This window comes from Hibiscus syriacus, unplaced genomic scaffold, assembly GCF_006381635.1.
Source record: "Hibiscus syriacus cultivar Baekdansim isolate YM2019G1 unplaced genomic scaffold, ASM638163v2 tig00110372_pilon, whole genome shotgun sequence".
NCBI lineage: Eukaryota > Viridiplantae > Streptophyta > Magnoliopsida > Malvales > Malvaceae > Hibiscus > Hibiscus syriacus.
In genome coordinates this window covers 870199-942287 of record NW_024062709.1, presented here as the reverse complement: position 1 = coordinate 942287, position 72089 = coordinate 870199, and the positions used below count along the sequence as shown (strand labels likewise).

General features: G+C 36.2%; 2 protein-coding genes, 1 long non-coding RNA gene and 2 pseudogenes across 3 annotated transcripts; 3 read left to right on the top strand and 2 right to left on the bottom strand.

Moving 5' to 3' along the window:
- The first annotated feature begins 19233 nt into the window (after window positions 1–19233).
- On the top strand, window positions 19234–21142 carry LOC120121376 (zinc finger BED domain-containing protein RICESLEEPER 2-like). The gene is made up of 4 exons (XM_039140742.1): window positions 19234–19576; window positions 19775–20106; window positions 20760–21029; window positions 21107–21142. Exons 1-4 carry the CDS (start codon window positions 19234–19236, stop codon window positions 21140–21142), a joined length of 981 nt encoding a protein of 326 aa, XP_038996673.1.
- A 16541-nt stretch (window positions 21143–37683) lies between these two features.
- Window positions 37684–38185, bottom strand: LOC120121429. Its single transcript, XM_039140781.1, has 3 exons — window positions 38104–38185; window positions 38002–38022; window positions 37684–37875 (listed from the first exon to the last, which is right to left on the bottom strand). The coding sequence occupies exons 1-3, from the start codon at window positions 38179–38181 to the stop codon at window positions 37708–37710; spliced, it is 267 nt and encodes an 88-aa protein (XP_038996712.1). The 5' UTR covers window positions 38182–38185; the 3' UTR covers window positions 37684–37707.
- A 538-nt stretch (window positions 38186–38723) lies between these two features.
- Window positions 38724–39028, top strand: LOC120121430. Its single transcript, XR_005515985.1, has 2 exons — window positions 38724–38763; window positions 38865–39028. It is a non-coding gene; the product is annotated as an uncharacterized LOC120121430 (long non-coding RNA).
- Window positions 39029–39763: 735 nt separating this feature from the next.
- LOC120121375 lies at window positions 39764–46875 on the top strand (annotated as a pseudogene).
- A 3641-nt stretch (window positions 46876–50516) lies between these two features.
- LOC120121427 lies at window positions 50517–52692 on the bottom strand (annotated as a pseudogene).
- Window positions 52693–72089: the final 19397 nt, after the last annotated feature.

The following is a 72089-nucleotide window of genomic DNA, read 5'->3' as shown; positions in this document are numbered from 1 at the left end:
GAGTATAGCGCTAAAGGGTCTCTAACCCTAATGTCTATAACTAATGGGCACTATCTAAATGCGATAATAATGCTCATGTACATTATCTGAATGTAATACTAACTTTGTGGTGCATTATTTGAATGTCATGCTAACTCTACTGTGCATTATTTGAATACAATATTGGCTCTACTGTGTATTATATTGCGTGATTTAAGTGCTTCAAAAATAGTGCAACTGTACACGCCGTAAGTTATAGTATAGAAAAGATATTGTCTCACAGGGATTGATGTAACTCTGTATTCTAACTTCTTTCACTATAAAAAGAAATAAATTGGTAATAGTAGGAATGTGCCAACTATCTGGAAAGTCTAAATAGTTGATGTTAGGCAACTAGATTGACTTGGCAACTGAAAATAATTCAATTGCCTTAGCAACTGGGTTCCTCCCTTTAAAGTTCAGTATAGCGTTCTTCAATGTCTTCTTGTTATCCCTAACTCAAAGAACTAGTTAATTGTGCATGCCTTGGTGATACATCCATGTATTAACCATGGGTGAACAATAACCGATCTTGCGCTCCTTTTAGCCATTGAAATCTAGATCTTATTCCTAAGATGAATTAACCTTTACCAATGTTCGTTCAAATAAAGATCATGCTCATTCATTTCTTGAATCTAAATCTCCCGATATTAGATAAATGGATAAACTCTCGAGATCCTATCCCAATTTACTCAAAATCAATTAAAGAACCAAGAATGAACAAACTTTGAATTTAAAACACAATCAAGAACTTAAACAAATCCAAAAGTTTTCACAACCACAAAAACCCAATAACCAAGTCAATTAAATTTAGTTCATGGCTGGGTGCAAAAAAGAAAACAAGATAAAGATATCCCAACAACATGAATCACGAAGAAATCAAGAAGAAATCAAAAGATGTGTGCCCAACTTTTCTCTCTCTCCTCCGCCCCTTTTCTTGTGATTTTGGTTATTGATTTATAGGAGATGATTAGGTCAAATTGGTTGTTGATGAGGATAAGTTTTAGTTGGAATAAAAGAGAGTAAATATTTTTTATCTTTATCGTAAAGCTCCTGCAAACTTGACTTCATTATCTCCTTAAAAGTCTGCGTGGAATTTTAACTTTTTAGGGCTCTCATTTTATTTGACATGATTATCTTGATAAGGTGAATTTATCCAGTCAGCATTATCCCACACACATTAACACACACCAGTAGTGTCTTTTTCACAAAAACCAACCAAAATGTAATATCAAACTTAATGGTGAAGGAAAATATGAAATCATGCATGAAAGACTAATAATGCAACTAAAATGGGCTCGAGTATAATAATAATTATGAGTAAAATGGTAGAAAATATAGTACTTTTATACACTTAACACACCCCTAAACTCAAACTATTACTTTCCCTCAAGCAATGCATGACATCCACTATTTCATAGCAATTAGATAACATCACTCTTACCCTTTCTTTGCACCTGTTACCTTAAAACCTTAGCAATTTTCTGCCAATCACCTTTAGATTTCAAGAAAATAGGAAATAAACTCAATTCAACATATCATGCTCGTGTAAGTGTGTGCTCTTAGTCGAAAAAGTTAACCACTGTGGGTATTTATAGAGAATATCAGAATTATCAAACTAATCAATAAGGAAAAAGATATCACATCAATTAATTATCTTAACTAGAGCTTCAGCTTATCACAACTACCTACAAGTACTTGAGTAGTAAGATGTTGTCAACAATGAACCCCCTATCCTTTTAGATAAAGTCATCCCATGAAGACTTTCATTCACTCATGCTATTCACGACTATCTTTCCTACTTAGTATTCACTATGCATATTGAATTTGCTTTAGCACTGGAGTCTTATAGAGCTAAAAAGTTATTGTGGCAATTTATTCGACCAGAGCCAGTTGGGTACCTCTTGCAATTAACTTAAACAAAAACATGCAAGATAAATAAGTATTCACGAAAATACCCATAAATCAACCAAACACGAAATTTAGTAAAACGTTATAGCATCACAAGAATCATTAAGGTAATATCAAATGATCTCTAAGTCCTAAGATTCTTGACTTTAAAAAGCTATCGTCAATTATCTCATCTTAAGTAAATACAAAGGCTCAATAATTGTTCATCTATCTAAATGCCGTGAAAAGTAAATATCATGGAAAGCTTGACTAAAAAGTTCAAACAATGCAAAACGAAAAAACATGATACGAGTCTGAGGTGCCACATTGACTTTTTTAAACTTTGACTCTTAAAGAAAACCAAAGAATTTTTTGAACTTTCATTACAATAAAAGTTGTTGACTTACAAAAAGTTGACCAAATCCATACAAAACCGATCAGAGCATTCGTAGTTAACAACTATTTACATGCCAACACACTAAATACAACAAAACACATACTTTGGTAATTACTTCTGATATGATCTTCTAGTAGTGATGCTATCCTTGCTACTCCTAATTCTGACCTTTTGCTTCATTAGTACCTACGTGTAAATCACTTACACGCTAAGTCACAGACTCAGTGAGGTATAATATAAATATATAGATATAACAATGCATTCATGAACATGCATTCTTACCATCTGATCATGACATTTTAATTTGCATACATCTATTACACTATAACATATATGATGGTGACATGCACATATAAAACATATATTCTTATGCTAATTTCACTTTAATTTTTCTTTGGATTTCCCATGTACATTATTGAGAACAGAAGGTACACGAGTACACTAAGGTTGTGCACAATGCTGTCACCACAGCTCGAATAAAATCCCACTAGGGGCACTGAATATTTATCCCGAAGGACCACTATGTGCTGAAGGACCACTATGTCCCGAAGGACCACTGATAATCCCTCGACTCTTGGCATTCCAATTATACCTATAGCTCTCATATTAAATAACATGGGCTTAATTATAAATAAAATTCTCATTTTCATATATCTTCTATCACTTTTCACATAAACACGTAATTCACTTCATATGAGTACACATGATCATTTCCATTATTTCCCCTACCTGAATGGATTCTCATATAATTGCATTCATTCATATAAGTTCATATTTAAAGCCTAAATGAATCATTTATGAAATTACCATAACATAAACACATATATAATATGCATGTGCATGAAAATGAAATTATAAGTTCAACTATATGAGATAGACTCATCGCAAGTCTTATCTCAATACAATTCCATTTAGGATATGCACTCACCTTAACCTTGCTTGCTTGACTCGAACCTAATCTTTCGATTATTCCGGAACAAGATTACGTTCTGTACCTACATAGTAATACATTGATACATATCAGTATACTAATTAATATATTCTAAACTATCATTTCTTAGGCTAAAAGAAAGGTTATTTTCATCTCTTAATGAAGGTATGTATCGATGCACTCTATAGTGTATCGATACATTCCTTAAGGTGTGCATCGATGCACTGCCTGTGCATCGGTACACAAATTACATTCGATGTTTTCTTCTTAAGGGGGTGCATCGATGCACTCCTTATGCATCTATGTACTAATTGCATTCGATGTTTATTTATTTGAGAGTGCATCGATACACATTGAATGTGTATCGATGCACACAACCCATAAATGTTATTTTGAGCATGAAAATCCCTTATTAATCCTCTCAACACTTCATAATTCACCTCCTTTTATATCCCTAATTTGCATACACTTACTTAAACTAATTATTATCCATTTAATACCTCTAAAACTTAAAAATCCAATCATCTATATAGAATTTAAGAATCTTACTCAAATTCCAACATCTTCTAAATCTAATTCTAACATTTCATATCCCTTAATCAAGTTGGTGACAAGTCAAATTCAACTTTCAATTCTTATTATGAACTTTATTTCAAAATTTCATTCAGGAACTCCTAATCTTTAATTCTTCCTACACCCTTCATTTTGTTGGTTTAAAGCAAATTAAGCTTTCCTTAGGCTTAGTTAGCATCTAAGGATCAAAACCAAACTTAAATCTCAGCTAATAAACAACTAATAAGAATTCTTACCTTTACCTTGGCTCACACGCACAGAGAAGAAATTAGGAGAAGAGAAGTGTGGAACCATTGTGTTTTGCTTCTTTCTCTTCCACGTGTAGCTGATATAAATATAAGCAATCTTAATTATTTTTCCTTACAAATGACTATTTTGTCCTTTAATTCCATTTTCCTTGCGATTTAATCCTATACGAAATTATAATACTATTCAATCATTCTACTTTAATCACCAAATTCTGTAACTTTAAAATTTAATCATTAACCTGATATTGAGGATGTTACAAATCTCCCCTTTTAAGAAAATTCGGTCTCTAATTTTCATTGCCTGAAGAGATGGGGGTATTGATTCCTCATATACTCTTCACGCTCCCATATTGCTTCCTCTACCTTGTGATTCATCCATAATACTTTGACTAATGGAATAGTCTTGTTCCTTAGTTTCTTAACTTCATGAGTTAAGATTTGATCCAGTTCTTCCTCATACGTTAAATCCGATTGAATCTCGACCTCTTCTGGAGATACAATATGGGAGGGATCAGATCGATATTTCTGAAACATTGAGACATGAAAGACATTATGGATTTTCTCCATTTCAGGTGGCAGGGCTAGTTGATATGCTACTGGTCTAACTCTCTTTACAATCTCGTAAGGTCCAATGAACCAAGGACTCAACTTTCCTCTTCGGCCAAACCTCAAAACTTTCTTCTATGGAGACACTTTTAAAAACACTTTATCTCCGACTTGAAATTCAATTCCTTTTCTTTTTAGGTCTGCATACGATTTCTGTCTATCAGATGCTACTTTGAGATTACTTTGAATTATTTGGACCTCTTCTTTAACTTCTTATATCAATTCAGGACCAAGAACTTCTTTATCTTTAAGCTCGAACCAATTTAGGGGTGTACGACATCTTATTCCATAAAGAGCTTCATAGGGTGCCATTTTGATGCTTGATTGATAACTATTTTTGTAAGCGAACTCAGTAAGTGGCAAGTATCTTTCCCACGATCCTTTAAATTCTATAATACATGCTCTTAGAATATCCTCCAGAATCTGGATAGTTAACTCAGATTGTCCATATGTTTGAGGATGAAACGCTGTACTGAAGTTCAACCGAGTTCCCAACGCTCTATGTAATGACTTCCAAAATCGTGAAGTGAATCTAGAATCTCGATCTGAAATAATGGAAACATGTACACCATGTAGACGTATAATCTCTCTGATATACAACTCGACATACTTATCCATGAAAAAGTAAACTCGTACAGGAATAAAATGAGCTGATTTAGTCAATTTGTCTACAATCACCCAAAATGAATCTCTTTTATTCAGAGTTAAAGGTAACCCCGTTACAAAATCCATTATTACATTCTCCTATTTCCACTGAGGAATAGACATAGGTTGCAATAGTCCTGATGGAACCTGATGCTCAGCTTTGACTTGCTGACACGTCAAACATTTGGATACAAATTCTGTAATGTCCCTCTTTATTCTAGGCCACCAATATCGACTCTTGATATCCATATACATTTTATTTCCTCCCGGATGCATAGTCAATGGACTACAATGAGTTTCCGTTAACAAGTGTTTCTTCAACTCATCATCATCTGGAATCACTAGCCTCCCTTGATAATATAAGTTCCAATCAACCTTCATTTTATAATCCATAACTTCTCCATTCTTTATTTGTGTTAGCTTCTTTGAACACTTTTCATCTCTAGCTTGCAATTCTTTAATTCGATCTAGTCATGATGGCTTGAGAGTCAATTCTGCACATATGGCACCATCTCCTCTTAACGATAGTCTGGTATCTAAACCTCGTAAGGCTACAAATGTCTTTTGACTTAAGGCATCCGCTACCACATTCGCTTTCCCTGGATGAAAATTGATCACTACATCGTAATTCTTTAAGAATTCCACCCATCTTCCCTGTCTTAAATTTAACTCATTCCGAGTCATCAAATATTTCAAACTCTTATGATATGTATACAAGTAGCATCGTTCACCATACAAGTAGTGATGCTAGATCTTAAGAGCGAACACTACCGCAACCATCTTCAAACCATGTGTTGGATAATTCTTTTCGTGCAATTTTAATTACCTCGATGCATACGCTACCACTTTTCCTTATTGCATTAACATGCATCCCAGACCATTACGAGACGCATCACTATACACTACAAAGTTCTTGCCAGACTCAGTTGTAACTAGAACTGGAGCTTCTGTCAAAATCTTCTTTAACTTTTCAAAACTCTCTTGGCATTCCGGAGTCCAAACAAATATTACCTTTTTCCTCAATAACTTGGTTAGGGGAAATGCTATTATCGATTTTTTTTAACAAACCTTCCGTAATAGCCAGCTAACCCCAGAAAATTCTGGACTTCTGACACATTCTTTAAAACTTCTCATTCTAAAATAGCTTTAATCTTTTGAGGATCCACTCGAATTCCTTCTGTAGAAATCACATGTCCAAGGAACGCCACTTCTTTCAACCAGAATTCATATTTAGAGAGTTTAGCATAAAACTTCTTTTCTCTTAAAATCTGTAAAACAATCTTCAAATGAAAACTATGCTCTTCTTCGGACTTTGAATACACTAAAATATCATAGATGAACAACACTATGAATTGATCCAAGTAGGGTTGAAATATTCTGTTCATGAGATCCATAAAAGCAGCATATGCATTCGTAACTCCAAACGGCATCACGATAAATTCATAGTGACTGTATCTCGTTCTGATTGTCGTCTTTGGAATATTTTTATCTTGAATCTTCAATTGATGGTAACCAGAACGTAAATCAATCTTTGAAAACACTGAAGCTCCCTTTAACTGGTCAAATAAATCGTCAATCCGTGGGAGGGGATACTTGTTCTTGATGGTTACTTTATTGAGTTGCCTATAATCAATGCAAAGACGCATTGATCTATTTTTCTTCTTAACAAACAAAACTGGAGCTCCCCACTGTGAGACACTTGGTCTGATAAACCCTTTGTCCAGTTATTCTTGTAATTGGATATTTAATTCTTGTAATTCTTTTGGGGTCATTCTATATGGTGCCATGACGATAGCTGCAGTTCCCAGTATTACCTCAATCTGAAATTCTACCTCTCTGTCTGGAGGTAAACTCGATAAATCTACATGAAATATGTCAGGAAACTCTCTGACTATAGGAATTTTTTCAATCCCCCTCTCTATAGCTTTAACATCCAGTACATTAGCAATGAACCCTTGACATCCCTGTAGCAGTAACTTCTTTGTCAATATCACTGAAATTACGTTTTCCAATGGATTTCATCCTTCACTAAATACCACGACTTCTATCCCTTCTGTACTTCTCAACATTACTCTTTTCAATCTACAGTCAATATTAGCATAGTAACGATATAACCAGTCCATCTCGAATTTGTGAAAAGGTAATTCCATCATATTAGCAGGGAATTCAATTCTCTGAATCCGTATGGGACACCCTCGATACATCATATTGACCCGACCCGAGCACTGTGCCCTAACGGATTAGTCACTATCACTTCACTGCTAGTAGATTATAACGGAATATTTAATTCTTTCATTGACTTACTGCAAATATAAGAATACATAGACCCCGAATCAATCAATACAAACACATTCTTGTCATACAACTGAAAAATACTTGTTATTATCTCTGGGTCATCTCGATCTTCGCTAGTCTTGAGATTATACACATGAGCTGTAGAACGTATCTCTTATGAAGCTGATGACTCTGATTGACTTCTTCATCTGCCTCTACCTCTTCTTCTCTGGGTAGCCGAGGTAGACCTCTCTGGTTGAGCAGATTCACCAGCTAACATGGGACAATCCCGAACAAAATACCCGGTGTCCCCACATTTGAAGAAGGCTCCAGAAATCATCCTACAAATCCCCGAGTGATTCTTTCCACAATGTGGACATGGTTTAACTTGACTCGAATTAGATCTTTCATCTCCAGATCTTACTGATCGTGTTTATCGTTCCCTCATTGTATTTGATCCCCTCGCGGAGGATGCCACAGACTCTGATCTCAGTTGGGGTCGAGAACCCACATCTCTACCCTTTTTTTATGGTGCATCACTCGATGATGCACCCGATCTTTTCGATGTCTGAGCTCGAGAATCTCCAAACCTCTCATTCTGAGCTCTTTCCAGAGCTTTAGCACGATTCACGACTTCTTGAAACGAGGATAGATTTAACACAATTAACATTTCCTTCAATCTTGGACGTAAACCTTCCACGAACCAATCACAAACATCATTCTCTGTAGGAATAAGCTCGGTAGCAAAGCGACTTAGCTTGTTGAATTCACACTAGTATTAATAAACTGTACTGTTCCATTGCTTCAGATTCATGAAATCTTGTTTCATTTGTCGGATGAACTGATCTCCAATGTATTTATGTTTGAATTCCTCTAGGAACAAGCACCAAGTTACTTGATCACCAGACATTCTTAATGTAACGTTGGTCTACCAAATCCTGACTTTCCCTCGGAGAAAAGATACTACTCCATTCAACTTGTCAACATCAGAACAATGAAGTCACTCAAGCATAATTTTCACATCATTAAGCCAAAGGTCTGCAGTAACAAAACCTTCTTCGGCTTCACCTCTAAACTCTGGAGCTCCTAAGCTCTTCAACTCCTTTGCAACATTCATTCTCGGAGTTGAAGTAACAGAAGGTTGGAAATGTTCCAAGACACCGTCCAATGTTCTGAAGAACGTATCTTGATCACTCATAGACATTCCAGAAGGTGCATTCTCTTCACCTTGCCTGGCCAAGGTAGATGGATTGCTACTTTCAACGAGCCTGTCATCTCCTACTTCACTTGTAGAACTACCGTGTCCAGACATCTATAAAACATAACCATATCGTTCTATTAGCAAAACAACATACTTACTACTATATAAGATCAGAAGTTTTCATTATTTTGTTGGCATGTATACATTATAAGACACTCTAGACTCTGGTTTATGCTGAGAATCGACTAAACCGTAGCTCTAATACCATTAAATATAACACCCCAACTCGTACCCGGCCCATATACGAGTATGATGTGTCACATTAACTTTTTAAACTTTGACTCTTAAAGAAAACCAAAGAAATTTTTGAACTTTCATTACAATAAAAGTTGTTGAATTACAAAAAGTTGACCAAATCCATACAAAATCGATCAGAGCATTCGTAGTTAACAACTATTTACATGCCAACACACTAAATACAACAAAACACATACTTTGCAAATTACTTCTGATCTGATCTTCTAGTAGTGATGCTATCATTGCCACTCCTAATTCTAACCTTTTGCTTCATTGGTATTGTCCGCTCTTGTGGGTACTATAAAATGAGTGCGGATATATGTGCAAGTATATACAATCGAATAAGTAATACAGTGATAAGTTGAGTATCGTCTCCACAGGGAATTGGGGAAATCAAATAGGTTTGTCAAGGCACTTTACTTTGTCACCTAAGTAAAGTTAGTGATGGTATATACAAATGAGAATGTTGTGAAAAGATGGAATGACTGATGTGGAAATGGATGATGGCAGTGAGGTAGATATTGATTATGTTATGGCAAATTAAATTGTGATGCGTGCAAACAAATTGAAATGTCAAGGCAAAATAAAATGCAATTACTAGATTTAATATATATAGGACTTTAGCTTTCTCACACGACAAGCTGCTATGGGAATGAGAGGTAGGAGTCACTAGGAAAATCTAAGTCTATTTCTCTGAATGGTATTTTCTCTATGCTTAACCTGTCTGACAGAGTCTACAGAGGTGCCCTGTGCTATCTCTAGTAAGGGACATGACATATTAAAGATGCCCTGGTAAATCCGATTGGCGTAAACCCCTGCAGTAATCCTATTGGTTCAAATAACAGGATATGTCTCTGCAATACCTTTTTGCGGTAGCATTAACATCTAACCTATCATTTTTGTACAACTACTTTTAGTCGAATGAAATTCTAGCCTTATCTCTAAGGTGGATTAGGCCTATTTACTAACTAGAACCCCTTGTTTATGTAGTTCCTCCCTAGCTTCTCTCGAAGACTAAAGATATTTTGCCAAGGCATTCTCTCGAACCCTAAGAACCTTCTAAGGAAAGACTATTCTCATAGCTCTTACAACCTTAAGGCATTAAGTTTCATAAATAAAACAGATTAAAGCATATAAAAACAACCATTCATTGAAATAAAACTTAAATATCCAAGTGAACTCCCACCAAATAGGATTAGTTCATGGTGGGGTTCGAAATAAACCCAATAACAAAATATGAAAGCAAAGAACTAAGGGGAGGAGAGAAAGCCTTCGACGTGCACTGCCCAATGCTTCCCTCGGCCACCAAGAAATGCTCCCAGTAGATTGGCTCCTCTCAGACGCTCAGAACGCCACTCCCTCAGGCTTGTCAAGGAGAAATGCCACTGTAAGTAGGATTGACAGAGAAAGAAGAGACCTTCTCTCTCTAACCTTTTAAGCTCAAATCTGGGTGGAACCAAAGTCTCTAACATTATGGCTTCATCATCTATTTATAGGGGGAAACTAATCCTAGGACTTGGTGTTGACTTTTCTAGGAAACCCCAAAACCATAGTTAAGTTACTTGAGAGTCGGGCTGAACATGCTATGATACAACCTGGGTAGCTGGCTGAGTGACCAGTATAATCCCGTCGTAGGTTCCCAAGGACAAACAAGATCTGTAAGGTCAGACAGTGACATCAGTAGAACTGATGGTTGCAGAGCCGATTCCTCCAGACATATCTTTGAGGTGGATTTCTCGGGCAGAGGGCACGGAGAGTCGGGGACAGTTGGCTGGAAAATATCTTATTTCACCTTGTGCGCTCTCGAAATGCAATTCAAACTTGGCATTTTTTTAACTCAGCAATCTCCTTATGTCATGGTATTTTCTTTCCTCTTTTCCTTGCTTTCAATACCTGCACATCATCAGACAAGTACCTTTCTCATAAGGCAGCACCGTTGTAAAAATAGAATGCCATGGCAAACCAAAATCCTCCACATGCAATTAAATGCTTCTAAATGCATCTCTATGGTCCTAAATGAGCCTTTAGACATTCAATAACTTAAGTTAGAAGGTCCCAAAATATGGTCTTTTACGGAGTTATCAGGTACCTACGTGTAAATCACTTACACGCTAAGTCACATACTTAGTGAGGCATAATATAAATATATAGATATAACAATGCATTCATGAACTTGCATTCTTACCATCTGATCATGACATTTTAATTTGCATGCATCTATTACACTATAACATATATGATGGTGACATGTACATATAAAACATATATTCTTATGTTAATTTCACTTTAATTTATCTTTGGATTACCCATGTACATTATTGAGAACAGAAGGTACATGAGTACACTGAGGTTGTGCACAATGTTGTCACCACAGCTTGAATAAAATCCTACTAGGGGCACTGAATATTTGTCCCGAAGGACCACTATGTCCCGAAGGACCACTATGTCCCGAAGGACCACTACGTCCCGAAGGACCACTGATAATCCCTCGACTTTTGGCATACCAATTATACCTACAACTCTCATATTAAATAACATGGGCTTAATTATAAATAAAATTTTCATTTTCATATCTTTTCTATCACTTTTCACATAAACACGTAATTCACTTCATATGAGTACACATGATCATTTTCATTATTTCCCCTACCTGAATGGATTCTCATATAATTGCATTCATTCATATAAGTTCATATTTAAAGCCTAAATGAATCATGTATGAAATTACCATAACATGAACACATATATAAAATGCATATGCATGAAAATGAAATTATAAGTTCAACTATATGAGATAGACTCATCGCAAGTCTTATCTCAATACACTATTTAGGATATTTACTCACCTTAATTCATCTATATGGTCCTAAATGAGCCTTTAGACATTCAATAACTTATGTTAAAAGGTCCCAAAATGTGGCCTTTTACGGAGTTATCACACCCCCAAACTTAAGCTATTGCTTGTCCTCAAGCAATGGATAATAATAAGAAAAAAAAATCCATTACAAGTTCAGAAGCCAAATAGTTTTATGGAATAAAATTTCAGCCCTTAGCACATATGGCTTCAACATGCTAGACTAGGTTTGAGAGCTCAAGTACTGCCCCCTAGAACAAGATTCTTTGTGTGGGTGTATGCGTGTTTGTATCCAGTCCATGCTTAACAAATTTAAAAACTTTCTAAGCAAGCTTTCTTAATTTGCCATGACATTCACAAAATTTACTCCCACATTGTTTTCTTTCCTTTATTTCTGCTACGAGAGGAGTCAGTCCATCACTTTACCATCCCACACTCTAGATAAAAGGGAGCATACATTCCACCCCCGAGCTAGTCAGGTAGAGTCATCCCGTGACTACTTTCATTCACTCATATGCCATGGCAGAGGAGTGTCCCTCTACAGATATGCCAAGGCATTTATTTCTAACATTATCATCATTTTTCAATCTTTTTTCTAGTAGGAGTTTTCATCATTCAAAGTTTTATGCCACGGCATTTAAGATTTCTCTTATAAAAAATTTCTAAATTTCTCAAGCATGGAAAACATACAATCATGCGTTCAAGGATTTCAAAGAAACAAGTCCTAGAGTTGGTTCTATTATCCTCAACCAGTCATGTACATTCTATCCTAGCCATCAAAAATTCTTCATCATCGGGTATCCTTAACTAATTCCAAAAAACTATTCAGACAATTACTAATGTCATGTCTTTTTTAATTTACTGCTACTATCATGCAATGATGCAAGAAATACGAGAACCATACTTCCCCCAAACTTGAGAGAAGCATTATCCCCAATTCTTACTAAAACTAAGGAAAACTAAACTACATGTTATGAATGCAAAGCAAATGCAAGGTATATTGGCGTTAAGCGGGTGGTGGTGCAGCGATTGCACGACAAGTGCACTTTCTTAGCTTGGCAGGGCTAGAATGTTCGGAGTCAGCCGCAAGGGTGGCTGGAGGAGTGATAGGTCCTTCTAGAACGGTTGGGAGCGAGGGCTCCTGAAGTTAATATGCCTTCCTAAGGCGACGTCGGCTCCTACGCAAGGGAGCTTGCCGTGGCATCTCGGATTGGGACTCCTCAGTTGACTCGGTGGGATGTGGTACCGCAAGGTGTGTTTTTTCCATAGGCGCGGCAGGTTACGACATATGAGGATGTTCGGTCGCCATGGGTTCAACGAATTGTGGTGGTTCTGGGACATTGGTGAGTTGGAGGTTGGCTTCTCGATCAACGTCGGGTGACACAACATGGACTGGAACAGGGTCAACGGGATCGTTCGCTTCAGTAGGCTGGTGACTGTCTTTACTGGATGAGTGTTGAGCAGTAGCTGGAGCAGGGTGGGGTGCTTCTGCAGATGCCTCGGCATCCTCATCCGGTGGCACGAGTATTCCAGTGAAGACAGGAAGGGTAAAGTTTTTGTGCGGGAGAAACTACATCAAGGCGCTGGTGAGAAATTCATCTCGACGTTTGGCAGAGGCAAAATATGTCATCAGTTTGTCGGACAGCTGCCCGACATGCTCTTGAGTGCGTTGGACTGCCTGCTCCAAGACGTTTGAAGTTACCCTGGCATGTGGAAATGGTGTAGCGCGTGATGTAGTTGCCTCTTTTTCCTTCCCTTTGGCTTCTTTGTAACCCAACAACAGAGGGATTTTCACTTTGGTGACTCCAGGAATACCTGGTAAAGTCTTATTAAACATTTCTTCAGGGACCTTCTTTTTATGACATAAGGCGGTGATGAGATTTGGAAATACCAGGGCACTTGCAGGTCGCTTCAGGCACAAATGAGCCTGTTCCACGATAATTTTCCTTACATCGATGGCTCGGCCGAATATGATTGAATGTAGCAAGAGCATTTGCTGACAGGACACGGTGGTGTTGTGGAAAGTGGGTAAGAGTTTGTGCTTCATGAAATGATTCCACAACTTCACTTGTGGAAGTAGCTTCTCCCGATCCACGGTTCTTCTGCTCATTTGTTGACGGTTCCATTGAGTATCGGGAAGACAAATGTCTTCCAGGATGCCTTTGTAAGTTTCGTTGTCAGCTTCTTGTGCAAAACTAATATGGTGGTCATCAGCAACCTGCAGTTTAAAGTAGCGATTAATGGCAGTAGGAGTAAAATGAATAGAAATGCCACGAACCACCACGACATGCTGATTTGGTTCGGTGATGTTTGAATAAAACTCTTTCACTATGATTGCGTTGATGGCGGCGGGATGCTTGGCAAATTTTTTCCACTTATGTTTGGTGACCACATAGAGCACCTCTCTCCCTAAGTCGGCATCCTCCTCCTCAGAGAAGATAAACCCCAACTCAAAAAAGACGTGTCGGTTCTTGATAGTTTGGAACCGTTCGCGGGTGGCATCATCTATAAATCGTGGTGGCGAGGGTAGTGGAGGGGGTCGTGATCGGACCATCGTGAAAATAAAATACAAAATGAGGAAGAAAGCTTGGATTGTGATCGGTTATGGAGGATCGGTCAAACGGAAAGGAAAAAAAGAAGATAGAAAGTGAAAGTTGAAAGAAATAAGGTAAAAAGTGAAAAAATGATATAAACAAAGTGAATATTTTTGTGGGGACATGTTATAAAAAGGTGGGGTCTAGGCAGGAAAGAAACAAAGTAAAAAAATTCAATCCCTCAAGTCAAAAGTCAAAAGGGTAAAAATTTTCCCAAGCTTCTTCCATAAAACTCACGTGCTCTCCATGTGGGTTAACCCTTGCAAAAATACAATAAAAATAATTAATTAAAATAAAAAATATTAAAAATAACGGTAAGACAAGAATAATTTATGTACAGAAGTAAAATTAAAATGCCACGACATCCTTAAGATGTCGGACCAGTGTCGACGTCGTGCAAGAGCAGCGCCTACTTGTCACGCGCAGGTGGGATTTCCTGGTAGGCCTTTAGGCGCTGGCCATTGACTTGAAAGATGGATCCATCGTCCATGTTCTTGATATCAACAGCAACGTATGGGTAAACATGATGGATTTTGAATGGTCCTGACCAACGTGACTTCAGTTTTACAGGGAAGAGTTTGAGCCTTGAGTTGAAAAGCAACACTTTCTGGCCCACATGAAAATGACGTGGAAAAAGCATTTTGTCATGCCACTTTTTGGTTTTTTCCTTGTAGAGCTTGGCATTTTCATATGCTTGCGCTCGAAACTCCTCCATTTCATTTAGATCAAGCAATCGTTTCTCCCCAGTAAGTTGCTCGTCAAAGTTAAGCTTCTTGATTGCCCAGTATTCCTTGTGTTCTAGTTCAACTAGTAGGTGGCAGGCTTTTCCATATACCATCTTGAAAGGTGACATTCCCAGATGTGTTTTGAATGCCGTCCTATAGGCCCATAATGCTTTATTGAGCTTGGGGGACCAGTTTTTCCTTCGAGAGTTCACTACCTTCTCAAGGATTTGTTTGACTTCTCGATTGGACACTTCAGCTTGCCCATTTGTCTGCGGGTGATATGCCGTGGCAATCTTATGTCGTACTCTATATTTCTGTAATGCTTTGGCAATTAGCTTGTTGTCAAAGTGAGTGCCCTCATCGCTGATGATGGCTCTTGGGACTCCAAATCGAGTGAATATGTTCTTGTGAAGGAATTTGAGCACTGTCTTAGAATCGTTCCTTGGTGTACCAATTGCTTCGACCCACTTTGAAACATAGTCCACCGCAAGCAAAATGTATAAGTCTCCAAAGGAAGATGGGAAATGGTCCCATGAAATCAACGCCCCAAACATCGAAAAGTTCTATCTCCAGAATATTTTGCAGCGGTATTTCGTGTCGTCCGGAAATGTTTCCAGTGCGCTGCCATCTGTCACACGCTTTGCAAAATTCGTGGGCATCTTTAAATAGTGATGGTCAATAGAAGACCGATTGGAGGACCTTTGTAGCAGTCCTCGAACCTCCAAAATGCCCTCCACAGGTCGATGTGTAGCAATGGTGTAAGATATCACTTTGCTCTTCTTCGGGGGTGCACGGTCGAATCATTTGATCGACACATTGCTTGAACAAGTAAGACTCGTCCCAAAAATAGAACTTGGCATCATGCAAAAACCTCTTTTTGCCCTGGCTGTTTAGTTCATAAGAAAAAACACCACTAACAAGAAAATTAACAAGGTCAGCGTACCACGAAATTGCTGTAGCATATGAAATTTTCTCGTCAGGGAATTCTTCTTTAATATAAAAAATGTCATAGAATTCTGAAATGTTCTCTAGCCTAGATAAGCGGTCTGCAACCTGATTTTCAGTACCTTTCCTATCGATTACCTCTAAGTCGAATTCTTGCAAGAGTAATATCCACCTAATCAGTCTAGGTTTGGCATCTTTCTTTTTCACTAAATATTTTATAGCGGAGTGATCGGTGTGAACTATGACCTTTGTGTCTATCAAGTATGGCCTAAACTTGTCAAATGCAAATACCACAGCAAGTAATTCTTTCTCATTGGTTGTGTAATTCAATTGTGCATCATTTAAAGTGCGGCTAGCATAATAAATCACATGAAAAATTTTACCTCTACGTTGCCCAAGCACAACTCCCACGGCAAAATCACTTGCATCACACATTAATTCGAATGGGGCCGTCCAATATGGGGGAACTACGATCGATGCAGAGAAAAGTCTTTGCCTCAGCTCTTTGAATACGCCATGGCATTTCTGATCGAACACGAACGGTTGGTTCTGTTGCAGCAGGGTGCACAAGGGCTTGGATAGTGTGGAGAAGTCATTGATGAATCGTCTATAAAACCCAGCATGACCAAGGAAACTCCGAATGCCCTTGAAAAAATTTGGTTGGGAGAGTATCTCAATCACCTCGATCTTGGCCTTGTCTACCTCAATGCCCTTTGCTGAGATTTTATGTCCTAGAACAATGCCATCGGTCACTATGAAATGGCATTTTTCCCAATTCAGTACGAGATCAGCCTCCTCGCACCGCTTCAATACCTTTGCAAAATTGCCGAGGCATTTTTGAAAGTCGTCACAGAAACAGAAAAATCATCAATGAAAATTTCAAGATAATCCTCAACCATATCAAAAAATATGGCTTGCATGTAGCGCTGAAAAGTTGTCGGGTAGGCCTGTAAATGAACTGAATGTTCAGTGAACCGTTCATGAACCGTGCGGCGGGAAGTTCGTTTATGTGCGTTTATTTATTAAATGAACGAACGTGAACAAGATTTTGTGTTCGTTTAATTAAATGAACGAACATGAACATAGGTCTCGTTCGTTCATTTACGTTCGTGAACATTCGGTTATGTTCGTTTATATGTGTTCAATTATGTTCGTTTATGTGCGTTCATTTATGTTTAACATAATATTCTTAAATCAATTTTGGTGACCAATTTGTATGTATCTTAAAAATATTAATTAATATGATATTTTGATGACCAACTTCATAATTAACCCAATTTTACAACCTGATTAAGCGGTAATACAAAAAAACCTAAATCTAAAAACAATATTTTCTCAACTCTTCTCCAGCCCGTCATTCAGCCGTTCTTGATAGCCAAATCAAGGTTGGAAAACCTGAAACTGTCCTCGTATTATTTCTCTCCGATCATCTCTCTCTAAAAAGCATTGTAATATTCCATAAAAAATCAAAGCCTTTCCCCTCGTTTTCATCTCTTTATTGTTTCTCTCCGATCATCTCTCTCTCTGCTCTGCTCTTTGGATTGCTTCTCCCCGTTCCTCAAATGGTATGAACTCTCGCCTTTTACGTATATTTCAATTCTGTAAAACTCATCGCCATTTCAGGGGGGAAAGAGAAGGAAAAACTATTTTATTATTTGATTATTCATGATTTATTATCCCTCTTCTCCTTGCCTGAAAGCCGGTTTTGGATGTCGAACGCTGTACGATGATCCTCAACATGTTTAATCTGGTTGATATGAAAATAGATATATCATATATCCATTAATTTTTTTTTCTTTCATTTTGCTTGGATTCGTAGAAAGATTAACATATGTGCAGAGGAATTAAGATAGAAATACTAGGGATGAAAGAATTTTTTTCCTAGTTTTTTTATGCGTGTGTGTTTGATTTGTTTTGTGAATGGTTTCCAAATGGATGGTTGTTTGGGTGCAGTTCATAAGCCAACTCAATTGCTGCATTGCAATTCCCTATCGACTTTTGTCAAATTCTCATTTACTTTACTCCCTTTTTATTATTATATTTGGAGAGTTGGTAATTTTGGACGATTATTAATACATTTGGATCCATTATCTCCAATTCTGATTATACTAAAATTATCTTTTTCGTCCTCAACTTTATTAATTTAATTATAGGGTAAACTCCATTATCTCCCTTCGTTTATGCCCATGTGGGGAGGTTGTTTATGTTCGATGAATATGGTTTTTTTTACTGAGTCGATGTATCCATTTGGTGTTGTGTTTGCGGTATATCGGAATTGATGTCCACTTTGTTATAACTCCATATACATGCTTGGTTTGTATTGGTGTTAGTATGATATGGGGAGTGGATTGATGTTGAGATGGGTTGAAGATTGATGATGTTTTGGTGTTATGTACTGTTATGATGCCATATTTTAGTAGGTTTAGTTATTCTGGTTGCTACTGCAAGTTGGTTTCATTCCATTGCCGTTGTGTTTGCTTTATATCAATTTAGCTGTTCTGTTTTAGTTGATATGCTACTGTTTTAATTTGATAATAGGAAAAAATCCTTTTATTTGCTAATGCTAACATTTACTCATTGTTGTACCACAGATGTCTGATTCGCCACTTGAATCAACTGAATTTGAGTCAAGTACCAACACTCTAACCATGGAAAGTACACAAAATCCAGATGTTTTTATTACAACTGATAACGAAGAAGTAGATGCAGCAGCTACAGCTAGTGTAGAACACATTGATGTAACCAATAATGAAGAACCAACTCCATTCACTAGAAGGAAGAGAAAGAAGACTTCAGGAGTTTGGGAACATTTCTGGATGGTAAAGTTGCATGATGGAACTGACTTGTGTGAATGTAGCCATTGTGGAGAAAAGTTTAAGAAAATGAAATATGGAACCACCACACCGTTGCATAGGCATATTGGTGATTGTCCAAAGTTGAAAGTGGTTAACAGAGGTCAATTAAGTTTAAAAGTGCAGCCTGGCAAATCATATTCTTTATCTATGGTTCGAAATTAGAAGTATGAAAATGCAAAGATGAGAGAGGTTATTTCCCACATGATCATGGTTCATGAATTACCTTTTAATTTTGTGGAGTATGGACTGTTTAATGTGGTAATGAAAGAAGCAAATCCAGGATTTAACAAGATCTCACGTGCTTCTGTTAAACAAGATTGTATTTCCAGTTATGAGATTGGAAAGAAAAGAGTTCAAATATTGTTGGATTCTGTCAAGCGTGTGAGCATCACTACAGATATGTGGACATCGAATCAAAACATCCATTACATGGTAGTTACATGCCATTTTGTAGATTCTGATTTCAAGCTTCACAAACGCATATTAAGTTTTGTTGACGTGCCTCCACCGTATTCTGGTGTATGTATCTATGATTCACTTTTTAAGTGTCTAAAGGAGTGGAACATTGAGACAAAGGTGGTGACTTTGACAGTGGACAATGCTAAGACTAATGATGTGGTGGCTAGAAAATTGATGGAAAATTTGAATCTTTAGAAGAAACTTGATGTCGGTGGAAAATTATTTCATGTGCGGTGTTGTGCACATATTCTTAATTTGTTAGTTCATGATGGTCTTGGAGAAATTGACGACATAATTCATAATGTTCGTGAGAGTGTGAAACATGTCAATGCCTCTCCGGGTCGATTGCATATTTTTAGTGAACTCACCAAACAACTTTCAATGCCAAAAAAGCACTTGATTTTAGATGTTAGTACCAGGTGGAATGCTACATATGCTATGTTGTCTACTGCTTTAGAGTTCAAAGAAGTGTTTGTGAATTATGTCGATCGAGAGTCTACATACACTACTTTACTGAGCGAGGAAGACTGGAAAAAAGTTGAAGAGGTTTGCTCATTCTTGGCACTTTTCAATGAAGCTACAAAATCATTTCAGGTATAACTTGATTTCTTTTTATTAATTTTTAATACAAAGAATTTAATACTAATTATTATTTTAATATTATAGGTTTCGAATATCCTACATCCAATTTATTTCTTAGCGAATTGTTTGGGATAAAAGAAGCATTGGATGCAGTAGTTTTAGGAGGAAGTGATTACATGGTAGCTATGTCTATGAAGATGAAGAAAAAATTTGACAAGTAATGGGGTACTTGTAACTTGTTAATTTCAATTGGTGCCATTTTAGATCCCATGTATAAATTTAAGTTGTTTGAATTTTATTTTAATGAATTTATTTGAGTTCTAATTGATGTCATTCTCTTTATCGGGTATAGAATGAAATTGCTTGAGTTTTCTTTCCATACTATTTATTCAAATGATGAGGCTTCGAGAGAAATGCAAATAGTTCGATGTATTTTATATGAGTTGTACCAAGAATATGTTGAGGTTCATAAAGCAGCAAATGTTGTTTCATCTACTGATGGGAGTCAAAGTGTTAGTATTGGTGGTACTTCTAAGAGTAGTGTTAGCTCCTTATTCAGTCAGTTTGGTAAAGGTATTAAAACTGGCACAGCTAAATATGACCAACATATTAGAAGTGTCGATACTTTTACATTTGTCAAGTCAGAATTGGACACTTATTTGTAGGAAGGAGTTTTAATTGGTGAGTCTGGTGTATATTTTGATGCATTGGGATGGTGGAAGGAGAACAATCTTAAATTTAACATTTTGTCAAAAATGGCTGCTGACATATTGGCAATTCCGGTCACTACTGTTGCTTCTGAATCTGCTTTCAGTGCTGGTGGGAGGGTTATTGATCCGCATCGATCCTCTCTAGGAACTAAGATGGTAGATATGCTTGTTTGTGGAGCTGATTGGTATCGTCAATACTATGAGTTGGAGAAAAATAAAAACAAGGTATTTTTATGTCTTAAGTTTTATTGAATTTGGTTTTACAATGACTAATATATTTTTGGTTTTTTGATTTGTTGTAGCAAAACGAAGATATCATGCACGTTGAGCTTCCTTGAAAATGAGGATAAATGAATTGGTATAACCTCGCTAATTTAGTATTTTTTTTATCTTTTGTTATAACTCCTTTAATTTAATATAATTTTATATGTTTGATTTTGATCAGGATGGATGATGAATTAACGACTGATCATGAATACAAGTTGAATATGTTACGAATATTATTGAAGTTATTTGTATTTTAAGAAGATTAATTGAAATATTTGATATCTTCAAACATTTCATCACTGTTAATCAGCTCTTACGCTATTATCACTGTAGATTTGGTTGATTTGCATTGTCGACTATTTTTCATGAAAGAACAATGGAAGGTAGGGTCTCCAACGTTTATGTTCGTTTATGTTCGTGTTCATTTATGTTTGTGTTCGTTTATGTTCGTGTTCGTTTATGTTCGTTTATTTATTAAATGAACGAACATGAACAAGCTATATTCCTTAATGAACGAACATGAACAAAAACAATTTGTTCGTTTATGTTCGCTTATTTATTAAATGAACGAACATGAGCATACCTCCGTTCGTGTGCGTTCGGTTCATTTACATGCCTATTGTCGGGGTATTACAGAGTCTAAAAGGCATTCTTCGAAAAGCATATGTGCCATAGGGGCACGTGAATGTGGTCTTCTCTTGGTCCTCTGGTGTGATGGTAATCTGGTTATACCCTGAGTAACCGTCCAATAAATAATAAAATGTCTTGCCAACAAGTCGATCCAACATTTGATTGATGAACGGAAAAGGGAAGTGATCCTTCTTGGTGGGCTTGTTAAGCTTGCGGTAGTCCATGCAAATTCGCCACCCGGTGACCGTGCGAGTAGGTATCAATTCATTGTCCTTGCTTGTCACCACGGTCGTGCCTCCCTTCTTTGGCACGCATTGAACGGGATTCACCCATGAACTATCCGAAATGGGGTAAATTACTCCAACATTGAGCCATTTGAGAATCTCTTTCATCACAACTTGTTTCACGATTGGGTTCAATCTTCGCTGCGACTCTATGGATTTGTCGTGGCATTCTTTCAGTAGGATTTTGTGCATGTAGATTATTAGACTTATTCCCTTGAGATCTACCATCGTCCAGCCTAACACTTTCTTATGCTGTGACAAAACACTTAACAAACTCGATTCTTGGTTGGGAGTGAGGGCAGAGGAAATAATCACAGATAAAGTTTCGTCACTACCCAAATAAGCATATTTATGATGTTGTGGCAATTTCTTAAGTTCTAGGGTAGGAGCATGCTGTAATGAGGGCTTGGCAGGAACACATTCTTCGAAATTCAAAGGTTCAAAACTCGTACATGAGCTAGTCTTGAGAAAGCTAGCTTGTTGTTCCTTGGAGGAAAAATCGTTAGGCTCTTCGGCCTTTAAGTCTTCCAGTAGCCTCTCATTATCATCCAGATGAATGAAATTGTCATGGCAAAATTGATCTGCTTCTTTTGCAATTACTGTATCTACTTCAAGAATGCTCTGGCATTCTTCAGAATCATCCATGTACTTGAGTGATCGGAAAACATTTACAGTGACATATTGATCGGCCACTCGCATAGTGAGCTTGCCCTTCTCACAGTCGATGAGAATATGACCGGTAGCTAGGAAGGGTCTCCCCAATATGATGGGCGCTGTGGCGTCGACCTCACAGCCTAGAATCAAAAAATCGACAGGAAAATGAACTTGTCAACCCGCACGATGACATCTTCAATTCGCCCCTCTGGTCAAATATGTGAACGATCGGCTAATTGTAGGATGACCAAGGTGGGTCTCGCATTTCCTATCCCCAGCTTTACAAATATTGACTTAGGCATCAAGTTCACACCTGAGCCAAGGTCACATAATGTCTTCCCAACAAATTTGTCTCCTATCGAACATGGGATGATAAAAATGACCGGATCATGTCTCTTTGGTGGCAGCTTACTTAAGGAAGAGCAAAATTCTTTTGCCGTGGCAATTGTTTCATACTGCTCAACCTTTCTCTTCTTAGTAACAATTTCCTTGAGAAATTTGGCATATGTCGGCATTTGTTCCATAGCCTCTAGAAAAGGAACATTGATTTGAAGTTGATTTAGAATGTCAACAAATTTTCTGAATTGGATATCTTCGTTATGTTTCTTCAGTCTTTGTGGAAACGGAGGTGGGGGTCTGGCTTCCTATACTGACGGGGTGTGAACAGAAGCAGTCTTGGCATTTTTATTTGCCCCATCAGGTTCTTTACTTGATGACTCCTCAGCCTTTTCCTCATCCACTGGTGTTTCTTCTTGCACTTCTTAATCAGCTTGCTTGGTTATAGGGGGTGAATCATCCTTCGGTCTTCCCCCAAACTTGTCTTTCACATTAGTTTATATACCACTTCAGAGAGTTAGCACACTGTAGTTCTCTTTGCCATGAGGTTTGGTGACTTCAGTGTCACTCGGCAAACGTCCTGGTTTGCGTTCTTGTAATGACGCGATAATTTGACCAACTTGACTCTCCAGCACCCTTAGCGACGAACTATGGCTTTGAAGCAGGGCTCCTTGATTTTTGATGGAGGTTGCAAGGACTTGCAACATTGTTTTTGTTATTGCAATAAACTCATGCATTGTGGCTTCCAAAGAACTCGTGTTTGATGAAGATGGCCCTCCCTTATTAGAATTATGCCATGGCATGTTCGATTGAAATCCCTGGGAGTCATTGAAATTCTGCTATCGAATTGGTTGATGAGCATTGCTGGATCCTTGATCTCCCCACGAAAACTTTGGATGTTGACGCCATCCAGGATTATATGTGTTGGAATAAGGGTTGTTGTTGCCTCGATTGAAGTTGCCTATAAAGTTGATGGATTCTTGATTGGTTGGGTAGTCACTCTCATTGTGATTGTCGTGGCATAATAAACATACTGAATGAGTTGCCTTCACTTCTCTCACCTCACTTGGCCTTTGCAAATTCTTCAACATGTTGGTGATAGCATCAAGTTGGGCGGACACGTTATCTTTAGAATCTAGCTCGAAAGCTCCGTGTGACTTGCATCTAGCTCCAAGCCGCTTGGATGGAAACTGATAATCATTAGTGGCAATCTTATCCAGAATGTCAAATGCCTCTGCTGGTGATTTGTCAAGTAGCGTCCCATTTGCCGAGGCATCTAGCATCATCCTCGTGGGTGCGTTAACTCCATTGTAGAACATCACCACTTGTGTCCAATCTTGAAAACCATGGTTTGAACACTTGCGAAGTAATGCCTTGTATCGATCTCAGCATTCATACATCGACTCGTTATCAGCTTGACGGAAGGAAGCAATGTCATTCCTCAATTGGGTGTTCATATTCGGAGGATTATACCGTAGCAAATTTTTTTTGCACAGATCTATCCACGACTCCATTGAACCTGCTGGAATGCCACTCAACCACGTCCTGGCTCGATCACACAAGGAGTACGGAAACAACTTTAATTTCAGAACATCTTTGTGCACCCCTTGTTGGCCAAATACCTCCAAGAATTTACGAATATGTTGTCTGGCATATTCATTTGGCCTACCTCCAAACTGTCCTATTGAATTTAACATATTGAACATGACAGGTTTCAGCTCGAAGTGGGTTACCTGAATTTCTGGGGCCACTATTCCGAAATTTAAATCATCTAAGATCGGGTTTAAGTGATCACGAATGGCACGATGTCTGGCTGTATTCCCATCATTTAAATTTGCCCCGACATTCTGATCCTCCTCATGACCAATGCCTTGATTTCTGAGTTGATACATGTTTATACGTTGAGCGCGTCTTCTTTGTCTAAAAAACCTCTCGATTTCAGGATCAATCAGTTTTAATGGCTCTTTACAAATCAATTTAACTTCCAGTTGCCAAGTCCCCAGCAACGACGCCAAAAACTTGTCTACTCTTGTGGGTACTATAAAATGAGTGCGGATATATGTGTAAGTATACACAATTGAACAAGTAATACAGTGATAAGTTGAGTATCTTCTCCATAGGGAATTGGGGAAATCAAATAGGTTTGTCAAGGCACTTTACTTTGTCACCTAAGTAAAGTTAGTAATGGTATATACAAATGAGAATGTTGTGGCAATATGGAATGACTGATGTGGAAATGGATGATGGCAGTGAGGTAGCAATTGATTATGTTGTGGAAAATTAAATTGTGATGCATGCAAACAAATGGAAATGTCAAGGCAAAATAAAATACAATTACTAGATTTAATATATATAGGACTTTAGCTTTCTCACACGACAACCTGCTATGGGAATGAGAGGTAGGAGTCACTAGGAAAATATAAGTTTATTTCTCTGAATGGTATTTCCTCTATGCTTAACCTGCCCGACAGAGTCTACAGAGGTGCCCTATGCTATCTCTAGTAAGGGACTCAACAGATTAAAGATGTCCTGACAAATCCGATTGGCCTAAACCCCTGCAGTGATCCTATTGGTTCAAATAACATGAAATGTCTCGGCAATACCTTTTTGCGGCAGCATTAACATCTAACCTATCTTTTTTGTACAACTCCTTTTAGTCGAATGAAATCCTACCCTTATCTCTAAGATGGATTAATCCTAGTTACTACTTAGAACCCCTTGTTTATATAGTTCCTCCCTAGCTTCTCTCGAAGACTAAAGATATTTTGCCAAGGCACTCGAACCCTAAGAACCTCCTAAGGAAAGGCTATTCTCATAGCTCTTACAACCTTAACATTAAGTTTCATAAAAAAAACGTATTAAAGCATATAAAAACAACCATTCATTGAAATAAAACTTAAATATCCAAGCGAACTCCTACCAAATAGGATTAGTTCATGGTGGGGTTCGAAATAAACAAGCACAAAGCAAGTATCATTCATTCCTTACAACCCAATAACAAAATATGAAAGCAAAGAACTAAGGGGAGGAGAGAAAGCCTTCGACGTACACTGCCCAATGCTTCCATCAGTCGATTCCTCCAGGCATATCTTTGAGGTGGATTTCTCGGGCAGAGGGCGCAGAGAGTCGGGGACAGCTGGCTGAAAAATATCTTCTTTCACCTTATACGCTCTCGAAATGCCATTCGAACTTGGCATTTTTATTTAACTCAGAAATCTTCTTATGTCACGGCATTTTCTTTCCTCTTTTCCTTGCTTTTAATACCTGCACATCATCAGACAAGTACCTTTCCTATAAGGCAGCACCGCTGTAAAAATAAAATGCCACGGCAAACCAAAATCCTCCACATGCAACTAAATGCTTCTAAATGCATCTATATGGTCCTAAATGAGCCTTTAGACATTCAATAACTTAAGTTAAAAAGTCCCAAAATGTGGCCTTTTAAGGAGTTAACAGGTACCTATGTGTAAATCACTTACACTCTAACTCACGACTTAGTGAGGCATAATATAAATATATAGATATAACAATGCATTCATGAACATGCAATCTTACCATCTGATCATGACATTTTAATTTGCATGCATCTATTACACTATAACATATATGATGGTGACATGCACATATAAAACATATATTCTTATGCTAATTTCACTTTAATTTATCTTTGGATTGCCCATGTACATTATTGAGAACAGAAGGTACGTGAGTACACTAAGGTTGTGCACAATGTTGTCACCACAGCTCGAATAAAATCCTACTAGGGGCACTGAATATTTGTCCCGAAGGACCACTATGTCCCGAAGGACCACTATGTCCTGAAGGACTACTGATAATCCCTCGACTCTTGGCATGCCAATTATACCTACAACTCTCATATTAAATAACATGAGCTTCATTATAAATAAAATTCTCATTTTCATATCTCTTCTATCACTTTTTACATAAACACGTAATTCAATTCATATGAGTACACATGATAATTTCCATTATTTCCCCTACCTGAATGGATTCTCATATAATTGCATTCATTCATATAAGTTCATATTTAAAGCCTAAATGAATCATGTATGAAATTACCATAACATGAACACATATATAATATGCATGAAAATGAAAATGAAATTATAAGTTTAACTATATGAGATAGACTCATCACAAGTCTTATCTCAATACAATTCCATTTAGGATATGCACTCACCCTAACCTTGCTTGCTTGACTCGATCCTAATCTTTCGATTGTTCCGGAACAAGATTATATTCTGTATCTACATAGTAATACATTGATACATATCAGTATACTAATTAATATATTCTAAACTATCATTTCTTAGGCTAAAAGAAAGGATATTTTCATCTCTTAATGAAGGTATGTATCGATGCACTCTATAGTGTATCGATGCATTCCTTAAGGCGTGCATCGATGCACTGCCTGTGCATCGGTACACAAATTACAATCGATGTTTTCTTCTTAAGTGGGTGCATTGATGCACTCCTTATTCATCAATGCACTAATTGCATTCGATGTTTATTTATTTTAGAGTGCATCGGTACACATTGAATGTGTATCGATGCACACAACCCAGAAATGTTATTTTGAGCACGAAAATCTCTTTATAATCCTCTCAACACTTCATAATTCACCTCTTTTTATATCCCTAATTTGCATACACTTACTTAAACTAATTATTATCCATTCAATACCTCTAAAACTTAAAAATCCAATCATCCATATAGAATTTAAGAATCTCACTCAAATTTCAACTTGTTCTAAATCTAATTATAACACTTCATATCCCTTAATCAAGTTGGTGACAAGTCAAATTCAACTTCCAATTCTCATTCTGAACTTTATTTCAAAATTTCATTCAAAAACTCCTAATCTTTAATTCTTCCTACACCCTTCATCTTTTTGGTTTAAAGCAAATTAAGCTTAATTAGCATCTAAGGATCAAAACCAAACTTAAATCTCAGCTAATAAACAACTAATAAGAATTCTTACCTTTACCTTGGCTCACACGCACAGTGAAGAAAGGATGAGAAGAGAAGTCTGGAACCCTTGTGTTTTGCTTCTTTCTCTTCCACGTGTAGCTGATATAAATATAAGAAATCTTAATTATTTTCCCTTGCAAATGACCATTTTATCCTTCAATTCCATTTATATTGCGATTTAATCCTATACCAAATTACAATACTATTCAATCATTATACTTTAATCACCAAATTCTGTAACTTTACAATTTAATCACTAACCCCATATTGAGGATATTACAAAAGGTCATCACCTTGACTTATGAATGTCCTTCGAGCCATTTTTTTGATTTACTTGTTGGCTCATGGTGGTTGGGAGCGTGTTGTTGGTGGTGCGCTTGAAATCATCTATCCTTATCGATCAGGTGAATCATGCTTTTAGATTTCATGGTCATGAGTTATTGTATCCTCAAAATTCAAGCAAAACGAAAAGGTAAAAATAAATTAAAGAAAAAACACTAAATAAAACATATGAAGACTAAAATAAAGAAATAAAAATAAAGGAAAAAATCAACAATAAAAATACTGAAGGAGAGCATATTCAAGCTTCTCAAAGCGTAATCATTTCCTTGTTGTGCTGGGAAACGATGTAGTGCTTAAATCATTGTTCACTGACATTAAACTCATGTCTGTCAATAGTGGACTTGGCACCATGGGAGAAAAGTTTTACTACCTCAAACGGCCCAGACCATCTCTATTTCAGTTTTCCCGGGAAAAATTTTAACCGGGAATTGAAAGGAGGTACTAATTGCCCTAGTCTATTTACTATCCAGTGGGTTTCATTTTGCTATCTATCATCCGATTCTTCAATTTCCTCCGGTTCGACAATAGAATTGCCATGACAATTTCCTTCTACATCAAAACTGAATTTGATGGTGGCGTAAATGACTTGGCATTCTTCTGGATCGTCAGCATGCATTTGTTCCATTCACAAACGCCAAAGTTTGAACCTCTGACCTTGCTTAAAAGACCTAGTGTTTCATCCTACTAGACTAACTAGTTGTTGGTTATACCCATCTATTATTAATTTCTTTCCTAAAATTTAAAATTTTCATTGCTAACAGATACGATTTTCCCTCTTCCATTAGGATCTTAGATTTTATTTTTTTTATTTATTTATTGATGAAAACGATCTTAGATCTTGATAAGGGCCTTAATTTTACTTTGACTTAATTAAATAATTAAAAAGAATAAAAAATCATATATAAATAACTAACTAGTTGTTGGTTATACCCATCTATTATTAATTTCGTTCCTAAAATTTAAAATTTTCATTGCTAACAGATACGATTTTTCCCTCTTCCATTAGGATCTTAGATTTTATTTTATTTTATTTATTTATTGATGAAAACGATCTTAGATCTTGATAAGGGCCTTAATTTTACTTTGACTTAATTAAATAATTAAAAGAATAAAAAATCATATATAAATATATAGCTTCCAAAATCGTTATACATAAACTTAAAAATTCATATATGAATTTTAATTAACAATACTTATTTAATTACTGAAATTTATATGATATAAAAATATATATTAATAGTTCTAATGAAACAGTTTAGAATTGATTAAAACTTTTCTATTAATGTATTTTATTAAAAAAATGTAAAAGGATAAATATAAATTACTATTAAATAAGTTTTTATTTTCTCATTGAAATTTAAAAAATAATAAATTAGTCATTAATATTTTCGATTATTCGATTGTTAAATACCTTTACCCAATAACAGAAGGCTGATTGATTCCTATGCCCCTCGTGAGATTCAACTGATTATCTGAGCTATACACAATCAAGCAATGCTTTAGCAGTACGAGGAAACTGTTAAAATAGTAAAATTACTGAAATGCCTCTCTATCATTAATTTACTCCACTTACATCACTTATATAGCTTTATAGTAAAACTAACCACAATACAACTGTCTAACAAACTCTAACTAATTCCTAACTGCTTCTTTATTCCTAACACTCCCCCTCAAGTTGGGAAGTAAAACACATCCTTAACTCCCAACTTGGATAAGAGATATCTATGTTGTGTAATACCAAGAGCCTTTGTAAAGATATCTGCTTGTTGTTCTGCAGTTGGAACAAACGTTGTTTGAATCAAACCCTGCTGGATTTTTTATCTTATGAAATGACAGTCGATCTCGATATGCTTTGTTCTCTCATGAAACACAGGATTTGCTGCAATTTGTAAAGCAGCTTTGCTATCACTAAAGATCTTTGCAGGTTGATTGCTATTGATTCCAAGCTCCTTTAACAACCCTTGCAACCAAACCAGTTCTGACGTGGTCATTGCCATGCTCTTGTATTCGGCTTCTGCTGAAGATCTTGCTATAGTACTTTGTTTTTTTTTATTTCCATGAAATTAGTGAATCCCCTAGTTTTACACAGAAACCAATTTTTGATTTCCTTGTCATTGGACATGTTGCCCAATCCAAATCACAGCTAGCCACAAGCTGACAATTGCTCGAAGCTCTCAAGATAACTCCCAACCCATGATTATTTTTAATGTACCTCACTACTCTAAGGGCTGCTTCCATATGCTATTTCTTCAGTTCATGCATAAATTGACTAAGATGTTGAACTGAAAAAACTATATCAGGCCTTGTATGTGTTAAGTAAAGCAGTCTACCAATCAATCTCTGAAATTCTGCTATGTCAGCTAAACAATCTTCACCTTTATTATCTTGCTGCAGAGAATGGTCATACTCCATTGTAGTAAACTTAGTGTTTTGCTCCAAGGGCGTTGCAGCAGGTTTTGCACCCCCTATTCCTGTATCTTGAATAAGCTCAAGAGCATACTTCCTCTGATTTAACAAAATCCCTTCTTTTGTTCTTAGAACTTCCAAACCAAGAAAATATTTCAGTTCACCCAAATTTTTCATTCTGAAGTTCTTATATAGTACCTTTTTTAATTCTGAAATCATCTTAGCATCATTCCCTGTGATTAGCAGATCATCAACATAAACTAGAAGTACTACAATATGATCCCCTTGTATCCTAGTAAACATAGAATAATCATGTCTACTTTGATCATATCCTGCTGAGATGAGAGCTTCTGTGAGCTTAGCATTCCATTGTCTCGAGGCTTGCTTCAAACCATAGAGAGACTTTTGTAGTCTGCACACAACATTCTCCCCCTGACTACAAAAGCCTGGAGGCAACTCCATGTAAACTTCCTCAAGTAGATCACCTTGCAAGAAAGCATTATGAACATCCATTTTCCACAGAGGCCAATCAAAGATGGCAGCAAGAGCAAGAACAAAACAAACTGTGGTAATCTTGGCAACAGGAGGAAAAGTATCCACAAAATCAACACATTCTCTCTGATTATAGCCCTTAGCAACCAATCTAGCCTTTTATCTCTCAACTTCACCAGAGGCTTTAAGTTTAACTTTAAAAACCCATTTGCAACCAATACACACTTTTCCTAGAGGCAAAGGAACACGAGACCATGTGTTATTCAATTCAAGAGCTTGTACTTCCTCCTGCATTGCCTTAACCCATCTAGGATCAGACTTGGCTTCAAGAAAGGTTTTAGGTTCAACAGATTGGGTAACAGAAAAAGAAAGTTTTGTGTATTCCATGGCAAATGAGAGTAAGAAATGTGACCAGAAATGGGATACTGACCTGGAAAGAAAGTGGATTGGCAGTTATAAATGTAATCACTCAACCAAGAAGGAGGTTTAGAAACCCGAGAAGAAGTTCTATGAGGTGGAGACCTAGAAACCAGAGGAACAGATTCCACAGAAACACCATCTTTTGAAGCATTAAGAAGATTATCTACAGGATCATTAGAAGCAGAATGATGGTCAAGGTGAGGAACAGTAACAGACTGTTGGTGAGACTCACATGAAGGTTCAGGAGAAACAATTTGAGATGCTGGTAAAGATAAGTCAGGAAAAGAAAGATTCAAGAAATTTGAATAAGAAATATGAGGATTGGAGGGGGAAAACGAAATAGAGTTAGGAGAAGCCATTTTGAAGGGAAACACATCCTCATGAAAAGCATCTCTGTTGAAAAAAAAAACTTTGGCTTCAAGATCAAACAATATATCCTTTTGAGTAGATGAATAACCAACAAACACAGAGGGAATAGCCTTAAAAGAGAATTTATCAGAATATTTTGGTTTAGTAGCATAGCACAAGCAACCAAAGACTCGTAAATGAGACAAATTAGGGGTCTTATGATAAAGTTTCTCAAAGGGTGTTTGCCATTGAATAACAGAGGAAGGTAACCTATTAATTATGTAACAGACAGTAAGGACACATTCACCCCAAAATTTAAGAGGGACTTTGGACTGAAATCGTAAAGCTCGAGCAACCTCAAGTACATGTCTGTGTTTCCTCTCGACAACCCTATTTTGCTGAGGAGTACCAACACAAGAACTTTGGTGTATAAGACCAATGGAAGAAGAGAAATGTGAACAGACAGAATTAAAGAACTCAGAACCATTATCACTCCTAATGATTTTAACTGAAGCAGAAAATTGAGTTTTGGCCATAGAAAGAAACTGTTTAAGAGAGTAGAGGGCATCATTCTTATGCTTCAACAGATACAACCAATTCATCCTAGTGTGATCATCAACAATCGTTAAAAAAAACCGATGACCAATGTGTGTAGATACTCTATATGGTCCCCAGAGATCAATATGAATAAGTTGAAATGGCACAGGAGAACGAGATGTACTAAGGGGAAAAGGAAGCCTAGTCTGTTTAGCTAGAGGGCAAATAGAACAGTTATGAATAAAGTCTTGCTGCAGCTTAACAGTACTCAGAAATTACAATTTATTCATTTTTGAAAAAGTAGCATGTCCTAGCCTAGCATGACAAAGACAAGTTGCTGAACTAACAGAAGACATACAAGAACCACTATTAATTGAACACATTACATTGGATAAAGCAGGAACAAACAAACCAGACTCAGAGCAGGATGATTCAAAGAAATACAATCCTTTAGACTGCCTACCAATCCTCTTCATCTTTCCAGTGGAGAGGTCCTGAATAAGGCAAAAGTCAAGATAAAAGGTGAGAAAGCAATTAAGGTCACGAGTTAGCTTAGAAACATATAGTAAATTATGATAAAAATGAGGAACAAACAAGACATTCTCCAATTTACAGTCAGGGGTAAGAAAGTAAGAGCCAAGGTGAGTTACAGGAACTGTTTTACCATCAGGGAGGTGAATTAATCGTATAGGAGAAGCACACAACACAGGATAATCCAAGCTCTTAAAATCGGATAAAATGTGGTCTGTAGCCCCTGTGTCAATAATCCATTAAAGTGTATTATTAGTAAATGATGAATCAGAAGCCAAGATACCTGCAAGGTTGACAGCCGACTCAGCAGAAGGTGGCTTCTTCAGCAGCTGCAAAATTTGGTTATACTGCTCTTGAGTAAAAACCGGAGCAGAAGGAACAGAAACTTGAGGAGTTGCAGACACAGACGATATACTGGAATTAACAGAATCATTGGATACCACTTTCTTCTTTTGAAACTTATAATTTGGAGGAAATTCGATCAGCCTGTAGCACTGATCCCTCTTATGCCCCTTGATATTGCAATAGTCACACATGCCAGTAAAACGCATGCGGTTGGAAGAATTACCCGAATTGGAAAACAGAGCCATCGAGTCTGGCACAACAACTGTAGAAAGGTGGGAACGCTGCGACTCTTCTTGAAGTAACATGGAATATGCTTGATTAACCATTGGCAAAGGTTGCATAAGTAGGATTTGATTCTGAACCGCTGAGTAGGAATCATTCAAGCCCATCAAAAACTGAAATAATTTCTGCTGAACCAAGTGCCTCATATTCTGCTGAGATACTTCACACTCGTAAGCAGTGAACGGAATTAGGGATTCATACTCATCCCATAGCATTTTGAGACGAGTGAAAAATTCAGAAATCGTGGAATCCCCCTGGCTAAGCGTGACAATCTCACGGTGTAAAAAATAAATGCGCGATCCATCAATTTTGTCAAATCACTCTTGTAAATCCTTCCAAACTATAGTAGCGCTGGAAGAGAAGACAAGTCCAGCAGACAAATCCTTGCTGACTACATTGAGAATCCATGAAAGAACTACAACGTTGCACCGATCCCATTGTAATTACAAATTGCCGTCGTACGTACTTCGCTGACAGGATCCATCAACAAACCCTAGTTTGTTCTTTGCAAGCAGAGCGATTTTCATCGATCGACTCCACATACTGTAGTTAGCCAATCCAACTAATGGCTGAGAAACGAGCAGTAACCCCGGCATATCAGAGGGATGCATGTATAGAGGATGAGTGAAACCAATCATTTCCTTAGCAGGAGGCATCGTGAATCAAGAAAGGAGGAAAAAGACTTAGAGGAAAAAAGAAAATACCAGATAGGCCCAAAAAGAAAGTGAAACGCCCTGGAACGAGAAATGGATTGAGATTTTGGCTGATACCATGTTAAAACAGTAAAATTACTGAAATGCCTCTCTATCATTAATTTACTCCACTTACATCACTTATATAGCTTTACAGTAAAACTAACCACAATGCAACTGTCTAACAAACTCTAACTAATTCCTAATTGCTTCTTTATTCTTAACAGAAACTATCCTAGCTTCTCCTTAACTCCATTCTCCGCCCTCACTATCCAGTCCTCCGTAGTGGCGGATCCACAACTAATCGAAGTTGTATGTAACCATCTTAAAATTTATTTATTTTAAGTAAATTATGTATTTTATCACACCCATTTTAAAATTTTAATTTTATTTATCTTACTAAAAAATTTTGCATTGTAAATATACGTGTGTATGTTCTAAAAAGTAAGCAATTTATTTATTTTATCTTACCCACCTTTAAAATTTAATTGTGTTCATTTCATTCAAAAATTTTGTGTTATTAATATACATTTTCAAAAAAAATTAATATTTGAATTAGATGATAAAAACACATTTGGAACCGCTGAACACAAACCAGGCAAAACGTCAATATAATTATCAACTACTACCCAAAGAGTTGGCCTATCCCATCAAAATCAATTCTTTTTCCCCATGCACCATCCTATACAATCTACACACATACAAACCAACACATGAAGAATCCATGGCTTCACATAAAAATAAAAACCCAAAAAAGGAATCAAGAAATTAAAACTACCCATCTTTCCAAAAGGCAGGAAAATTCAACAAATTAAGAAAGTAAATGAAAGAATTAATCACATGATAATATAACAGAGGAAACATTCATATATTGTAACTTGACAGGTAAATTCTCTTCTAAAGAAAACTAGTTACTTCATATATGGTTACTAACAACACTTACAAAGATAATGATAGTTCTTTGCTGCAGATCAAAATCATACATTTAAACCTGAGAAGAAGAAAAAAAGAACGGAACTTGTGAACCATCTAGAAGGTCTGAACTTGTACAACTTCGAAAATCAATGGCTGTTTCTTTTCCTTTTGTTAGTCTCCCTGTCTGCTTTGGCTTTTGCATCTCTTATCCTTTTACTCCTTCGGCAACTCGGCGCTTCCTCCATCGATGCTTTCACTTTCTTAGGAAGACGATTGCTGTGTCGGCATGGTAAGTTTTCGGAGATCTTTAAATTGCTTTTGCGACAACTTTCTTCATTTTTTGCCTCCAAGGGATCTTCTTCATCAGACATCTTAGGGCTAAGTTCTTCTACAACTGTCTTGGATGATTGCATAGCTTGATCGTCTGGAACCACTACATTGTTAATTGGAGTCGGATCTTTTCTTTCTAACCCTAACATAGTATAGAATGATGTAACCACCTCCTCATCAGAATCTGATGAATAGCATAACCAGCTGGAGCTAGACGTATCGGATGAAACTATATAATGAGTGCATTCAAACGCAAACTTCTGCCATGGTTCCAAATCCTTGGAAAAACCATACCCTGTATCTCCTTCTTTTTGCTTTTCAAACGTTTCTTCGGAAGAAACATGGTTTTTTGGAAGACCATTGTCGATCGATGGAAATTGCGATTCTGAGACGGGGTTTCAAGCGGAGAAATCTTCAAATTAAGTTCAGGAATTTCCAAACAGAGAAATCTTTAGATGGAGTTTAGGGTTTCAAAACTAGCCCTTTTAATGAATTTCTTTGTCGGCAAGAAAGAGGAAACGTGATAAAATAGGAGGAAGAGAAAGTTTAGGCTATTAAGAGGCTTGTTTCGCAAGGGACCTGAGATGAGAATTAGGTCGCCAATTTTTATAGGAAATCTTAGACAACTTTATCTATTTAAACGGCTAACTAGGTTTAACTCCCTGGCCAGGGATTTTCAATTTTTTAAACTAATTTATCAATTTAAATAATATTACAAATTAATTTTAAACTAATATTTTATTATAAGTAACGATAATTTATTTAGTTTAAATTACAAGCAATTAATCCATTAATAAATATATTAACAACGGAATAGTTTATTCCAAGAAAAAAGAATTAAGAATTAAAGTTTTATACATATTTTAAATTTTTAATTAAAATGGAATATTTATAAAGTAGTGTATGTTCAAAAAGACTCTCAATCATTTGATAATAAACGCTCATATATTACATAAATGTCGTGTCTAAACTTGAACCTCAAAGAATAATTCATTTTAACCACTGAAATTGTTTAATCCACTAGAATCGTTTGGTTCATATATATATATATATATATATATATATATATATATATATTACCTTTACTTTGAATAAACTTCTAAAGTATACATTACCTATTATTAATTTCGTTCCTAAAATTTTCATTGCTAACTGATATTATTGTTACTCTTCAATTAAGATATTAGGTCTTGATAAGAGCTTTAATTTAATTACAAAAATAAAAAGAACTAAAGACTTTCATGTAAAATACAATAAACTCAAACGTAATTAATTAAAATAAATATATGGCTCAATATGATCCAAAATCGTTATAGTTGATAAAGGAAAGTTATATTCTAATTAAAAAGGTATCTATTTAATGAAATATTTTAAGATCGATTAAAATTTCTTAATTAATTCATTTTATCTAAATATAGGAAAATATTATATAAAAGATATTAAAAAATTAAACTATGTCATTATAATTTATATAAAATAAACTATTAATATGTAGAAAAGTAAAAGTGTAAAGATAAACATATTTTCTATGGTTATATACTAGAAAGAACTTTAATTGTATCATAATTGGAGTAGTATTAGGCTTCAAGCCTTAATATCCTCGTCCCTGCCTAATACACTTTGTTCGAATGAACTCTTATCCAATAAACAAATCTTATTTACCCTTAAATATTTAGTCGATAAAATATATTTATTATATTTTGAATAATTTGGTGTGATTACAGTATATATTATCTATTTAAAAAAAGTTAACCATTAATAATACATGCACTCTATAATCAGAACTGCTCAAATTTAAAACATTTAGAGAGGATAACCATTCGTCATAAAATATATTAAGATGTAGAACAGATTCATGATTAACACGACTGAAGCATTAATAGTATATGGTGAGTGTATAATAGCAATTTAATAATATAAAGTAGTTAAATATACATTAAAAATAACCAAAATGGAGTAATACGTATCATGATAAATGGCAATTAGCCCTGAAATAGCCTAAAACAGAAGGGGAAAAATATTAACCATAATGGGATTTATATTATTATTATTATTTGGTAATAATTGGGCGGTTGGCCTTATGGCTAATTTATTTAATCATCACCAGTCCTTTTTATTCATGCTCTGCTTGATCTTCTCTGCATTTTCTTTAATGATAGCTTCCTTTGAATCATCCGCCACACTGTCTTTAGGCTTTTGAGCTTTCTCTTTGGCCGAGTCGCATGAGTTTTTCGCCTTCGCTGCCATTTCCTTGGCCTTGTCCTTCACCTATTAATCAACATATATCATACACATATTTAAATATAAATATACCATTTTTTTAGATATATAAAAGAAATTCCTGCCAAACGTATTATTATCCAATTCCCTTGCTCCATTTTCTGCTTTCTATACCTTATCACTTGCATGGGCCTCCTACACCACAGGGGAAAAAGCATAATGAATATTCAAGCTAAATATTATAAAATTAAGGAGACGAGAAAGAGCGTTAATTACTTGAATAAATCTTGACCTCACTCTACCTCCAATATTGCCCATACCGATGAAATTCTTAGCTAGGTTTAACAATGACATTAGTTTAATCGTGTTCTCCCTGACTGGGATTTTATTTGAATTTTTTTGATGTCGCTTTCTCATTGCAAAGTGAGTATTTAAGGGAGGAAAATAGGAGAAGGATTGGTTCAAAAGGTATAAAGCGTACCCTATAATACAGGGTCATGTATACTTTTCGAACCATTCGTTCTCAAAAATTACTCTCCTACTATCATACTTCTTTATATACTAACTTGTTAAAAAACCAATTAAGTGGAACACCAAGCAAAGTTGATACAAGTAAAAATGACAACGTTAAAGCCGGTTAACAATACTTCGGGTATAGGTAATTTTGGAGGGGGTAGAGTTCCCAGGAATAGGCTTCTTCCACCTTCTTCCCCTGCATTTATTCGAGTAATTCTTTCTTTCTGTTTTGATCTTTAGCTTCTCGGTCGGCTTGGCTTGTCAAGTTTCGTTTGGTTGAAATATTTATATTATCATGTGGCGTAGGTGAGTTCAAATCACGAGGCTCAAGCATTTGATAATGCGAAGGAAACTATCAAGCATGGAGCTGATTATGTTGCAGACAATTTGAAAGATAACGCTGCTTCTACTGCTGACCAAGTAATTTGACAAGCATGGGTTTGATATCGTAGATATAATAGATGTTATTGTGATCGATTATCGTAAATGGTCGAGGATTGAAAATTATGCATGCATGGTAGGTGGACGAGAAGGCAAAGGGGATGACCGGGAAGGGGACCGGCGCGGTGCAAGGAACGCTGAGTGCGAAAGCCAAGCAGGTATGGGAGACGGCCATAGAGACTGCTCAAAAGGCTAAAGAAACCGTGCTTGGGAAGGCGAATGATTCAAAAGACTCCATTAAAGAGATAAAGCAAAGCGTGGACAACAACTGATTTTTCAATTCATTCTGAAATGTGCAGAAAAATAAAATTCGGGCTAAGGCCAACAATTCAATTATATTAGTTGTTTAACCTTATTCATTTTCTTGATTTTGAAGCCTTCAATCTTCGTTATTCTAATTATTGATCCTTGGGCACAACATAGCCTACAAAGGTTAACGGTTGTTTTGAAGATTGTTTTGCATTTATCACATTGTCTAATTCATTATTTAAAGTTATATTTTGACCCTATAATGAAAAAAGTAAGTTAAAATTAATGCAACAGTAAAATTACATGTTGAATTATATAAAAATTATAATTCAAATTCTACCTACAACAAAATATAATAATATAATGATTTTAGCATATATTGATAGTGTGAGATGAAACTGAAATAGTCAAAAGTTAAGGAATCAATTTAATATGAGGATCATAGTTTAGAGATAGAATTAGAATGTTTAAAAAATTGATGATTAATTTAGAATAAGAGTTTTGATCCAAGGAAAAAATTAAAATATTTAAAAGTTTGATTTTTTTTTGGCGGGGGGGGGGGGTTGTTTGTAAATGGTGATTCCATGGCAACAGTATAAAACGTTATCCACAGATTTAAGGTTCCCCTTCCCACAATCTAGTTCTTTTTGGTACATAAAAATAAATAAATAAAGTCTGAGAGTTGGAGGTTTTTTTTTTCTCTCGTATAAATCCCGTTGCCATCAGCAGCGGCGGCGGCCTAGTTTAGCATGGCTGCCATTCCAGCTTTTCCTCTTCTTCAGCTTCGTTTAACCAAACCCAAATTCACTGCTTCTTCTTTAAAACCTTATGTTATGTTTTAAGCTTCAGAATTATCCATTTCCTGCTTGCTTTTCTCCTTTTCTAAGTTTGGAGTCGTAAAATGTGGATCATCTTCTAATGGGAGAGAGCCGGACTCGATTGACGATGGTGTCAAACGTGTGGAAAGTTTACTTGAAGAGAAACGCCGAGGTGAGATTTCTGCCAGAATTGCTTCCGGAGAATTCACTGTTCAGTAAGCCGGGTATTTGTTTTTATGATTGAGATGCTTAATTAACTTTTAGATATCTTTTGCTTTATATGAAGGAAAAAAGGATGTTGACTTTTATTCCACTTAGTTTTTCAATTAAACGTGGTTAGAATAATATTGGATTTGGTATCCTTGTATTCTTTTGTTATCTTCCATGTCATGTTTGGTTTGCTTGGCTTATTCTGTTATTGTTTTTCTTTATTTCAACTAATTTGTTATTCTTATGTTTTTTTGATTCTGGGAACAAGTTTTCCTTCTCAATTGAAGAATGGTTTGTCGAAACTCGGTGTTCCTAGTGAGGTTCTAGAAATCTTATTTAAATGGGTTGATGATGTTGAAGATTATCCCAAAATTCCAGAGGCGAAAGGGGCGGTGAAGGCCATCCGCAGTGAGGCCCTCTTCACCCCTTTGTATGAGCTTTACCTCACTTATGGTGGGATTTTCAGGCTAACCTTTGGACCAAAGGTTTTTGTGTCCTTTTTCCTTTTGGCTTCAATTTTTTTTACTAGTCTATACCGTTGTCCGAGATAATTATGGATTTCTTGTTATGTTGCTGCAGTCGTTTTTGATTGTTTTTGATCCTTCCATTGCTAAGCATATATTGAGGGACAACTCAAAGTCTTATTCGAAGGTAAACCATGGTATACTACTTGCTTTTACTTGGATGGTCTAAGCTTTATTCAAATACAGAGGGATTGTCAGAACCGAAAAATACCTCTAAATGGGCCATTGTTGTATGTTGATGTTAAATAAAATCATTTGAAAATTTTAGTGGGGAAGTTAGCCGGTTTTATGCCGGAGTTGGAGTATTAAGCATGAGGCCCAAAATGAATAAAAATCCTGACGCTGATGACAATCACCTAGTAGGTCTCAGTTTTATTTTTTTTGTGCCCCTTTGTATTGTTTAAACTAGGTAAAATTTGGTAGAAATTTTTGTGGAACTCATTCTTAATTGACATATGCATGATGCGGTCTGGAAGTTTGGTAGAAATTTGGTACTCTACTCCTTTCTAATATACCAGTGTAAGGTAAAAGTTAAAACCATTGTGTGGATTAGTTGAATTGTTTGGCTTTTGTATGTTTTACATACTGGTATGCGTATCTCATGGCTAGGGGTGTAAAGACTCGAAAACTTTGAAATGAAGCTCGACTCGACTCGAAAACTCGCGAGTTTAAAATTTTCAAGCTCGACTCGAACTCGAAATCCTAAACTGAAGCTCGTGAGCAGCTCGAAAAGGCTCGAAATGAAAAAAAAAATTTATTAAACATAACTCGATTGAAGCCTCAAACTCGAACATGAACCTTAAATACAAGAAATCTTACTGTATTTTTTTATAAAAAAATTAATACATAAATATATTAATATTATTAATAATTTATTTCTAAAAAAATAAAATCTTAATATATTATATTTTCGAGCTGCTCACGAGCTTTTCGAGTCGAATATCGAGTAGCTCGTTTCGGCTCGTTAAGAACTCGAGTCGAGCTCGAGCTCGAGTCGAGTCCATTCGATCCGAGTATTTATCGAGCTTTGATCGAGTCAATCTCGAGTAGCTCGCGATCTGTCTCGTCTCATTTATAGCCCTACTCATGACTATTAATCTTTTCACGGACCTGATTAAATATTTCTTTTTGTTCTGCTTTAAATTAAAACTCTTCAATTTTCAGAGGATGGTAGAAGAAGAAGAGCTACAGTTTTATGAAGAGTACATGAATGAACAAGATCCTAGTATTCTCCACTTTCTTCTGGCTTCAGGGGATGACGTATGTATTAATAGTTATCAAATGTGTTGATTAGTTAGCTCATCGGGTATAACCGTACAAGATTTCCCCGAACCTTTTTGCAGGTATCTAGAAAACAACTCCGTGACGATTTAATGACATTGCTTATTGCTGGGCACGAAACGTCGGCTGCTGTTTTGACATTGACCTTCTATCTTTTATCAAAGGTAATTGAAGGATTTATTCTTTGGTAAAAAGGAGCTAATTCCCTCCCTTGAGAAGTTTGTGGTCTGCATATCTAAAAAAGCTTTCGGTACTCATTTCTGTACGTTTTATCATTAAATACTTTCTTGAACAGCTTTATGAAAAGAATATTTATCTTAACAAAGAATTAATGCAGAAACACACACACACACACAGACATAAGGATCCCATGGCTTGAGCTACTGGTCAACAGTCACTGGAGAGAACCCTTGTTCCATTACACGAATCATATTGAAGAACTCTATTTTTATCCAAATTCATTATAGTAAAAAGAATAAAATAACTCGGTCACTCCAACTTTGCTCATGAAAGAAATTGAGTTCAAGTCATACTCCTATAGTCAGGAAAAGTATATGATAATATTCCATCTGATAATGCACGTTTGTTTTATAATAATTTTATCCTCGATATTAATGTGTATACGAACTGATTATGCAGTAATCTCCCCTTCCTATCCTTTGTATTTGTGATTGATCATTTGATTGTACCCTTTGAATAAATAATATACCATCCAGCCTATTCCAAAATCTCTAGGTTTAGCAATAACAGTAAGCTTTTGAGTTAATGCCTGTGGGATTGCTTTCAGAGTGTGGCTAGTTGATGGTTGTTTCAGAGGAGAAGGGTTCTCCCTCAAATGAGTTATTATTCTTTCATACTTGAAACAAGTATCATGGTTGAATGACAACTCATGCCAAGTTATCATTAGTTCCTTTTCTCTGATGATTGCAGGAACCTAGTGTTGTAGCCAAGCTCCAGGACGAGGTATCTTCAAATTTTTTGAGCAATACTAATATTAAAGGGCTAGTCTAAGCTTTCACTTTATGCAACCTATCTATAATCTCATTTTCTTATTTACTACCGTATCAAACTTCCTAGGTTGACTGACTCTGTTCTAGGAGATCGACTTCCAACAATAGATGACATGAAAAAACTTGAGTACACAACTCGCGTTATTAATGAAGTAAGAGTAGTTCTATTTCCATTTCATGTTTCATAAAATATTTTTCCATTAATGCACCTTATATAGATATGATTCAGTCTATTTTTTGTACAATCTTTGAGGCTCTACCCACAGCCACCAGTCTTAATTCGGCGTTCTCTTGAGAATGATGCGCTTGGAGAGTACCCGATAAAAAGGTCTAAAATCAATATCATTACCTTCTTATCAGTCAGTTAGCATACACGGTTTAAAATCACTTTCTAGGCCTCTTTTTATTTGTATATTGCTGCCTTGTATTGAGATTCTTTATGTAAATTTTTATGGTATATTGACTTGACTACATGTACTTTTCCCTAATTCTTAACTTTGTCATATATTTTACATTTAGGGGTGAAGATATTTTTATCTCTGTTTGGAATCTGCATCGGAGTCCAAGTCTCTGGCAAGATGCAGAGAAGTTCAATCCCGAAAGATGGCCTTTAAATGGACCGAATCCTAATGAAACAAACCAAAATCTCTGGTAAGAAACATCTCTCTTTATCTCATCAATTATGTTTATAAATGAGATTGTCATAACGTCTTTTTTTAGAAACTTTATATTTTAAAAAAACAATTAAGACTTATTTAAAGAAAATAGGGATTTTGAATTAATTTGAATATTTTGAATAGGAATCGTCATCGACCTTTGGCTTATGTTAGTCGAATACCTAAAAACGTCTTTTAAAAACAAATTTAAGAAAAAAAAATTTAAGACAAAAATTGGTGTGTGTTATCAAAGATTCATTTTTTAGAATTCATGAGTCGATTACGCGTGGGTAACACCCTCACAACGTCCAAATTTAGTACCTAATTGCTTATACATTATCGTAAATGGTTGACATCGTAAATTCAAATCAATATTTAAAGTGTGATCCATTTATTGAACATTAATTAATTTATTTCAAATTAATCATTAGGAAACATTCTTTAATATGAGAAAAATTCACAGGATTTGCACATCCTCCAGTGGGAAGACTATCCCATTTTTTTCTCTTTTATATGAGAAATGTCACCCTCTCCAACATTATGAAAAAACACAAATTGAATATAAATTGACTATCGGTAATTGCATAAAATAATATACTAATAAAAGAATACATAAATTAAAGTTAAACTAAGAAATTATAGCAATTTTTAGTAACTAACTTTAAGGGGTTAAATTAAATAAACAGAAAATAAAACACAATAAGTAAAGGAATAAAATTAAAGTATTGAGAAATAAAAGATTAGAACATTAAAACAAGTAAAATGTAAGGACTGAAATTAAATAAAGAAAATAAAAGGCATAAATTTAAAAGTGTATAAAATTAAACAACATAAATAAAATGCAATAAAAAAATGTTAGTATCGAATTTTTATTATTTATCTCTGATAGTAAATAATGTGAGTCGTACCCTGGGGCGGGTTGTCGCAAGGTCATATAATATTTCGACATAAATAATTAAATAAATAAAAATTAGCGGTTAGTGTTTGCAATTAGTAAGGTTAACTGTTAGAAAAGTTAGCAGTTAGTGATTAGCAGTTAGAAATGTTAGAAAAGTATCATACCTGGGAATGTGTCACCACAAGGTCTAATAGAATATTAAAAGTAATAAATAAATAAATAACAATGGTTATAATGCAATAAAATAAAAATAGTAATAAATTTGAAACATAAAATATATAAATCAGTGATTAAATTAAAATAAAGCAAATCAGGGGTTAATTTAAAATAAATAAAACAAAAAAATGCATAGTGACCAAACTGCAAAATACGGCAGAAATGGAGGGACCTATGAGTCATTAACCCCTAAAATAGTGACCATAAGTGATGACATGCTAAATATGGGGTACTTAACACATGATTAACCCAAAATTTTAAAATTAACAACCCCCACCGTAACTAAACAGAAAACACGTGAAGTCCTCAGCTTCCTCCCTTTTCTACCCGTGCAGCCCCCTAACCAAATGAAAGCCGGCCACCGAAATATGGTGGTCACCTCCCTTGCCGAACGACGACGGCTACCACAAGAGCAGCCCGACGGTGTTTTGTCGTGGAAATAATAATGACGCATTACCATCATTCTCACCCTCTCCCAACGAACGGTGGTGGCTCTCCACCATCGGCCACCGATTTGGTGGCCGTTCCTCACTCCCGCCGACACCGGCGAGGCCAAACCGAGTCCTCTACTTCTATTCTAGCCTTGGCTCCTCCCTCACCCGAAACTCAAAAACGAACCAACCCCCAACAATGGCCGAACGGCCGCCGGCTACCAACCACCGCCCCCCAACGCCGAAGAGGGCTGACCCCCTGGCAATAGATCACTCACACTTCACTCTCACCATATTAATGCTGGAAAAAAAAAGAAACAAGTATGGAAAAAAATAAACTTGAAGAAGAGAGAGATCAAATGGTACAATTGAGAGTTTGGTCCTTAGTCATCACCAAATTTACAATTTGGAATTTTAAATTCCTTGAATAAATATATGGCCACTAAAGCAACTTAAATATTCGTTAAAAATTCATCATTTTCTGTCAAAGTTTCTCGATTCCTCAAATGTAGAATTTCACGAATTTTTTTCTTTCATGTCACCAATGCCACTTGAACCAATCGATGCACGACCATCTTCAAAATAATTCTCAAGTGTCTTCAATCCAATTTTAATTTTCGGATAAAATTAGGGTATTACATAGATGTCAATGTTTTTTTTCCCCTTCTGGTTTCTAGTAATTATAGTTTATAGAATAAGACCCTCCAAATATGTGGAAAAAGTTGAAAATAAAATAAAATATACTCATGTCATTCACATACTTGTCTCCGACAGTCATACCATAGTGCGAGTCACATTTTCCAGGTTAGTTTTACCAAATAGTTAAACTAAGGTATAGGCTAATATGTTCTCTCAATTCTTATTTTCCCTTCGTTTCAGTTACTTCCATTTTATCCTTCGGTTACAAATCAATGATACTGGCATTCTTGTCTCAGTTACTTGCCCTTTGGTGGAGAACCTCGGAAATGCGTAGGAGACATGTTTGCTACTTTTGAGGTATTTCTATGGAAAGATATCTACAAAGATAATTTCAGTCAGTACTTGGTATCAAAACTTGAAAGTTTTTAGTTGTGTATTGGGTTTCATACTTATTTGTTCTAGTTGAAACAAGACAATTCCAGACACTAGTCATATTGGCATTGTAAAACCTGTGGAAGAATTAACTTTGATCGACAGGCTGTTGTAGCAGTTGCAATGCTTGTCCGGCGGTTTAACTTCCAACTGGCTATTGGAGCTCCCCCGGTAAGCAAACCGCCCTGTGTATTTTGTTCATGTCAACAACTTTGCGCAAATACAAAATGCACGAAACGGGCTGTAGGATGTCGCATTAGTAGAATAAGAACTGTTGACTACTTGCATCTTGAAACTACATATGATATGATAATTCCCCATCCATAAGTTATGTATAAAGAGAGACAGCTATTTTGGAATCTCAAATACCAGTACCTAACCAAGCTATGATTCGTTTTTCATTTGAGAGTCGGATAATTATTCGGACGAGCTTTGAGTATGACTTTAGTAATTCAAAAAGAGAAGCATACTTACACCTTATTAAAGATCAATCAAATGCGTTTGAAGGTTGGGATGACTACTGGAGCAACTATCCACACAACACGGGCTGAAGATGACGGTTACGCGAAGAATAAAGCCTCCAATTATCCCTGAAATAAACATGGAGGGATTGAAGATGGAAGCAGAGACCCAACTTGGAGAAAAAGGTGAAGTTTCTCAAGCTCATTCATTAGTAGAATAGCTTTCTACATTCCATTACACAATGCATATGTATCAATGGGAAGTAAAATGGGTATATATTTAGTATGCTTCTCTTCAACTAGCTGTTTAATGCAACCAAAATAATTGGTTGGTTGCTGTTCATCTTGTCATAAAGTCCTCATGGATGTCAATTTGGGTTTCCAAATAGCTCCTGAGGTTTCTGGGTTTGGACTGGAAATTGTGGGGAAAAAATGAAGCTTTTAGAATCGGTAGGTATTTGTAAAGTTTACTGGTTCCAGAAACCAAGATGACCTCTATGGTTATGTGCGGCTATTTTGTTCGACATATGTATGCTTGTAATATATATATATGTATGTATTTTTTTCACTTTTTTTTCTTATATTTTGGAGGATTATAGGGGAACATTTGAACACCTGTCAGATATTTTCAGTCGAAAAAAATTGTCAAAGTATAGGGGGTTGAAATGGATACCCTGAGAAAAATGAAGGGTTTAAATAATTAATTAACTATATTTGATGTTAGTATTTTTTTGGGTAAACTACATAAATGACTGTAATTATGGGCCACGTCACGAAATGACCACTATTTTCAAATTTAAGACAAAAATACCACATAATTATTTAAATTGGTTCAAAATAGCCATACGACGTTAACATTTAAAGGAGGTGTTTATGTGCAGTTAAAAAAATTGGTAGGCACGGTCCTTGTAAAGTTACGTATCTACGGCGCTGGCACCATGCTTTGTTTTCTTCCATTTTGGTCATTACATGTATGTGATTTGTTTCCTTGGATTTTCATTTAATCCAATTTGATCCTGATTTTGTTTTTAATTTGTCTAATGCCTTAATTTGATCATTAACTTTAAAATCTTTTATTCTAGTCATGTATTAAATTTGTAGAATAAATCCCCTATATTTTAGAATTAATCAATTTGATCACAAAGATTAATTTTAATTCTTAATTTTTAATTAGGTACTAATTAAAATTTTAATTTAATAAATTTATTTCTCCAATCAAATTGTGACATATGTCACAATCTTATGATTATAATTTGCATATTATCTAATATATATATATTATAATTTAAATATTAAATTATTTTTTAATGATTTCTTATACATAATCATTAAAAATAATTATGAAAATAATAAAATTAGTTTAAAAATATTAAAATCTTAAATCGATTATAAATTATTAAATTAGTTTAATAATTTAAGTGTTGTCCTACATCAGCAGAGGATTCGTCGTTTGCCTTGTGCAATACCCAATAATTTCCGGTAGATTTGGACTTGTTCTCTGAAGTAATGGGTGAGGTTTGGCATCTGTTATACTAAAATTCAAAATCCTCTACCTTTCCGCACACCATTAGCTCCTGTAAGAGACAGGGGGAGTTAGCACATGAGTATTATTAATGACAAGATTGAAAAACCATCAGGACTTAGAAGCAGATACTTTTTTCTTTTCTTTTTGTTTGGGGGGGGGGGGAGAATAAAGGAAAAAAAGGGCATTCATGTGAGCACATATCAGACCCAAAACCTACATTTAAATCCGGGAAGACGAACAGAGAGGAAGTTACAAGATAAGATAAGGGCGTGTAATTTTTTAATGATCGAGACATTTATAACAATAACATTTGTAATAGTAAACACTTATTTTGATCGAAAAAATTAGACATTAAACAGAAAAATATGTATAATTTCGACAATTCTTTTATATTAAGTCATTTTATCGAGGATTTTAATTTTTGTTCCAAAACAGTAAAGAAATGAATAAATTTTAGTTGTAATGGATTTACCCAAGAAAAATCTTGTGTTTTGCGGGTTAGTCTGCTAATTTGGTATCCTTTCGTTACAAAAAAAGATTTGAATGAAAACAAATACATAAACCACTTGACAACAATCATTAATTATAATATAAGATTGTGACATGTGTCACAATTTGAGTGGAGAAATAAATTTATTAAATTAAATTAAAATTAGGACCTGATAAAAAATTAAGAATTAAAATTAATTTTGGTAATCAAATTAATTAATTCTAAAATATAGGGATTTAATCTACAAATTTAATACATGACTAGAATAAAATATTTTAAAGTTAATGATCAGATTAAGGCATTAGAAAAATTAAAAACAAAATCAGGATCAAATTGGAATAAATGAAAATCCAAGGAAATAAATTGTATATAAGTAATGACCAAAATGGAAGAAAACAAAGAAAGATGTTAGTGCCGCGGATACGTAACTTTGCAAGGATCTGTGCCCTAATTATACTAATTTTTTAACTACCACGTAAACATCTCCATTAAACGTTAACGTCGTGGCTATTTTGAACCTATTTAAATAGTTCAGTAGTATTATTGTCATAAATTTAAAAAATGAGCAGAAGCGAGGGCACCCCTCTCAACCCAATTTGTTCCATTTGCAAACGTTAGGATTTAAACCATTGACCTTGCTTAAGGGACATAGTGTCTCATCTCACTAGACCAACTGATTGTTGATAAGATCATAAATATTTGATAACTTTTTTCAAACAAAATATATGAAAAATATTTATGGTCTTAAATATATTTGCTTTTGTTTGGAATTTAGTAATATTGTTAATAAGATTTTATTTGATTTCTTTTTTTTAATTTGATTCGAATATTTATTTGATTTAAACTCGACTTCATTAAATTAAATAAAATTCATTATTCAATTAAACTTAATCTTTTTACCAAAAGCCCTGATTAAAACACACATCCCTACCAATGTCTAACCAATGTTGGACTCACATCAGTGTAATTAGGGGTGAGCAAAACTCGATTCGACTCGAAAAATTGATTTTTTTTTCATTTTGATTTATTCGGGTCGAGTTATTCGAGTCAACTCAAATTATAAATTCAGTTTTCGAGTTTGAGTCGAGTTGAAGTTTTCAATTTTTCATAATCTCCTTATTCCCTCAATTTGTCATTTTTTTAAGTTAATTTTTATACCAAATTTAAACCACATGTTCATATACCAAAATAGAATACATATGTAACTTCAATTGTTATTTTTTTTTTCACTAAAGATGTACTCTCTCTTTTATTTAGTCCTTAACTTCACATTTCACTCAATTTGATATTTTCATCAATTCCTTAACTCATTTATATTCTCATCAATATTTTACACTCAAAATACTTCCTTTAAAATATAATATTATGAATATATTTCATAAGTTTAGATTGTATTTGATATATTAAATAACATTATAATATGAAAGAATATATATATATAGTCAAAAAATTGAAACAAATCATTGTCATAATACTATAAATAATTATAATAAAATTAGTATCGAAACTCAAATAACTCGACTTAAAAAATTTCAAATTAAGTTCACATTATACAATAAGACTCGTCAACTCGAATAATTCGAAATTTTTTAACTCGACCCGACTCGATCGAATGCTCACCTAATTGTAATCATGATGCATTGTAATAAATATAGCAGCGAAGTGAGCCGAAATTGGGATACATGTCTAGTTATGTAAGTTGTTTCACATAATTGAAGACCACCTTAAACCCAGGTTGGGATAGACCTCCATCAGCAGGCATATCTTTAGGTTTCGAGCAAGAATTGTCAATAAAAGTATCGAATCGATAGCCAAGGAAAACTGTGAAAACATCACAAGATAGGCAATGATTGAATTACTATGTGCATTTGGAAGGAGAATTGAAGAAAACGCAGTGGATATGCTTTATTCCAAGACTGGAATGTGGAAACCATACAATAAAGTTACAAACACATTACTCATTCTACTGTAATTTCAAACAGCATATTGAAGGGTGAAAGGAAGAGAAAAAAGATATGCTAAATCAGTGTCAAATTGGCATGGTGCATTTCTTTTGAGAATGACCTAATAAATGGCATCTACCACATTGAACAACTCTTTTCGGCCTCTTCAAGTTCTCTACACGAAGAACTTTCTTTTTCGGTCTTCCAGGTGGCCGATGAATTCTAGGAGGGCGTATGGGGATATCATGCTTGACAGCTCCACCATCGGCTCCTTCACTGAGCTCCTTCCAAACACTCTTATCCGGAATAGGGTGTATCATCTGCGTATAGGTCTCACGATAGCTTCCCACTGTGAAACAAGGTTCAGCAAACAGACGAGCGTTCTGCCCACAAGAAATAAGGGCAGCTGCAGCATGAGCACATGGTAAACCATACAGCTTCCAGCGGCGACAGGAGCACACTCGACTCCTAATATCCACAATGTTTGTCCTCTCCGTTGAGACAATCTCAAACTCAACTTCATTTGCTCTAAGTACTTGGTAGCAACGAGCATCAGCAATTGCCTCCGAAATCCGCTTCTCAGCAGATGGGACAAGAATTGAGGTCCATCTCATTCCCATTTCACGACGATTGTTAAACCAATTAGCTAGTTGATTGCGAATATGTTCCATCATTTGCACAATGGGGAGCTCGTGACATTCAAGGACCCAATTATACAACATCGCAGTAACACCTAGCGTAAAGTGGCCATATCGCACCCCTTCAAAATATGCTACCGCCCAAAGCTGCGGAGGGTAGAGCTGAAACCATTGTATAACCTCCTGTGAGATCTCCATCATTTCAGCAATTTTGCTCTCAAATTCTACAGTAGTGAGAGCATAAACAGCATTCCAGAATATTAACCAACTTTGTGTTCTTAAATGTATCCCGGAAATTTTCACTGACATAATGTAGACAAAAACCATGAAATGCATTTGGAAAATGGGTTTCTACAGCATCTACGATGCCTCGCTGTCTTTCAGACAATATAGTAAGTCTAGGCATGTTTTCAGTGTTTACACCAAGAAGCTTCCTCAATTCTGACATAAACCACATCCAATTCTCATCGCTTTCAACATCAACAATAGCAATTGCCAAGGGAAACAATGCATCATCAGCATCAACAGCTGCAGCACAAAGTAATGCACCCAAGTATTTTCCTTTCAGTTCTGCCTTGTCAAGTTCTAGAAGTGGTCTACAAGCAGTTAAAAACCCATAGATAGAAGCACGGTAAGAAATAAAAAGGCGCTGGAAACAATTTTCTTGTCCAGTAGCAAAAGCCGATGCCACACTTCCAGGGTTGTTTTTTCTTATTTGCTCACAGTATGCAGGAAGAAGGCGATACCCTTCTTCAGAAGTCCCATGAAGTGCAGCCATACTTCGTTCCTTTCCACGCCAAGCTTGCATATAAGAAACAGCAACTCCATGCTGGTCTCGGATATCCTGCAGGATTTCTTTTGGCTTGTACTGTGGATTATCCCGAATGCGTGTTTCTACTGATCTTGCAACCCAACCCACTGATGCTTGCTGATGATGGAGGTTGCGAACCCCTTCACATGTATGCTCCCCATGCAGGGTTCTAACTGAGAAAGTAGGAACCCCGGGACATTTTGCTATATGGACACGCCATGGACAACCTTCTTTGGAGCACTTGGCTATGAATCGGCTGCGATCAGATTTCACTATCCTAAGATCAAAATGCAAGGCTATAGCAATATCTTTCAAGGCTCTTCTGCAAGTTTCAACATCAGGAAATTCCTGCCCAATAACTAATGAATGATCTACAATGGCATGAGAAGTATCAGCTACGACTAAAGCATGATCAGCCATGACTACATGAAATTAGTAAGCAACTGTCTGACGTGATTCAAAAGGCTCCCTCCATGCAACAAACAGAATAGAAAAAATGCTTCCAAGGAAAAGCTTCAAAAACAGCACATATATGCTCTTAGTTAGGCACAGATATTGCAGTAGAGACAAAAAAGAAATGAAATTATATATATAGATAATTGGGTGGCAGGTAGGGGGAGGTAGCCAGAATAAACCAGGGGATCAAACTTAAATATGAATACCAGTATAATTAATCGAATTAGAAATGGAAACAATTTTCATCTTGATAGAACAAAAACATTGGCAGAAAAATCCCATTTTAAGTTGTCAATTAATGAAGCAACTTATCTAGTACCCAAATGGATTATATAACACACCTGCAATAGAAAAAAAAACAAGCATATCAGAAAGAAGGAAAAGTGAAGAAAGTATAAAATGATTTTTTTATAAAAAAAAGGTGATTTGCATTAATTGCTATGTTCCTTAGACATGGACACGAAGAGTCAATCATCAGTAAGAACAAAAAATACTAATTTAACAATTCTAACATAAAGGAACTAACTTTGTAAGATTTAGCAACTTGACAATCAGAAACTCCTTGTGTCTTAGCTCAGGAGAACACACCAATAAATCAGAGCCAAATCAACATTATGCCTAAAACCATGAGGAGAACCTTGTGTATGTTTGTGAAGAGGTGTCAACCTGCAAGTCTTCTCTGATAATATTACCCTCTTATGTAGGACCACTATAGTTTTTCTTTATTTAGTGTTACAGATTTATAGGCTAAATACTAGGGTTTATATATATTGTATTTAATGTATGATATTACCGAGTTAATGTAGGGTATATATACCCATAATGTTGATGAATAAAATAGAAGAAAGTATCCATATAACTAGGATGACTAGATCAAAAGTTTAACATAACCAAGATAGACTTGAAGACCAACAACCAGAATAACATATAACTTGAATCCAATCAACCAGAATAACATATAACTTGAATCCAATCAACCATAAGAACTAAAAAGAATTGAAACCTGAACCAACTGGAAGCCAGCCCAGTTACCTACTTCAAGCAGTGTGAAATTGATAAAAGTTAACCAGAATAGCCAACCCAACTAGCCTGAAAGCCGACATAATTGACATTAAAGGCCCAAGATAAAAACAAAACAACCTACAGCTGAAGCAAAAATGACTCACCCCATTGTCTCCTCCGTCAGTTGTTTACAATTGACAGATTTTAAAACGCAATATGAAAAATACTAACTTCACCTAAATCTGTCAATACTTCAAATCCAATTTTTTTTTTTTTTTTTTGGGGGGGGGGGGGGGTCGTGTGTGTGTGGAAAAGTACTTGAAATCCTAATTACAAAAGTAAAAGAAATATACGAACACAACTAATTAAAACAGCATAAAAGGATTCCATCAACATAATCCCATTCAAACAAAACCCATCAAGCACATGGTAACTAAATAAGAAGTAAGAGATATCTTCTAATAATAAAGTTCATATCTTGAGGTTGATTTTTTTTATCCTTAACCAATGATGTGATGAATTTAGACAATAGAATCATCAAAATCTTTGACAAGTAAAAGAAACTTGAAAAAAATTCTAGCAGAGGCGAAATCCCCATGTCCCAACAATATTTATTATAACAGAAGCAATTCAAATTTCAATGTCATTACAACAGTGAACAAATACAAATACATGGGATACATTTGATAGCTAATATTAACTATCAAGTCACCTTTAACTCTTTAAGCAACAAAAATAGCATTTCAGAGTCTAAAAATTAACCAATAATTCAATGGTTCCAAGCAATCAGAAAACTGAAATTACAAAATAGGATAAATTCAAAGGGCACACTAAGAACAATCTAAACTCGCGTTGAACTCTAAAATACTTTACGCAGGTTAACCTTTTTCCCCTTAACTCGGCTAATCACACTATCTTAAAGTATTAAATAAATTAGTTCACTTTCACCAAAAACTACAAATTTAAAGACCCAGTTGACCAATAATGTTACCTTGAATAGATTTGGCTCTAACTCTTTCAAATTCTGCGGTTCCCGTGACATCTAAAGCTCACTTCTTTCGATAAGTTTTCACAAAAAAGGCAAAAACTCTCGCCCGTCGCTTACCGGCACCTTTTAAATGAATTGGTAGGTTAAGAAGCCCTAGAATAAGTAAAAACGTTGAGAATTGGAGAGGGAAAAATGCAATTAAATAAATGGACTTGTTTTGATTCGTGTTTGGATGATTGGAAAACGAAGGAAAACCGGGAAGAGGAGGTAGGAAAGTATACATGACCTTGTGCTAAATAATCAGCAGTTATGTGAGAGAAGAGTTTTTTTGAGTAAATATCACAACAGGTCCCCAAACGTTCCACACATATCATATTAGTATTGAATTTTAAAAGGCTAAAATGTAAAAGAATCCATCAACTTTACCACTTTGCATAAATAAGTTCCATGATCATGTATCCTCTCTTAAAACCTTACTTTTTTTTTATCAAAAAGGATCTTAGAGATTTTGGAGACTTAAAAATGTTTTCCAACTTTTTCTATCAAATGATCCTTAAAAATTATGAGGATTAATTTGTATAAAATCAAAATAGTTTGTTTTTAAAGTATTATTATATCAAAAAGTAATAAACATTCTATCAATGAATTTGTTCAACGATATAAAAATAGTTATCAATAAAAATAATTATTTTTAAAAATAAAACGTATAATCATTAGTCACCACATCAATTGGAATAACAGAAGAAATAAATTTCGAGCATTCATATGAAAAGAACAAGAACGAGAGGGAGAGAGAGAGAGAAGAAAGTGTATTAATTGTGCAAGAGTATGCGCTACAAACATCGATCAAACAACAAAACATGAATATACGAATTAGCACTGAAGAGTGTTTGTGATTTAGCTAGATGAAACCGAGCCAGCAAAAGATCAAGACGTGGATGTAGCAAGTAGTAAAGCATTGGCACTTTGGACAATGGCGGAAGCCCCAACAAGCATGACATCGCCAACAATTATATCGTGCTCATCACGAGTGACCACGTCTATGTTAAAAGTTTCAAAGTTTGGCAACCAACTTTGGAAAATGTTTTTTCAAAGTTTGGTAAATGTTTCTTTGAAAAATGTTTTTCAAAGTTTGGTAAAATTTTGGTAGATGTTTGTTGAAAATAGGAATGGGTAAATTCACTTTAGCCATTGCACTTTAGGGTATTTTCAAAGATTAGTCCCTAAGTTTCTACTATAAATACCCTTACCCATTTAGCTTCAAAATCATCCCAAAACATTTCTTTCTTCCTATACTAGAGAGCTTTCTTGTGAGTAGTGAGTGTTTTGTAAACACCTGTAAATTTTCTCTCTTAGTAAAAGATCTGCAGCAGCCCGGAGACGTAAGCACAATTGGCTGAACTCCGTTATCAATTTTCGGGTATTATTTTTCCGCTTTTATTTCGCATTCTCACTAATCTGGTTATAGGGAAATTACTTGTACTCGGTTTATTTTCCTAACAACTGGTATCAGAGCTTTTGGTTGTGAATTTTGTCAAATTTTCTGCGAGGTTACTATTCATTACTATTCACGTGAATAGTGAATTTCGTGAATAGTGAAATTCGGTCGGCGATACGAGTTTGTCGACGGTGGTGTTCTAATACACGGTGATTCGCAAGAATTGTCAGAAACGATCCAAACGAAGCCAGATTCGAGTGGGAGCGATGGCTGCAGACGAAGGGAAGGTGAAAATTGAAAAGTTCGATGGTGCGGACTTTGGCTTTTGGAAGATGCAGATTGAAGATTTTTTGTACCAGAAAAATCTATATCAACCTCTCTCAGGAAAGCAACCAGAGGGCATGAAGGATGAAGATTGGGCTCTTCTCGACAGACAAGCCCTCGGAGTTATCCGACTGACGTTATCCCGCAATGTTGCTTTTAACATAGCAAAGGAAAAGACCACGGCGGGTCTTATGGCGGCTCTCTCCAGTATGTACGAGAAGCCATCGGCCTCAAACAAAGTTCATTTGATGAGGCGATTATTCAATTTGCGGATGGCGGAAGGGGCATCGGTGGCACAACACCTAAATGAACTCAACACAATCACAACCCAGTTGAGTTCAGTGGAAATTGAGTTCGATGATGAAGTTCGAGCTTTAATTCTCTTATCATCTCTACCAGACAGTTGGAATGCTACTGTTACAGCAGTCAGCAGTTCGTCGGGAAACAGCAAATTAAAATTCGACGATGTTCGAGATCTGGTATTGAGTGAAGAAATTCGACGAAGAGAATCGGGTGAAGCATCAACCTCCTCAGCCTTACACACGGAGTCTAGAGGGAGAACTTCAGAAAGAAATTCAAATCGTGGCAGATCAAAATCTAGAAGGGGCAAATCAAGAACAGGAAATAAAGATTTTACCTGTTATAATTGCGGCAAAAAGGGTCACTTCAAAAGAGATTGCCGAGCACCGAAGAAAAATACCGGCGTACAGGAATCTGCCAACATGACGGAGGAGACAGGTGATGCCATGATTTTAAGCGTCAACAGTCCGATTGAATCATGGATCTTGGATTCAGGGGCATCTTTCCACTCCACCCCATGTCGAGAAATCATGGAGAACTATGTCAGTGGTGATTTTGGGAAGGTTCATCTTGCTGATGATGAAACCTTAAAGATCGTCGGAAAAGGAGACATCCGACTAAAGTTGCCAAACCAGACCACCTGGAAGCTGACAGGAGTGAGACATATTCCTGGCCTCAAAAGAAATCTGATTTCTGTTGGACAGCTTGATGGAGAAGGATATAGCACAACCTTTTCAGGCTGTGAATGGAAGATTACCAAAGGAGCACTCGTCATTGCTCGTGGTAAGAAGACTGGTACTCTCTATGTAACCTCAAATTTAGAGAATATCATTGCAGTAGCAGATGCTGATGGAAAATCAAACCTATGGCACCAAAGGCTTGGCCATATGAGCGAGAAAGGGATGAAGACACTTTTGTCAAAAGGGAAGCTGCCGGATCTAAAAAATGTAGATGTCGGACTATGCGAGGATTGCATCTTTGGCAAACAAAAGAAAGTCAGTTTTGCAAAGATTGGCAAGACACCCAAGGCAGAAAGGTTAGAATTGGTTCATACTGATGTATGGGGACCATCCCCAGTTCCATCTCTTGCAGGCTCACTATTATGTCACCTTCATCGATGATTCAACAAGGAAGGTGTGGGTTTATTTTCTGAAGAAGAAATCAGAAGTCTTCGATATCTTCAGAAAATGGAAGGCCATGGTGGAAAATGAGACTGGTTTGAAAGTCAAGCGGTTGAGGTCTGACAATGGAGGAGAGTACAGAGACAGTAGATTCAGAGATTTCTGCGCAAACAATGGGATCAAGATGGAGACAACAGTTCCCAAGACACCGCAACATAATGGTGTAGCAGAGCGCATGAACAGAACTCTGAATGAACGTGCCAGAAGTATGAGGATACATGCCGGCTTGCCCAAATTTCTATGGGCTGAAGCAATCAACACTGCAGCTTACTTGATCAACCGTGGGCCCTCAGTTCCTTTGGATGGCAGAATACCAGAGGAAGTTTGGAGCAAGAAAGAAATAAACCTTTCACACTTAAGAGTGTTTGGTTGTATTTCTTATGTACACATAGACTCTGTTGAAAGAAGTAAGCTTGATGCTAAGTCCAACAAATGTGCCTTTGTTGGTTATGGCGGTGATGAGTTCGGTTACCGGTTTTGGGACTATGAAAATCGGAAGATCATCAGAAGCAGAGACGTCATTTTCAATGAAAATGTGATGTACAAAGATAGATCAACCGCAGAATCAAGTAATACCGAAGCTGAAACAAAGGAATTTGCTGAGTTCGAGGAGATTTCTGGAAATGATGTTCAGATCAATCCTGAAGCAGTTCAAGAAGAACCAGGCACACCAGAACTGAGACGCTCATCCAGAATTCCTAAACCAACCCAACGGTATTCTCCCTCTTTACACTACTTGTTGCTGACTGACAATGGTGAACCAGAGTGCTATGATGAAGCAATGCAAGTGGAGGATTCAGTCAAGGGGAGTCTTCCATGAAAGATGAGATGGACTCGCTTATGTCAAATCAGACATGGGAATTAGCTGAATTACCACCAGGCAAGAAAGCGCTCCACAACAAGTGGATTTACAGGATCAAGAAGAGCACGATGGGAGCAAACGCTACAAAGCAAGATTGGTTGTCAAAGGCTTTCAGCAAAAAGAAGGTATTGACTACAATGAAATTTTCTCTCCAGTCGTAAAATTGTCTACAATCAGACTGGTGTTGAAAATTGTAGCTGCAGAGAATTTACATCTTGAGCAGTTAGATGTAAAGACAGCTTTCCTTCATGGTGATTTGGAGGAAGAAATCTATATGATGCAGCCAGAAGGCTTCATAGAGGCAGACAAGAAAAACCTGGTATGCAGTTTGAAGAAGAGCTTGTATGGTTTAAAACAAGCTCCTAGACAGTGGTACAAGAAGTTCGATAGCTTCATGAGTAGCAGTGGTTTTATCAGATGCCAAGCAGATCATTGTTGCTACATCAAGAGGTTCGACAACAGCTTTATTATTTTATTATTGTACGTTGATGACATGCTCGTTGCAGGCTCAGACATGCAAGAGATTATACACTTGAAGCAAAAATTGTCGAAGCAGTTTGCTATGAAGGATCTGGGCGCTGCAAAGCAGATTCTTGGGATGAGGATCAAGAGAGACACAAAGTCGGGGACTTTGATGTTATCACAGGCTGAGTACATCAACAAAGTACTCTCCAGGTTCAACATGCAAGATGCTAAACCAGTAAGTACACCTTTAGGTGTTCATTTCAGACTCTCCAAAGACCAATCACCAAAGACGGAGGAAGAACGTGCACACATGGTGAAGGTGCCGTATGCCTCAGCAATTGGAAGTCTGATGTATGCCATGGTTTGTACCAGACCAGATATTGCTCATGCAGTGGGAGCTGTTAGCAGGTACATGAATAATCCGGGCAAGGTACACTGGGAAGCAGTCAAATGGATCCTCAGATATCTTCGGGGTACCACAAACAAAGCACTTTGTTTCAAAGGTGGAGATATGATACTGACAGGCTATGTAGATGCTGACTTAGCCGGAAATGTCGACATCAGAAGGAGCACTACAGGGTATGTCTATACTCTAGGAGGAACTGCAGTGAGTTGGGTTTCTCAACTACAGAAGATAGTTGCTCTCTCCACAACTGAAGCAGAATATGTCGCTGTTACGGAAGCCAGCAAGGAGATGGTTTGGCTCCAAAGTTTCTTGGAAGAGTTAGGCAAGAAACAAGAAAACAATATCTTGTATTGCGACAGTCAAAGTGCTATCCATCTAGCAAAGAATCCGTCTTTTCATTCCAGGACAAAGCACATACAATTGAGATATCATTTTATCCGGTCTCTTCTGGAAGATGGGATTTGAAACTTGAAAAGATTAGTGGAGCTCAAAATCCGGCAGACATGTTGACAAAGACGGTGACTACGGACAAACTGAAGTTGTGTTCAGCTTCAGTTGGCATGCTAGAATAACAAGACCAGACATGCTGCTGCATTGATCGAGGTGTGAAGACATATTAAAATCAGTCTTCAAGTGGGAGATTGTTAAAAGTTTCAAAGTTTGGCAACCAACTTTGGAAAATGTTTTTTCAAAGTTTGGTAAATGTTTCTTTGAAAAATGTTTTTCAAAGTTTGGTAAAATTTTGGTAGATGTTTGTTGAAAATAGGAATGGGTAAATTCACTTTAGCCATTGCACTTTAGGGTATTTTCAAAGATTAGTCCCTAAGTTTCTACTATAAATACCCTTACCCATTTAGCTTCAAAATCATCCCAAAACATTTCTTTCTTCCTATACTAGAGAGCTTTCTTGTGAGTAGTGAGTGTTTTGTAAACACCTGTAAATTTTCTCTCTTAGTAAAAGATCTGCAGCAGCCCGGAGACGTAAGCACAATTGGCTGAACTCCGTTATCAATTTTCGGGTATTATTTTTCCGCTTTTATTTCGCATTCTCACTAATCTGGTTATAGGGAAATTACTTGTACTCGGTTTATTTTCCTAACAGTCTATAGTCCATGCGCGTTAATTTTGATAGTCAAGGGAGAAGGCTTACGCTAGCAAGTAGACAATGTTGTTGGAAGAGATGAAGATGCAATAGGTAGATTGTAGAGCAATCAAGTGTCAAGCGGGGTCTAAGCAAATCTCACAAATGGAAATATTCTGACGCTGCCACAAATGGTATAGAAATACCAGCAACTGAGAATGAGGGAGAGCAACCACTAGTAGTTCAAGTCACTGCCCACAGGACGTGTGCGATGGTGCAAGAATAGCAGGCAGTAGGGAAACCAACCATCGAGAGGGTGGACCTGATCAAAACACAATATCGAACAACATGGAGCACAATCTCCTCTCCATGACCACACATACAACAAGTACCAACGTCAAGCCTTACCAAAGCCAATCGGTGACCGATTGGAAGCATTTTGGGTAGAGTAGGCAGCCTTGCGAAGTAGAGCCATAGCGGGGGAGAAGAAATATGATTATGTTGTGACCATATTAACAAAAAATAACCTGAACGAGCCGCGTAGGCTCCAAAAGAATGCCCCCGTATCAATGTGTCCCCGGCAATTGGAGTTATAGGACAACATAGAATCATCATTGTGTTTAGGGGCGCTTAATGAGTTGAGCAGTCAGCTTGAACAAAACTCGATCAAAGTTTGGTAAAAATTCGATTCGGGTTAATTCAACTCGAAATCAAGCTCGATTTGAGATCTTAACGAGTTGAGTCGAGCTGAACTCAACTTGATAAGTTCACGAGCATTTCGTTAATTTTTTTTATATAATTTTCTAGTATTTATCTTAAAAAATATTTACTAATAGATGATAAATTATTAATCTATTAATTGTTAATAAACAAAAAAAAATATATACATAAAAAATCAAACTCTATTTATTATTTTAAATTTATTTTAGAATTTTACTTTGGAGTTTAGATTTTTTTTATTGAAAAAGATAATTCTTACAGATTAAATATGCCCACTGGCATTGCTCTCAATTTGCAGCAGAGCTCTTCGCTCTCCAGGAGTATCAATGTACACTGTGCACTCCCTAACATCTCTTTTAGCCAGTTTCACCATTCTATCTATGATCAAAATTTTTCTACACGAGGAACATGGTTAACCGAAACTGTTTTCTATATATCAACTCAAATATTTGATCGACAAGCGTGAAGGATGATCCTCGTAGTTGCCTGTTCTTAAACATCATAACTACTTCCAAGTCGATTTCTACGATCACGTTCTTCAAGCCTATACGCCATGCTTAGTATAAACCTTCCAGGATCCCCCATGGTACCGCTTCGAACTCTGAACAAGTACACATAAACTTAGAGAAACCAATGACCCAATAACCGGAGCTACACCTAATTAAACCTCCACTGGATGAGTAACCTTCCTTATTATATCTAGCACCATCTGTATTTATTTTGACCCATCCTTGCGGAGGAGGATTGCACGTAGTACTATACTGTTTACCTTGTAATTCTTCGCTAGTCCTTTTCTTTTCCGAGCCCAAGACATTCATGCATTCCTCTTGCACACGTCGACTTCTCTCTGTAATCGTTTCAACTCTAATCTTGTCCGGATCAAAGATTTTCTAGTTGCGATTCAGCCAGAGATTCCAAATTATTACCCCAAAAAGTAAGTCCCAGTTCTCACTGTCCTTCGCAAAGTATTCAGGTCTTTCGATATTCGCTCAAATCCATCTTTTGATTTCTATGGTTGAAAATTCATCTATTCTTCCTTACTTTATCAAGCCCATCCAAGTTGTAAGCGCACTGGACATTCCCTGAGCTCATGATGTATATTCTCCATATTCGCTCCATAAATGTTACGACTAGCTTGCGTTGTTAGGTGTCTCCGCTCTCTTTCGATGCTCGTGAGTACTCTATCCTGAGAAACCTGTTGCGGAAGACGGCTATCGAATAGAGTAAAATCACAACTGATAATTTGAGAAAATAAAAATGAAGATAAAAGAGACACAAAATTTACGTGAAAAACCTCTAAATAATATAGGGCAAAAACCACGGGCAACGGTAGAAGAATTTCACTATGAGAAAATAGGAATTACAACTAGTCTCGATCTACCAAGGAGAAAACAATGATAATTCTCTCTTGATAAAAAGGAGAAAACAACTCTCAAGAAACTCTCTAAATTCTCTAGTATTGAAAGAACGCTAGAATGTTTTTGGGATGGTTTTGAAGCTAAATGAGCTAGGGTATTTATAGTTGAAGCTTAAAGACTAATTTATAAATATCCTAAATTATAATGATTAAAAATGAGATTTAACCATTGTCCAAATTCAACCAAAAATTTCGGTGCATTAATTATACCACCGAAAGTTGTTTTGGCCATGTGATCAACTTGGCTTTTTCAATAATCTCCCACTTGAAGATTTGATTGAACCAATCATATCTTCACACCATTCTTTCTATCTTGTACCTTCATGTTGCTTATGTCTCTGACAGGCCACAAGAGGATCGACACCAAGTAAATTTATCAACATTGATTGCCTTTGTCATGAAATCTGCTATGTTGTCTTTGGTATGGATCTTCTGCATATCTATCGTCCCTTCTTCCATCTTTTCACGAATGAAATTGTACTGAACTCGTATGTGCTTTGTCCTTGAATGAAATGCTGGATTCCTTACTAGATGCAAGGCGCTTTGACTGTCACAAAACAGAGAGACATACTCTTGATTGTGCCCAAGCTCCTCCAATAGCATCTTCAACCAAATTGTTTCTTTACTGGCTTGTGTAGCTGCTACATATTCTGCTTCTGTTGTTGATGTAGCCATAACTAACTGCAATTTTGAAACCCAGCTTACAGCTCCACCAGTAATTTTGAACACATATCCTGCAGTAGATTTGTTTTTATCCAAATCTCATGCATAGTCAAAATCTACATACCCATTGATTAGTAAGTTTGATCCTTCGTAACATAATACAACATTTGAGGTCCCTTTGATATATCTTAGGATCCTCTTTACTGTATTCCAATGCTCTTTGCATGGATTCGCCATATACCGACTAACCACTCTCACTGCTTGTGTAATGTCTGGTCTTGTGCATATCATATTGAACATTAAACTTCTCACTGCTGATGCATACGACACTCGAGACATCTCCATCATCTCATCTTCACTGCTAGGACTCATACTGGAGGATAATTTGAAGTTAATAGGAAGAGGGGTAGAAATTGACTTACAATCTTGCATGTTGAATCGTGACAAGATCTTCTTCAAGTAATTCTTTTGTGAAAGCCAAATCTTCCTATTACTTCTGTCTCGGTGAATTTGCATCCCTAGAATCTTGTTTGCTGATCCCAAGTCCTTCATTTCAAATTCCCTAGCCAATTGTGCCTTCAATTCGTCAATATGATCTTTGTTGGGTCCTGCAACCAACATGTCATCCACATACAACATCAATATAACAAAATCGTTATCACCATACCTCTTGAAATAAGCACAAGGGTCTGAATTAAGTCTGTTGTATCCAAGGCACATAATGAAGGAATCAAATCTCTTATACCAACACCTCAGTGCCTTCTTTAGACCGTACAGAGATTTGTTCAACCTGCAAACCAAGTTCTTCTTTTCATCTTCTTCAAAACCTTCAGGCTGGAGCATGTAAATCTATTCTTCAAGATTTCCATGAAGAAAAGTTGTTTTAACATCTAACTGCTCTAGATGTAAGTTCAATATAGCACACATTGCCAAGATTACTCGAACTGTTGTTAGTCGAACTACAGGAGAAAATATTTCATTGAAATTAATACCTTCTTTTTTAGCATATCCTTTGACCACCAGTCATGCACGATACCTCTCCACTTGATCGTTACCATTTCGCTTGATTTTGAAGACCCATTTGTTACCAATTGACTTCTTTCCTTGTGGTAGTGGCACAAGGTCTCATGTATTATTTTTATGAAGGGCTTCAATTTCCTCTTGCATCGCCATCATCCATAGTGAAGCATCTGAGTTGTTTATTGCCTCCTGGTATGTTGATGGCTCACCGTCTTCTGTTAAAAGGCAGTATGCAATATTTCCTCTATAACATAATCTGAGTGCCAATTGGGACGTCTTCTCACACGATATGATTGACGAGTTGTTGGAGCTTCAGAACTCTCTGGTTCTTGTTCATCATGTGCTGGTTCTACTTCATAAGAATCTCCTTGTTCAACCTCCTCTTCCACATGTATCTTTGTAGTCTCTGACTTTTCAGTGCTATCATCGTCTTCTTTTCTTTGTAGTTTATCTTCTACAAAGATAACATCCCTGCTGATGATCATTTTGCGGGCAGTGGGATCCCACAAACAATACCTCTTTACACCATCAGCATACCCCAAGAATTTACATTTCTTGGATTTTGGATCCAGCTTTGAAATTTCTTAGGAGTTGTACATCACGTACACAATACTTCTAAATACATGGAGGTTTGAATAATCAGCTGGTTTACCAGTCCACATCTCCATTGGTGTCTTCAGCTCTATTGCAGTTGATGGAGCTCGATTCACCAAATAACAGGCGATATTGACTGTTTCTGCCCAAAATGATTTTTCTAGGCCTGCATCCCTCAACATTGCTCTTGTTCTTTCTAATAAGGTTATGTTCATCCGCTCTGCCACTCCATTTTGTTGAGGAGTGTTCGCCACTGTGAACTGTCTTTTGATGTCTTCTTTTCTGCAAAAGTCATCAAATTCTTCACTTGTGTATTCTCCTCCATTATCTATTCTGAAACACTTGATCTTATTTCCAGAATCAAGTTCCACCCGCGCTTTGAAGATTTTGAAAATGGTAAACACATCTGACTTCTTCTTAATAGGGTTCACCCAACATCTTCTAGAGTAGTCATCAATAAATGAGACAAAATATTTTGCTCTGCCTAGGGATGTAACTAGTGCTTGCCATACGTCAGAGTGAACCAATTCTAGAACACTTTTACCTCTAGAATTTGATGTGTTGAATTTCAACCGGTGTTGCTTATTTTTTATGCAATGCTCACACAAAGGAAGTGATACATTTGTTAAGCCTAGAAGTAGCTTTTGCTCCACAAGGACTTTCATTCCTTGTTCTGACATGTGTCCAAGTTTCTGATGCCATAGCATTGCAGAATCTGAACTACATGAGGCAACAGAGGCTTCTGCTTCTAGCAAAGTCTCTCCCTTCAGCATGTACAAGTTTGCTGCTACCTTTTCGCCTTTCAGCACCACAAGCGCTCTACAAAACACCTTCATGATCCCTTTCTGTGTTTCAATCTTGCTTGCATTATTATCCAACAATCCGTAGGATAATAAATTTTTCTTCAGGCCTTTCACATGCCGCACATCTTGAACAATTTTTATTGTTCCATCATACATCTTCAATTTGATGGTTCTCACGCCAATGATCTCTAAGGCATGATCATTGCAACTATACATAGATCATCCTGAGACATGTTCATAATGATTGAACCATTCTCTTCTTGAGGTCATGTGATATGTTACTCCCGAATCAATGAGCCAAATATATGCAAATCTTTTTCTACATTCCACGGTGGTTGACGCTGAGCTGATCATACGAATCAGGTAGACTTTGAAGTAGAAGTTCAACACATTCGTGTTCTCCTATTATACATCTTAGGGATGTAAGCTGAGAAAATAAAGTGTTTAACGTGTTTAAGTGCTCCGTCACTGAAGTAGATTCTGGCATCCGGAGAGTGTACAATTTCCTCTTAAGGAAAATTTTATTGTGCAACAATGTGGCCTCGTACAGTTTGGTGAGATGATCACATATCTCCTTAGCTGTATTCTTCTCCTCGATGCTTGACAATACTTCATCTGTTAATGCTAGATGAAAGTTTTCCATAACATTCCTGTCCATTTCAATCCATTTGTTGTCATATGTAAAATCTACTGGCCTTTCACTGATAGCTACTAGACAACCGGCTTTCCTCAGGATAGCCTTCATCTTCAATTTCCACAATGAGAAATTTCTCCCATTAAATTTTTCAATATCAAATTTCGTTGTCATAGCTTCTATTACGGATAGCTCCCACTATTTCACTATCGTGAATAGTTACCACTATTTCACTATCGTGAATAGTTACCACTATTTCACTATCGTGAATAGTTCTCTGGAACCTTCAAAGAATGGGTAATACCTTCTTATTTTCTTATGTTAGATGATCCACCTTTTGGTGGCAACCACAAAGACAATAATCAGATATTACACACTCAAATCTGGCTCAGATACCAATTGTTGCGGAATACGGCTATCGAATAGAGTAAAATCATAACTAATAATTTGAGAAAAGAAAAATAAAGATAAAAGAGACACAAAATTTACGTGGAAACCCCCTAAATAATATAGGGTAAAAACCACGGGCAACGGTAGAAGAATTTCACTATGAGAAAATAGGAATTACAACTTCTCTCGATCTACCAAGGAGAAAACAATGATAATTCTCTCTTGATAAAAAGGAGAAAACAACTTTCAAGAAACTCTCTAAATTCTCTAGTATTGGAAGAAAGCTAGAATGCTTTTGGGATGGTTTTGAAGCTAAATGAGCTAGGGTATTTATAGTTGAAGCTTAAAGACTAATTTATAAATACCCTAAATTATAATGATTAAAAATGAGATTTAACCATTGTCCAAATTCAACCAAAAATTTCGGTGCATTAATTATACCACCGAAAGTTGTTTTGGCCATGTGGCTAACTTGGCTTTTTCAACACAACCAACCAAAGGAAAACCTTGATTCTTTTGATATAACGAAATTTTAATATTGTTCTCCAAATTTTGTTTGTGGTATCTTCTTCTTGTGGTGAGGTAACACCTCTCTTCTCATAAGCCATTGAAGCCGAAAATTGCCTGTCCGTTCTCCATTTCCAGCCAAACCTATCGTTCGACATGTTCCTTTGGGGCGGTAATGTTGTGGCAAGTCTGAGACTCACCCATTGAGGGACTCTGTGATTTATATCCTCCCATTTCCAATATCCGTCTTCATTGACCATCCTAGCCACACTCGTATAAGGTAATGTGCTGACTTTCGTCTGATCATTCAATATTTTGTGCAAAGCTTGGGTGTCGGCAGACCATGGATCCCACTAGAATTTGGTGGACCTCCCATTACCAACGTTCCATACCAGACTCTCCTTCACATTATTCCATACAAGGCTGATCCCCTTCCACAGCCGTGAGCTTGATCGTCTCTCTATATTCTCATGCACTCCTCTCATCTTGTATTTCGTTCGAAGCACCTTAACCCACAGCTGATGGTGTTTTTAATTAGGTTAAAACCTATCTTAGTTAGAAAATCCATATTCTGTCGTTCTAATTGTTTAAAACCCATGCCCATTGTCTTGTGTTTTTACATAAAATCTTCCAGTTAACAAGATGGATACTGCTATTGTCATTCACTTTCCCCGTACAAATTTCCTTGTGAGCTTCTCTATATCTTCAAACGTCCACCATGTCGCTTGCATTGTGTAATAGGGAATCAAGGAGACAGCCTGCTAATGAGAGATTACGCGCAGCCCACGCCACTAGTTTGCCACAGACCTTTTGAGTTACGTACTGGTAAATTGCCTTGGTGACTCGAGAGTGCAGGAGAGGAATGCCCAAATACTTCCCGACTCTTTAACTTCTTTGTACCCGATCCAGGCGCTTCAGTCATTCCTTGCATTAGCATCAAAGTTCTTAGAGAAAAATATGGTCAATTTCTCTATATTCACCTTGTGTCCCGAGGCTTTGCAGAACTCCTCAAGCGTATCTTTAATTACCGAAAGTTTCTGGCAGTCGGCTTCAGCGAATATCACCATGTCATCTGTAAAAAGGAGATGAGAAATATTAGGTCCATTCCGAACCAATTTTATCAGCTTCCGCTTACCTTCATTGATTTTGAATTGGATTGATTGCGCTAGCCTCTCCATACAAAAAAACGAACATGTAAAGCGAAATCGAATCACCTTGGCGAATACCTCTTTAAAGTTTGAAAGAGTCAGATATTTCATCGTTCCACAAAACATGGGTGGTAACCTACGTGACGCAACACATAATCAGGTTTTTCGGTTTCTTCGGAAGGCCAACGTCTTTTCAAGTATCTTCGATGAAGGCCCACTCAAGTCTGTCTTAGGTGTTTTCAAGATCAATTTTTATAGCCAACCAACCTGAAGGTGCAGGATTCAAAACTGGTAACCGACTTTTATGTACTGCCATTGAAGGACAGTGAAATGGTGCAAGGGGTGGCTTGGATGGCCACTTTGGGTCCAATTACAATGGATTTTTTTGAAATTGACATTAAAGTTTAATTTCGCCGGAAAAGAACATCAGTGGCATGGAGAGATGAGTATGGGGCCGCAGCAAGTTCAATACCAGTGTTTGCAACGAATGAAGTGTTGGAAAATAAATAAGTAATTTCCCTATAACCATATTAGTAAGAATGCGAAATAAAAGTGGAATAATAATACTCGAAATTGATAACGGAGTTCAGCCAATTATGCCTACGTCTCCGGACTGCTGCAGATCTTTTACTAAAGAGAGAAAATTTACAGGTGTTTACAAAACACTCACAACTCACAAGAAAACTTTCTAAACTCTTTAGTAGTGGGAGAAAGAAAATGTTTTGGAATGGTTTTGAAGCTAAATGGGTTAGGGTATTTATAGTTGAAGCTTAAGGACTAATCTTGTAAATACCCTAAAGTATAATGACCAAATTGTGATTCTACCATTGTCAGTGGGAGAAAGAAAATGTTTTGGGATGGTTTTGAAGCTAAATGAGTTAGGGTATTTATATTTGGTGCCCCCTTTGACTAAATAATTCGGTGCCAATTGTTGCACCGAAATGCTGATTTTCAACAAGCCATTAAAATTGACTTTAACAATCTCCCACTTGAATACTGATTTTAATCTGTCTTCACACCTTGATCAATGCAGCAGCATTTCTGGTCTTGTTACTCTAGCATGGCAACTGAAACTGAACATAACTTCAGTTTTTCTATAGTCACTGTCTTTGTTAACATGTCTGTCAGATTTAGAGCTCCACTGATCTTTTCAAGTTTCAAAATCCCATCTTCCAGAAGAGTCTGGATAAAATGATATCGCAATTGTATGTGCTTCGTTCTGGAATGAAATGACAGATTCTTTGGTAGATGGATAACACTTTGACTATCACAATACAAGACATTATTTTCTTGTTTCTTGCCTAACTCTTCCAAGAAACTTTGGAGCCAAACCATCTCCTTGCTGGCTTCCGTAACAACAACATATTCTGCTTCAGTTATGGAGAGAGAAACTATCTTCTGTAGTTGAGAAACCCAACTCACTGTAGTATCTCCTAGAGTATAAACATACCCTGTAGTGCTCATTCTGATGTCAACATTTCCGGCTAAGTCAGCATCTACATAGTCTGTCAGTATCTTATCTCTACCTTTGAAACAAAGTGCTTTGTTTATGGTACCCCGCAGATATATGATGATCCATTTGACTACTTCCCAGTGTACCTTGCCCGAATTATTCATGTACTTGCTAACAGCTCCCACTGCATGAGCAATATCTGGTCTAGTATAAACCATGGCATACATTAGACTTCCAATTGCTGAGGCATACAACACATTCACCATGTTTGAACGTTCTTCCTCTGTCTTTGGTGACTGTTCTTTGGAGAGTCTAAAATGAACACCTAAAGGTGTACTTACTGGTTTAACATCTTGCATGTTGAACCTGGAGAGTACTTTGTTGATGTACTCAGCCTATGATAACATCAAAGTCCCCGACTTTGTGTCTCTCTTAATCCTCATCCCAATAATCTACTTTGCAGCGCCCAGATCTTTCATTGTAAACTGCTTCAACAATTTTTGCTTCAAATTTATAATCTCCTACATGTCTGAACCTACAACAAGCATGTCATCAACGTACAAAAATAAAATAATGAAACTATTGTTGTAACACCCTCAACCCGGATCCGAGTCCAAGGTGTCACATTGACTTTTCAAAACTCTTTTCTTTACAAATCCCCCAAAATCTTAAATTCATAATTTGAGAAAGTGAGTACTTTTTAGAAATAAATATAATCAAATTGTTTTACAACCTAATCAGAGCATATTCAATCCAAATCTTGTAACTACATGCCAACTAAATTATATAATATAAAATACATATACTCCATATGTGTCTGATATGATATTCGTAAGGAAGATGTTAACCTGTCCTGATCCTCTTAGCTTCTCTTCTCGTTTCTGTAACCTATGTGTGAATCAATCACACGCTAATTCTATGACTTAGTGAGGCATTAAAATTATAAAAGAACTCTAACTATTTACACATGCATGACCACATCATCTTATAATGCCACATCAAAACAATATAAGATTATATATAACGTACTATACACATATACATATCACACATAATTTCCATCTCTAACCTTATTCCACTATCAATATTCTTATCATTTATATCTTATAATTATATCCCCTTATATCTATTGTTTTAATCAACATATGATTCAATTAACCAAGCACTATAGACATCATCATATAAATCATATCAGATTATCTAATAAGAAATACATGCATATATATAAATCATCATTAGTCACTTATCATTTAATCACATAGCACATATACTTAACTTTATCTTTTTAATCATATACTATACCCATACCTCATCATGTCCTTTCTATAACATTCATATCACAACATATATTTGTTATTATCTCTTGATTAGCTCATGTACATATATGAGAACTATAGATATGTGAGTCTCTAGAGGTTGTGCACTAATTTTGTCACCACAACTCGTATAAATGTACCAAAGTGCCATGTAGAGTTGCATCGAAGTGCCGCGTAGAATTGCACCGAAGTGCCCCGTAGAATTGCACCAAAGTGACATATAAAATGTCTCTAAGGACCACATAGAAAATTCTTTAAGAATCATATACATATGCCAAGGACCAAATATGCGTCTCAAAAGACCTCATACATGTTCCAAAGAATACATATATGTCCCGAAGGACCGCGTAGACCCTCGACTCTTGGCATGCCAACTATACCTCTAGCTCTCTTGACAAATAACATGGGAGTTAATATTTAGATTATCTCACATTCACATATACATATAGTCTCATAGTTCTTCCATATAACTCATTATCAGATTTCCATAAAATCACACATAGTCACATAGTCCATTTCTATATAGTTCACATATACATATACTCATATAGCTATTATCATTTCTCCTGTAATCACATAGATCACATCGTATAACATACATCATGTACATATAATAACTTATTTCATATCATATAACTTATGGTTTATACTTTTATACTCACATCATTTATATACTAATTTCATATATTCCTTAGTTCAGTTTCACATAGTTTATCACATATACATGTATTCTCATAAATTATCATCAAATAGCTCCTATAACATCTTCCTATGGCTTCATTTAAGCCTATAAATGTTTCTCATATAATTTATCTATTTTTCTCATATGTTTATATTTATCATATAACACATAACTTTTATTGCATATCTATATCGCATTCCTACATCACTAATTCATAATATAA

Excerpts from the sequence above, each read along its gene's own strand:
- LOC120121376 (XM_039140742.1), top strand. The coding sequence starts at position 19,234 with ATGAGAGAGGTTATTTCCCACATGATCATGGTTCATGAATTACCTTTT. Across the intron at positions 19,577-19,774 it reads TCCACCGTATTCTGGTGTAT|TTCATGATGGTCTTGGAGAA; the intron begins GTATCTATGATT and ends TTAATTTGTTAG. Across the intron at positions 21,030-21,106 it reads TGGAGAAAAATAAAAACAAG|CAAAACGAAGATATCATGCA; the intron begins GTATTTTTATGT and ends GATTTGTTGTAG.
- LOC120121429 (XM_039140781.1), bottom strand. The coding sequence starts at position 38,181 with ATGTCATTGTTAAACCTAGCTAAGAATTTCATCGGTATGGGCAATATT. Across the intron at positions 38,023-38,103 it reads TGAGGTCAAGATTTATTCAA|GAGGCCCATGCAAGTGATAA; the intron begins GTAATTAACGCT and ends CCTGTGGTGTAG. Across the intron at positions 37,876-38,001 it reads AGGCCCATGCAAGTGATAAG|GTGAAGGACAAGGCCAAGGA; the intron begins GTATAGAAAGCA and ends GTTGATTAATAG.